We start from the raw sequence: 61,579 nt of genomic DNA on the forward strand, positions 1-61,579 counted from the left end.
ATCTTTTTACCTTTTCCGTATTTAAAGTCATTTTCTGCCTAACACTTTGATAAACTTCATCTATCTTTTCTTTTAAGTCAGAAACATAATCTCTAAAATTTATAACACAATTCTTCGGAGGAGTTCCTCGAAGTAAATCTAAAGGTAACCTCAAATCTCTTCCGAAATTCAATTCTGCCGGAGTCATTCCTGTTGTCTCATGTTTTGCGGATCTAAATGCTAAAAGAAATAATGGAATCCATTTATCCCAATTTTTCTGATTTTCATCAACAAACTTGGATAAATACTGAAGGATTGTTTGATGTTGACGTTCGACTTGCCCATCAGATTAAGGATGAAGAGCTGTAGTCCTTGTCTTTCTAATTCCTAACATTTCTGAAAGTTCCTTAAATAACTGTGATTCAAAATTCCTACCCTGATCAGTGTGAATTTCTAAAGGCACTCCGTATCTCGAAATTACCTGACTGACAAATACTTCAGCTATGGTGTTCGCCCTGATATTTTTCAAAGGAAAAGCTTCAACCCATTTTGTAAAACAATCAACTATAACTAGAAGATACTTATTTCCTGAAGAAGTTACTGGCAACGGACCAAGTATATCCATTTGAAGTCGTTCAAAAGGAGTTCCAACATTGAAAATCTGAAGAGGAGATTTTCCTTTATTTGAAGGCCCCTTTTTGGCTACACAAATCCTGCAAGTTCTACACCAATCTTCAACATCCTTTTTACAAGTTGCCCAATAAAAACATTTTCGAATTTTCCCTAAAGTCTTATTAATACCAAAATGTCCTCCAGAAGGAGCGTCATGTGCTTCTTCCAAAATTTGTTTAACTTCTGAACGAGAAACAACAACTTGAAGAATACTTTTTTTAAGATTTGGTGCTTGCTATTTCTTATAAAGAATTCCATTTTCAACAACTAAAGTATCCCAGTAAGATAAATAAATTTTTGAAGAAATATTTCCAATCGCCATCTCCTCCCGAGTAGAACGTTTATCGGATTCTTTTGCCAGAAGAATTACTGAAATACTTGGATCATTAAGTTGTTCCTTCCGCCAATCCTGACTAAAATTTTCACTTAAATTTATTCGTGCAACTAATTCACATTCCTGATTTTTAACTTTCACTTCTATCCTAGAGCAATACTTACAATTTTCTTCTAAACAAGGTCGTCTAGACAAAACATCTGCATTTTTATATAGTTTCCCCTTTCGATGAAGAATTTCGAAATCATATTGTTGCAGTCTTTCCATCCAACGTGCTAATTGACCTTCTAATTCTTTGAATGACATCAACCATTTCAACGATGAATGATCTGTCCTTATTAAAAATTTCCGTCCGAACAAATAGTGATGAAAAGATTTGATTGAATCCACTACAGCTAACAATTCTCTTCGAGTTACACAATAATTTCTTTCCGTTTTACTCAAAACACGACTAAAATAAACGATCACCTTTTCTACTCCTTCTTGAATTTGAGAAAGTACTGCATCAATATCGTGATTTGAAGCATCAGTGTCTAAAATGAAATTTCCTTCTTCTTTTGAAAAAGACAGAACTGGTGAAGATGTCAGAACACTCTTCAGAATATTAAAAGCTTCCTGACATTGGGAAGTCCAATGAAATTTTGTTCGTTCTTCTGTTAATCCGTAGAGAGGTTTTGCAATTGAAGAAAATCCTTTGACGAACTTCCTGTAATAAAAACAAAATCCTAGAAAACTTCGCACTTGCTTTTTATTCTTAGGAATTGGCCATTCTTTTACCGCAGCAATTTTCTCAGGATCTGTTGCGATTCCTTCTGAAGAAATTATATGACCTAAGTATCTAACTTGTCTAAAACAAAAATTACATTTTGCCGGATTGACCTTTAAATTCGAAGCCTGAAATTTCCGAAAAACTTCCCTAAGATTTTTTAACATTTCATCGAATGTTTTTCCAAAAACAATAACATCATCCAAATAAACTAAACAAGTTTTTGATAATAATGATTTTAAAACTTTTTCCATAAATCGTTCAAATGTCGCAGGTGCATTACATAAACTGAAAGGCATGACCGTGAATTGCCATAAACCATTCCCCACAGAAAAAGCAGTTTGCTCCCTATCTTCTGGACGAATCTTAATTTGCCAATATCCACTTTTCATATCTAAAGTAGAAAACCATTCATTCCCTGACAACCGATCTAAAAGATCATCTATTCTAGGCAATGGATATGAATCTTTCTTCGTAACAGAATTCAACTTCCTAAAGTCAACACAAAATCTAACTGTATCATCTTTTTTTGGAACTATAACTACCGGCGAGGTCCACGGACTAAAAGATTCTTCAATTACTCCTTGCTTCTCCATTTCATCCATAATTTTTTCTACTTTTTCTCGCATTTTGAAAGGAATTCTTCTTGGAGCTTGTTTAATCGGAGTAGGATCTAACAATTGAATTTCATGCTGAACTTCAACACAATTTCCTGCTACTATTTGTCCATCGAAAATATCCTTGAATTCTTCCAAGAATCCCACAAAATCCTTTTTTGTGACATCTCTAATTCTTTTGAATTTTTCTCATCAAATTCTCCCAAACTTTCCGGAACATTCTCTTCTGTATTCAAAACTCGAGAACAAAAAGAATTTCCCTGTTTTGTCCTACAAGACGAATTTCCAAAGAGAGATTAAAAAATTTGTTCTGCTCCTATCGCCTCAAGAAATCTGCTCCTAATAAACATTCATCTTCCATGTCGACTACCAACATTGACATTTTTACCTCAAAACTTCCTAATTGAACTTGACAATAAACTTTATTTCTAATAGGAACCTTTTCTCCTGTCAGATAAACTAACCTACATCTGTCAATTGATCCAAAGCGTTTTCTTTTTCCTAAAAAATTCCTATTCACTAAACAAACATCAGAGCCTGTGTCTAATTTAAATAAACATGTTCTTCCGTCTAGAGTTCCATAATAAGTGAAAAAATTCTTAATTTTACTTATTCTACTTATCCTACCACTCTTATTACTTATTCCCTTTTTTTATTATCCAATTCCTTAATCTTTCCCGGAGCATTTCTTTTAAAAGCCGAACTTGCTCCGAAGAGCTCGACCAACCCTAGTTTCCCCGTTGTAATATGTTTTTTGGACATTCATTCCTAAAATGACCCTTTCTTCCACAACTCCAACATTCTTCCTTTTGCTTCTTTTTGTCAACAAAATTCCGTTTCATTGTTCCTCTTTCAAAATTTGGAAAAGAAAATTTCCTCTGATTTTTGTTTTCAAAATTATCCCTTCTTCCAAAATTATTATTTCCCCGCAATTCTCTTTCTTCTCCAAAAAATTCTTTCCTTTCAACATTTCTTTTTTCAGAACCATTATCATAAATAGTCTCTATGGTTTTTGCCCTTTCTATTGCTTCCTCTAAAGATACTACCCCCTCAAGCTGCAATAAACGTTTCGTATTTTCACTCGCTAATCTCACAATAAATTGTGCACAAGCTATTTTTGTTCTCATTTCTCTTCCGCTTTCAGGATAAGCTAACCGCGCCAATCGCTCTATCTCCAACCCGTAAGACGTAATTTCTTCCCCAGATCTTTGCTTTCTATTAATAAATTGCGTATAGAAATTTTGAAAAAGCCCTTGCTGTCCGAAACGCAATTCTAACCTAGCACATAATTGTGCATAATTAAAATTTTCCTCCATTCTAAAACTGTCCGAGCCTTTCCCCGCAAGTTTGCCGCCAGATTTATTGTTTTAAAATTCTCATCCCAATTATTTGCCCGTGCGATCAATTCATACTGGCAAAGATATTCGCGTAAAGACACGGTTCCGTCAAATATATCAGCTTTAATTTGTCCGGTTATTAAAGAAATTGGAAGCGACTGGCCTGTATTATTCTGCCGTTGCACTTCTAGCTCCTCTTGCAAACGCAACCGCTCTTCCCTCATCGCTCGAATCTCCTGGAGCGCATCCTGCAACACTGACATCTCCGATGTTCCGGAGCTTGCCACCTCCGTCTCCGTCGCTTCCGGCTCATCTGAACACGCTTCCGTCGGCTGGGAACTGCGTGACCTCTCAATTCGGTTGTCATCCTCACTTTCCCTCACTGTCACTTTCACTCGCGATGCGCGTCGCGATACGATCCCGAACGTCTCACGTTTCGATTGCGAACGACTTGCGATTCTATCCCGCACGATCACTGATTCTATCCCGACTGATCGTTGATTCTATCCCGGACGAGCCCCCAAAATGTTGCGCTCACTCTCACACTCGCGCTTACACTCAAGTAAATGAAGAACACTCGCGTAAGAACAACAAGCTTTACTATTTACAGCGTAGCTCAATAAAACTTAAAACAGGAATAACTCTCTATTTTATAATTCTCAATATTCGCGTCTGTCAATCAAGACAGCTGGTCAGAGACTCTCTATCAGCTGTTCTTGTTGTTTACTTCTTATCGATTTTCTGTCGTCAGGACAATTCTCGCTCAGATGTCAAAATCAGCATCGGATGCCTAAGGCTCACGGACAACGGACGCTGCCACAAACCTTGTGGCTCGGATACAACAATACAAAAAATATTGCCTTAAAAACTATGGAAATTTTTGTATACCTTTAATAGAATTTTCATAAATGTTATTAATATATATTGATACAATATATATACAGGGTGTCCCATTTTAATGTTCCACCACAAATAACTCTTCAGTAGTGAACTTTCAAGGAAAATGATCTGAATAAAAGTTATAGGGAGTTAAGTGAGCTACCTTATGATTATCTTGACTTTGACCTTGACCTCTATTTTCAAAGTCATTTGAAGGTCAACTTGCGTTTTTTAATTGGGAACCCATATTTTTATTACACTTTTTTTCTACTAGTTAATTTGAACAACTTTTGTCTAAAACATGTTTTTATTTGTCTAATATTTTTGAGATATTTGACGAAAACTTGATAACTTTTTCAATATTTAACTTACGATACCTAGCTAACTATTTATCGGGAGAAAAAGTGGTATTAGACTTACTTTAATTAGTCTCAAGAATATATTGTTATAATAGCGCCCTGACTTTTGTTAACTTATTGACTTTTGGAAATTTCAAAATCATCTCCCCGTGGACGCCACCTTATCGTGGTGGGGGAGCTTGAGGGTCCCAGTGAAGTACAGAGCTGTGCCGGCGAGGGTTTCGGCCCCTGGCAGGTCGTACCATGCCGGAGTGGTCTGTACGGAGGAACCGGACTAAGAGCGTCCAAAATACTCCTGGATGGGCAGCTGCCTTCAAGAGTTACCCAGGGACTGGAGGATCATACTTGTGTGATCCAAAGATCCCTACAGCGCGGGTAGAGCGGGCTCGTTAGCCTTGTGGCAGCCGGTCTAGGGGAAGGAAAACCCCGAAATCAAACCCGAGTGAGTCGGGCTCGTAATAATCCGACACTTTGATGGATTCTACTATGACGAAACATGGTAACAACGTCTCGGGTCTCGGTACCGAGAACCGGCGTGTGGTTGGGGATATTGTCTCAGTCCCCCCCACGTCGTCATCCAGTGATGCGTCAACCCGGGGGTGCGACTCAGGCTCCCGGATGAAACTGACGCCTGCGGATTGTCGCGAGGGGGACGTTGTCCCGATCCCCTCCGTGTCGTCAACAGACGACGGGATACGCAGGGAGGGATCACCCTGCTCTTACCGAAGCAGGACTCCCCCCTCCATCAAGGACAGCGACTGGTCCACCCCGACCAGAGGTCGGAAGGGCCGCTCCCACCAGGGAGTGCGCCAAAAGGCGAGCAATCGGGAGCCGAAGGAGAGCAACGATCCTCGGCGGCCGCCAACGGGGGAGTATCCCCAGACAATCCCCCGGGCAATTTTCATGGGGAAACAGCTCGTGTCTGGTCGGGCCGTCTCCGCCGGGAGATCGGCCTCGTGAGCTCCCGCGATGAAGAGGAGCGGCCACGCAACGGAGGAGATACCCTGGCCAAGAACCAGAAGCGCGGCCTCCACCGGGAGGCTCGCGGGATGAGCCCTCGTAGAAGAAGGGCGGCCATCCGACGGGAGAGCGTCGAAGTCCTCCGGGACGGGAGATAAAACTCCCACCCGTGTCTCGAGGGCAACTAAACCAGGGCCCCGATCTAGTAAGATTGGGGCAATGTCTCAAACTAATGAGGGAGCCACTGGCCGAAAACCAGTGGTGACCTCAAATATACTGCTTTCACAGGGCTCCAAGGTGAAGTTCTGAGAGACTGCAGACAGGGGACAGCCGCGACCACCAGCGGCACCACCATCGGAAAAGAGGACAAGGGAGCCCACAAGCGGAAGCTCTTCCGCTTCGGTGGAGGAAATGCATCTCATACTGGACCCAGTAAAGAGACCGGTAGGCCAAGAGATAAAACATCACTTCAGCCTTAGCATCCTCCGTTCCTTGAGGATGTTCGCCTTATGGAGGAAGTCTACAGGGACCCAGCCTGCAGGGCGGTGATAAGGGAGGCGAGGACTAGTTGGCCTCGGAGATGGGCCGCATAATTGGGGCGGTTCGGCTGGTGGCACGAAGGTCCAAGACGGTGAAAGGAACCTTCGTGTCACTGCTGAACCGCGCCATGGCAACATCCAAGGTCATCCTGTCGACCCTGTTTGTGAGGTCGGCCATGCAGGACGGGGCAGGTGACGCCACGACGGTGATCCAGAAGGAGATGGAGGACATCCGGGAGGAGTTGAGGGAAACAAGGGTGGAAAACCGGAGGCTCCTCCAGGAGCTGAGTGCGGCCAGGGCGGCCGCTGCCGGGTCCTGTCTTCCTGGATGCTAGGAGGAAAAGCTATGCGGAGGCAGCGGGCGGTAATAGCTCTTCTACGGAGGAGGTGAAAGTGACCAGGTCTAAGGTTAAGAGGAGGAGGATAGTTAGGAGAAGGGAGAGAGTTGTCTGTGATTCTAGCTTCATGGAGGAAGGTAGGAAGGAGTCACGGGACAGTCTATAATGATAACTTCGATCTTTTCAAGAAGGATGAGGCCACCGCTCCAGCCCCGGTGACCCTGACACCGATTCTGCAAGGAATTAGGAAGGAGCTGGACGACTCCATGACCATGGTGGAACTCACTCAGCGGGCCAGGGAGGATTACAACTGTCTGACTCAGGAGATTCACAACCTGACAGACATGTAGGAGAAGCAGGATCCGCTGGATATCGAGAGACAGGATGCCCTAACCCGGAGGATCCACAGTCTCCTAGGAGAAAGGGAGGATCTGGCGAGGACCGGGGAAAATGGGATCGGGATCCCACATCCGGCGCAGCCGTCCCCTACTGCTGCCATTGCCCCGGCCACACAGGCTGGGATGGCAATTGCCGCTCCGGCATGTGGCGGGGGTGCGGGCGGGGTGGGGAGGCGAGCTGGGACGGGTGGAAAAACGAAAGCCCAGAAGAAGGAAGAGAAGGATTTGAGACGGAAACAACGGCGACGGGAGGAGGCGGTGATGATGGCGAGAAAGAAGGCAGCAACAATCAGCCAAGAAGGGCCCAGGCCGGGCCTCTTCTAAGCAACAGCCAGGATCTTCCCAGCCTAGGCAGAACCCAAGGAGAAACAGGCGAGACTCAGGACGGACCCTGCAAGGTCCGCTCCCACTAGGGGCTCGCAGACCATGGCTACCCAGGAGAAGGTCAAAAGTGGTGGGACGGAAAGAGAAGGAAAAGGCGAGGAAGGAGGAGAAGAGGACACCTTCTCTACCCCCACAGCCATCACCCTCTGGGACTAGGAAAGGAAGGGAGAAGCGGTGATGCCGAAGCCGCCCAGATCGGCGACCGTCACCCTGACGTGCTCCCCCGATAGGTATCGGGAGTTTATGTTTGAGACCAGGCGCCGAATTAAGCCGGCGGATCTGGGGATCCCTGGATCCCTCAAGATCCGCCAGGCCCTTAACGGGGCCTTGCTTATAGAGATGCCTGGCCTCAACATGGAGGCACTCGCCGACCGGCTTGCGGAGCTCCGCAAGCTGGCGGCGGAAAAAGGTCCCGGGTATAGGGTCCAGAGACCGGTGAAGGTCGCAGTAATGCGACTCACCGGCCTGGACCTGACTACCGGGACTGACGAGGTGGCGGCTGCCGTGTCCCTCGCTGAAGGGTGTTCACCCGCGGAGGTTTCCGTGGGTGAGTTTAATCTCTCCCAGCGAGGGACTGCAACTGCGGTGGTAAGGTGTCCGCTGGCTGCGACCGCTAAGGTCGTAGCGGCGGAGCGGGTGCGCGTTGGGTGGGCCAGCGCCGGGGTGGCGGCGTTGCCCGTTCGCGCCGTGGTATGCTTCAGGTGCCTGGAGCGTGACCACGTGCGCGAGCGGTGCACTAGCGCCATCGACCGCAGCGGTCTTTGCTACCGCTGCGGTAAACCTGGCCACCTCGCCAAGCAGTGCGGGGCGGTGGCGGCACACTGTGCCGTGTGCACGGAGGCGGGCAAGCCGGCCGGCCACAAGGTTGGCGGGCCGGCTTACAAACCCTCTAGGAGTCAGAGGAAGGGGGGCAGAGGAAGGTAGACGAAGGACCGACGACTGGTAAGGAGGCAGAAAGGACCCCCGCCACTCTGGAAGGGACGATACCGAGAAGGGTGGAGTTCAGCCCGGCATCTCCCTCTACGAGGGACCCTGTGGGGAAGAAGGGAGAGACCGGACCGGTCTCCCTATCAATAAAAGCCCAACCAAGAAGAAGGGAGAGGCAGGGCAGGTCTCCCCATTCAAGATGAAGGTGGAGCAAGAGTCGACGGAGGTGGAGCAGGAGTCGACATAGGTGGAGAGAGCCCGATCCGACATCGAAGACCTGGTCCAAACTCCCGGGGCCGTGGAGCAACAGCCATAAAGGGCACCGAGAAAGAGGGGGGTGATGGTGGAAGTCACTCCTGCAACGAGGGACAAAGAGGTGAGATGGACCCCCCAACCCGAGGATGCAGCGACGGAAAAGGTGAAGAGGATGGAGTCGGAAGGCACACCCCCAATTACCCTAGGAGAAGAAGAGTCAACGAGCGCGCCACTTCTGACTCCCCAGATAGTAGACCCCTCCTCATACCTCCAGAGGAGAGGGGTACTCAGGTAGGGTTCCCCTGTACCTCCGCGGAGGTACCCGTTGAGGTCACCATGGCCGAAGCCTCCCCAGAGGAAGCTGGTGCGGCACTTGTGCCGCCTGAGGCTTCCTCTGGGGAGGTGGATGTGGGTAGCCCGGAGGAGGCGTAGAGGGCTTTCACGCCACTTCGGGTCCTGCAGGCCAACCTCAGCAGAGGTGCTCAGGCCCAAGACCTATGGATACATAGGTTGAGGGAACTGGGCGCCGGGCTGGGGTTGACCACCGAGCCGTCCTGGGTCCCGATCAATAGTCCGGACTGGTTCGGATGTATCTTCCCCACCACCGGAACAGGGTCGGTCTGGGGGAACTGCCCCGTATTATGAGGATCCTCGACAGGGTCGGGGAGGTGGTGCGACGGTGCAACCCCCGACCCGTAGTCATTGCTGGGGACTTCAACGCTCACTCCACGGAGTGGGGTTGCAGTCCCCGGCAGAAGGATCCCTGGGGCTCGGCCTCCTGCTGATAAACAGGGGGTCGGTCAGCACCTGTGCGGCTGAAGGGAGAGTCCGTCACTGACCTGATGTGGGCAACCCCTTCGGCCGCCCGAGTTTTCCGGGAATGGGCGGTGGGGACTGAAGGTGAGACGTTATCTGATCACAGGTACATAGTCTGGTCCCTCGGTTCCCCCGACCCTCCGCAGGTGCTGAACCGCTGCCCAGGGGAGGGGAACTTTGGTTCCCTTCCCCCTGAATGGGCCCTCAATCAGTTGAATGTGGACAAGTTCCAGGCGGCTGTCCTCGTGGCCACCTGGCACCTGGATAAAGAGCCAGGTGAGTGGGACCCTGGTCTCCCTTAGTTGGGGGCCAGGGAAATTGTGGGCATCGTGGCGTCGACCTGCGACGTCGCGATGCTCCGGTCCCACCCACGGCGCCGGGCCGCTTATTTGTGGACGGAGGACATTATCGAGCTCAGGCCATCATCCGTCTGTGCCAGACGGGCTTACACCCGGGCCCGGCGAAACGGCGGGGAAGCCGCGAGGGAAAAAGAGGACTACCTCCTTGCGAGGGAAGCCCTTAAAGCCGCCATCGTCGAGGCTAAGAAGAGAGCCTGGGAGCAACTGGTGAGGTCCCTGGACGATAACCCGTGGGGGCGCCCCTACAAACGGACGATCGGTAAGATCCGTCCGTGGGCGACCCCGCCTACGGAGTCGATGAACCCCTCGAGGGGCTCCTCGACACTCTCTTTCAGAGGGTGGAGGGGGGCCCCCAGAATCCCTGCCCCAGAGATGGGGGAGGGAGGCTGGAGCGAGGACCTGGAGGTCGGTCCAGAGGAGGTTGCCAGTGCCAGGAAGAGGCTGGGGACCAAGGGTAAAGCCCCTGGCCCTGACGGCATTCCTGGTCGCGCCTGGGCTCTCGCCCTCGGCGGAGGGAACTTGGCCACAGCCACGCTGGAAGTAATTAACGGGTGCCTTAAGGAGGGGGTCTTCTCCCCAGAATGGAGGAGGACCAAGTTGGTCCTCCTCCTTAAAGTGAGCAAGGTACCCGGTGGGCCGCCGGCCTTTAGGCCGATATGCCTGCTGGACGAGGCGGGCAAGATGTTAGAGCGCATCATTGCCGACCGTCTCGTCCAAAATCTGTCCTCGGAGGGGCCGAACCTCCATGACAGACAGTACGGATTCAAACCCGGACGGTTAACGTTGGACGCTATCCAACATGTCCGGGAATTGACTCGTATAGTTGTGGAGATGAGGGGCGAGGTTTTAGACACCAGAAGGCCAACCGGCGGGGGGTAACCCTCGTCGGGGACCGCGCGTCGGGGACCCTGGATTCCCTTCGTGGAACAGGGCGCGGTACACAGGTGGCGAGGGGCTCCCGGAAGGGAGTCCTGGGGCCGGGGGGTTGGGGAGAGAATATGGGAGTAGTTCCCCCGACTCCCCTCCTCATAGTCCGACAGGTAGACATCCCGCAGGGGTTTTAGTCGGTAAGAGTTCGACATAACCCCCTTCCCCCCAAGGGGAGGGGATATCCATGATGGATTTCCCCTGCTTGACCAAAAAACAAAAAAAAAGGGGGCGAGGTGTTGCTGGCGGTATCATTGGATATTACCAATGCCTTCAACACCCTGCCTTGGCTGGAGATTGGGCGGGCCCTCGAGTATCACGGGGTGCCTGCCTATCTCCGGCGTATCCTCGTGACGTACTTCGAGGACAGGGACTTCGCCTACTCCGGGAGAGGCGGGGTCCAAGGCCGGTGGACCACGGAGCGCGGTGTCCTGCAAGGGTCGGTACTCGGCCTCCTGCTGTGGGACATCGCGTTTGACCGGGTGCTGCGTACACACCTTCCCCCTGGCTGCCACGTCATCTGCTACGCAGATGACACCTTTGTGGTGGTCGCGGTGGAGGCCCACCTCCGAGCGGAGGCGGCACTGGCATCGGTGATGTGCACCATCAGTGGCCTCAGGGTAAAGGTGGCGCCTCAGAAAACGGAGGTCGTCTACTTTCATGACGGCAGCCGTGGGGCGTCCGAGGTTCTGGTGGACGGAGTCCGCGTCCGCGTCGGGCCGAAGATCAAATATCTGGGCCTGTCGTTGGATGGCCGATGGAATTTTAAGGCCCACTTCAAGGACCTAGCCCCCCGGGTTAGAAAAGCCGGCCTGGCGTTAGCCAGGCTCATGCAAACCCAGGAGGGCCCGGAATGGCTCGCTTGCCTCTACGTGGGTGTGGTTCTCTCGATCGCCCTCTATGGTGTGCCTATATAGGCGCCCCAGTTAAGGACCACCGACAGCAGTAGGCGCCTAATGCGCCAGGTGCTGAGATCGGTGATCATGAGGGCGATTCGGGGGTTTCGCACCATATCGTATATGGCGGCGACGTCCCTGGCTCCCTCCCCCGTGGAGCTCCTCGCCAAGGAGCGCAGCACCCTCTACTGGAGGGTGCGAGAGCTCCGCGAGCAGGGGGAGGGTGTAACGGCCAGGGGCCTGAGGGCTCTGCAATCCCAAGCCAGAGCTCGAACTCTGGAACGGTGGTTCGGAGCCGCGTAGGCTGGCCCCCGCGAGCTTCGAACGGCCGAGGCTGTCCGCCCCTGTCTACCGGAAATGGTGGACAGGAGGGGGCGCGGACTCGACTTCCATTTGGTGCAGATGATGACCGGGCATGGGTGCTTTGGTCATTACCTGCACCGGATCAGGAAGGAGCCCACCACCCGATTCCACCACTGCCCGGAGCCGGACGACACCGCGCATACGCTGGCCCTGTGCGAAGCATGGGGCCAGCAGCGCGGTGTCCTTGCCCGGACGGTGGGGTGCCGGGAGGAGGACCACTCGCTCTCGCGCATGGTGCAAGCCATGTGCGGGAGCGAGGAGACATGGGGGCGGCGGTCTCCTTCTGCAAGGACGTGATGTTCTGGAAGGAGATCGCTGAATGGGAGCGCCGTCCTGGTACTCGAGACCGGCGACGACGCTCCCCAGGGATGGATAGCGAGCCCGAAGTAGCGCCGGCCGAAGTGAGGCTCCCTCCGACTCGGCACGGGTCCCCTCGGCCGCCTCGGGCTCGCCTTCGGCAGCATAGGATAAGGGCGGAATGAGTCCGTCCTCCTCCTGAGCGTCGGACTAGATCGGTAGGAGGAGAATTGGAGCCCGTTTGGGGACAGGCCCCACTCCCCTGGCCCCCTAGGTAGGAGGGGGGTTCGGAGGAAGGGTGGGTGTCCCTTTCCTCTTTAATTGTAACCTGAAGGCCAACCCGGCCGGCTAACTGGTTGGGGTACCGTACTCCCGACTCCCTGTGTGGGAAAGGAGAGGTGCGGTAACAGAGCGTGGGGCTCCATAAAGCCTCGGGGCCGGGGTGTCGGGGAGGGAATGCAAGCGTAGTTCTCCTGACTCCCCACATTTCCGGCCCGATTGGTAAGCACCCCGGTGGGGTTTTAGTTAGTAAAAATCTGACATAACCTCGGCCCCCCCCAAAGGGGCGGGGGTATCCATGAAGATTTCCCCACCGTCATCAAAAAGGAAAAAAAAATAAATTCAAAATCATCAAATTAACAAAAATCAGGGCACTATTGTAATAATATATTCTTGAGACTAAATAAAGTAAGAAAGTCTAGTACCACTTTTTCTTCTGACAAATAGCTAGATATCATAAGTTAAATATTGAAAAAGTTATCAAGTTTTCCTCAAATATCTTAAAAATATTAGACAAATAAAAAAATGTTTTAAACAAAATTAACTTGCTTTTTACCGTAGAACCCAACCATCTAACATTTTATTGGGGGCCCCGTTTGAAATTGCGAAGTTATCCCCTGGCCCCCTTTAAGGGAGGCAGGGAATAACTTAATATTTATGTAGTTAGAAAGACTCCTCGAATACATAAAACTTTCTCATGATCAACTTTTTGATTTGACATATAGTTTCCAAAATATTCAGCTGTTAAAAGTTATGTGGGCCACCCTGTATATACAAATAGTATTCTTATTATTATATTAGGTGCGCAACTAAGTTCCCGCTGTTTTTCAAGAGATGGCTCCAGTAGTAAGTGCTGGTCGATTGTGACATAACCAAAACGTCATGAACCAAGCTTAGACATATGGTAAACAAACCGCTTTGACACATTAGTGATTTTGTTTTTGCGTCATATACTTTTGGTTGTGTGAAAATGTCTGATTTTGTGCCAAATAATCGTCATTTGCGGGAAGTGTTGCTTTTCTTCTTTCATTCGAAGAAAACGGCGGCTGAAGCGCATCGAGAACTCCAAAAAGTTTACGGAGATGCTGCTCTAAGTGAAACAACGTGCCGTGATTGGTTCCGTCGCTTCAAAGACGGTGATTTCGATGTTGACGACCGTTCGCGTGAAGGAAGGCCAAAAACCTTCGAAGACGCTGAATTGGAGGTATTGCTCGATGAGGATCTGTGCCAAACTCAAAAAGAGCTTGCTTCAGCATTAGGAGTTACCCGCCAAGCCATTTCCAAGCGATTGCATGCGTTGGGAATGATTAAAAAACAAGGAACTTGGGTTCCTTATGATTTGAAGCCAAGAGACGTTGAGCGTCGTTTTTTCGCCTGTGAACAACTGCTCCAGCGGCAAAAAAGGAAGGGTTTTCTTCATCGCATCGTTACAGGTGATGAAAAATGGATTCATTACAGCAACCCAAAGAGAACAAAATCATGGGGACTGCCCGGTCATGCTTCTACGTCGTCGGCTCGGCCGAATATTCACGCTGCGAAGGTTTTGCTGTGTATTTGGTGCGACCAGGGCGGTGTTATTTATTATGAGCTGTTGAAACCGAACGAAACCATCACTGGGGAACGGTATCGAACTCAATTGATGCGATTGAGCCGAGCACTGCGCGAAAAGCGGCCACAATACGAGCAGAGGCACGAAAAAGTGATTCTACAGCATGACAACGCTCGGCCTCACGTTGCCAAACCCGTTAAAACCTACTTAGAAACGCTCAAATGGGAAGTCCTACCCCACCCGCCATATTCCCCAGATATTGCGCCGTCCGATTATTACTTGTTCCGTTCGATGGCACATGGTCTGGCTAATCAGCAGTTCCGCTCATATGAAGACATCTCAAAATGGCTTGATTCGTGGATAGCCTCAAAAGACGAACACTTCTACCGTGACGGTATTCGAGCTCTGCCAGAAAGATAGGAAAAAGTTGTCGCTAGCGATGGGCAATATTTTGAATGATTCATTTGTAACCATTTTTTCACAATAAAGTTGCATTTTCATCAAAAAAACAGCGAGAACTTAGTTGCGTACCTAATATTATAATATTTTATTATTATTCTATTTTTATCTTTAATATATCTTTTATATAAAAATTTGAAATATATCGCCGTTTATGAAATCTCTTAGTTTTTAGTATCATAAATTCTGATAATCACATGAGAAAAAGATATTAGTTCTTTTTAAAATAAATTTTTCTTAAAATAATCAGAATTATATATCTTTATATTTTAAAATCTTTGTTATTTTTTATCTTTTAATCCATTCATCATAGATGATTCCAATGTAAAATATGTACATTATAAATTTACAGAAACCAACGCTATTTAATGCATTTTATATATAAATGCAGATTTGTCAAATAATTCGAAAACTTTTCTTTTCTTTATCATTAAAACAAAAAAAATTATCATAGAATTGACATAAATGCAACCTACCAGTTTAACTTCTTTTTTGATATATTATATTATATTAATTTTACGATTATTTATCGATTATTAGAACAAAAGGAAAGTGCCGTACTATTTTACAGATTTGTTTCATCAATTGCAGTTGTCGTTCTGTAAATATATTGGGTGTACAAATTAGTTCGGTTCGTTTTCAAAAGATGGTTCCGGCTGTTATGAATGGTTCATAATGACTGCCGATTTTGGCGGTTTCAGAGAGGTTAGACATCTGCCAATAATATTCAGTTTATGTCGCTTTGAGTTTCATACAAAAACCTTGCTTTTTACAGTGTTGAAGATGTCGAATTTTGTGTTAACCAAGCAGCATTTGCGGGAGATTTTAATTTTCTGCTTTAATTGGAAGAAAAGTGCACCTGAAGCCCATTGAATGCTTGTTGAAGTTTATGGTGACGCTGCTCCAACTGATAAATCATGTAGGGAATGGTTTCGACGTTTCAAGGATGGAGATTTCAACGTCGAAGACAAGCTTCGCTCTGGACAGCCAAAACAATTCGAGAACAAAGAATTAGAGGCATTACTCGAAGAAGATCAGAGTCAAACGCAAGAGAAGCTTGCAGAATCATTGGGAGTGATTCAACAAGTTTCCGTACGATTGAGACATGGGAATTATTAAAAAACAAGGAAATTGGGTGCCTTATGAACTGAAACCGAGAGACGTTGAAAGGCATTCTTCATGACAACACTCGGCCTCATGTCTCAAAAGTCGTAAAAAAATATTTGGAAACGCTCAAATAGGATGTTTTATCGCATCCGCCGTATTCCCCGGACATTGCTCCTTCTGATTACTGGTTGTTCCGAAGGATGCAACACGATTTAGCAGGTCACCAGTTCACTTCTTTCGCAGATATCGAAAATTGACTCCAAACTTGGATCGCCTCAAAAGACGAGTCATTTTTTCGAGATGGAATTCGAAAATTGCCTGAGAAATGAGAGAAAATAGTAGCCAGTGATGGAAAATACTTTAATTGATCTGTTCATTCATTTTGTTTTGAAATAAATACAAAACTTTTAATACAAAAAAACGGACCGAACTAATTTGTACTCCCAATATATATTTCCATTTAATCATATTTTGCAAGAATTGTAAATTTACATTCACAATATAGTTCGTGATAAGTAACTAGGAACTTTAAAAAATAGTTATTCGTGTGTCAAAATGATGTCCTGCACAGATTTTGTAATTATTTCATGCTCTTTCCATATACCATATATAAATGAATCAAATGAATTTTTTGAACAATAAATAAACTTTAATAATAAATTATTATTGACAAGAAGATATATTGAGTGAAAATGATGAAATAATAAATTATATAAAAAAACATTAGATTGGATATGTCAGTAATATAAATTATTAAAATTATTTATATTTATACAAATAACATAAATTAATAAAAATACATAAATTGCTTTCTATAGATTTAAAACATCTTTCGTTTTATATTTGAATGTAAAAATAAATATTATTTTAATCCAATATTCTTTTGCTGTTGACCAACCTTAATGTTTCACATATTAATGTTTTGTGTAGAAATGTATAAATGTCAATGTCAGGACTTCGTTAAGATTCAGTTTCGGCTAGGTAAACGAATTTTAATTCACGAGTCGAACACATTCATGAGTCAAACATGATTTTTATGAATATTTATTTATTTCGGGTGACATTGTGAATTTTTTTAAACGTCAGTACCCTATTAACAATTATATGTTTTGACAATAATTGAAAAAAAAGAAACATTATATAAGAAGTGTATTTAATAACCATTCACTCTAAACAAAACCCAAATTACATTTACAATTTACAAATTGCTTTAACATATTTACCATTATAACATATTCGGAAGTTTTTGTTTCCGCTGATCGTTCCTTGTGTGTTGCAATTATGCTCAAACTTCGAGCACGAAATGTTTTGTTTAGAGTGAATGGTTATTAAATACACTTCTTATATAATGTTTCTTTTTTTCAATCATTGTCAAAGCATATAATTGTTAATAGGGTACTGACGTTTAAAAAAATTCACAATGCCACCCGAAATAAATAAATATCCATAAACATCATGTCTGACTCATGAATGTGTTCGACTCGTGAATTAAAATTCGTTTACCTAGCCGAAACTGAATCTTAACGAAGTCCTGACATTGACATTTATACATTTCGGTGAATATTCACCTTTACACAGCCTGCGTGAAATGACCTCCGGTTGACCTTGATGTTAACCTTGACCCTTAAGGATGTCAAAGTCATAAACTTTTCCCGTCGCTCGTTCTTCATTAAAAAATTATTAACAAAAGAAGTTTTATAAATTGAACGTAATCTTTCGACAATATTCTATGTAATTAATGAAAAGAATTTTGAGTAAATTTATTATAAACGTCAAAGAAATTCCTTGTAATCCTTGCAGTACACATATATGCGCGGGGGAGGGGCTCCGCTGGGGAGTTACACATATCTTCTATTATGCATTATCTTACATACATACATACTGCATGTGTGTATGTATGATACAAGATATGTATATGTATAATAAGTTAAATAAATATATATAAAGTTTAAAGTCTTTATCACTGTTTTTCTCAGAAGTTAGTACTTCTATAGTAAAAATGCATAAAACATAAAATCTATATTTTGAAGAGACTTACAATTTTTACTTGAAACATTTTTTGAAATTTCCAGTATTTGATAAGATAATTGATAAAAATGTTAATTTTTAATTTTTGTTAATAATTTTGTAATGAAGAACGAGCGACGGGAAAAGTTTATGACTTTTGACATCCTTAAGGGTCAAGGTTAACATCAAGGTCAACCGAAGGTCATTTTATGCGGGCTGTGTAAAGGTGAATATTTACCAAAATAAAGATAGTTGAAGAAATAGGATTCTTCTTCTACTCCTTGATATTTCTGCTAAAATTTTAACAATCGAGTACATCTTATTACAAATCAATCCTTTTTATTACTTTTCTATCGACTTGTTGGTTAAAACTGGATTTCATCAGTGTATCTTTTTATAAAAAAGTACTGGCGCTGTTTCAGGAAGAAAATTATCGTATATGATTATATTAGGTGTAGTAAAAAGAAATCTATTATTTTTCCAATAGATGGCTTTAGTTATCTGTATCTCGCGTTGTATAAGTCCGATCGGGTTCCGCTAGATGGCGTTAGAAAGATGAGATTTCGTACTCGTAAAAAAACTTTTCTGACAGTTTTGTGATTAGTTGACTCAGTTTTGTTTCAGCGCGCGTCAAAGATGGCAAAGACTAGCAAAGAGAAAATACGCTATATTTTACAGTTTTTCTTCGATAAAGGCGAAAACGCAAGCCAGGAGGCTGAAAATGTGAATAGTGTTTATGGTCCTGATACTGTAACAGCCAATCACGCGCAATTTTGGTTTCGTCGATTCCGTTCCGGTAATTTCGATGTCAAAGATGCACCACTCACTGGAAGGCCAATTGTCGAAAATATCGATAAAATCATGGACATTGTCGAGTCGGACCGTCATGTAAGCACTGTTTCGATTGCCCAAGAGCTAAAGATTGCACAAAAACCGTTTGGAACCATTTGAATAAGGCTGGATACAAAAAGAAGCTCGATGTATGGGTGCCACACGAGTTAACGAAAAAAAACCTCATGGACCGAATTTCCATCTGCGAATCGCTTCTGCATCGCAACAAAATCGACCCATTTCTGAAGCGGTTGGTCACTGGTGACGAAAAGTGGATCACTTACGACAACGTCAAACGAAAACGGTCGTGGTCGAATCGCGGTGAGCCGGCGGAAACGGTGGCCAAGCCAGGATTGACGGCCAGGAAGGTTTTGCTGTGTGTTTGGTGGGATTGGCAGGGAATTATCTACTATGAGCTGCTCCCCTACGGCAAAACTCTTAACTCGGAACTGTACTGTCAACAATTGGACCGTCTGAAGGAAGCAATCGCCCAGAAGCGGCCAGCTTTGGCCAATAGGAGAGGAATTGTGTTCCATCAGGACAACGCCAGGCCACACACATCGATAGTGACTCGCCAGAAGCTCCGGGAGCTTGGTTGGGAGGTTCTTATGCATCCACCTTATAGTCAGGACCATATAGGACCTTATAGTCCTGGCACCAAGTGATTACCATCTGTTCCTGTTCATAGCGAACAATTTTGCTGGTGAAAAATTCGCTTCAAGAGAGGCTTGTGAAAATCGACTGTCTCAATTTTTTGCCAATAGGGACGAGGGCTTCTATGAGAGAGGCATAATGAAATTACCTTCAAAATGGCAACAAGTTATCGAACAAAACGGCGCATATTTGACCTAAATCGGATAATTCTAACTATGGTAATTAAAGCCTTCAATTTCATGCAAAAATAATGGATTTCTTTTTACTACACCTGATATGTATATAATTATATAAAATTATATCTGATTATATATAAATCACACATAAATTTTGTCTATACATGGTTACATATGTATAATCATATATGTCCATACGGAAAAGGAATGATGTTAAATGAAAAATGAAAAAAATAGTATGCAAATTCGACATCATGTGCTGCTAGAAGCATAAGCATTTACTTCGATTCTAATTACATAATTGTATTTTTTCGTTGTGGACATATATGATTAAGCATGATTATACATGGACAAAATTCTCATATTTAATCTGTTTTTCCTTTGGACTAATAAATTGACTAGTGGAAGAGAGAGAGAGAGAGAGAGAGGGGGGAGAGGGAGAGGAGAGGGGGAGAGAGAGAGAGAGAGAGAGAGAGAGAGAGAGAGAGAGAGGGAGAGGGAGAGAGAGTAAGAGGGAGAGGGAGAGAGAGAGAGAGAACTCAATAAGTTGTTTTTTTAATATGCTCTCCTCTACCATTATGATATATAAAAAATTACAGTTGAAGCACATCGAATATTAGTACTAGGTGCGCAACTAAGTTTTCGGGTTTTTTTGATCAATGAAAAATGGAAAATTTCAAGAGAAATATAAAAAATGGTTTATTCAAAGTATCGTCCCTCACTAGCTACACATTTTTGCCATCTCTCTGGCAATATATGAATACCGCGACAATAAAACGACGCGTCTTTGGACCGAAACCATTCATCCAACCAATTTTGCACTTCTTCGAAATTGGCCAAGTGTTGCCCAGCCAAGCCATGCGCCATCGACCGGAACAAATGATAATCGGAAGGGGCCAGGTCTTGCGAATACGGCAGGTGCGGTAGCAGATCCCATTTCAGTGTTTTGATGGTATCCTGGACGATGGAAGTGCGATGGCACGGAGCGTTGTCGTGCTGCAATATCACTCGTTCGTCTCGTGTCGCATTCTGACCGTTTTTCGAGCAATGCATGGTTCAAATTGATCAGTTGTTGTCGGTAGCGATGCCCATTGACAGTTGCGCCCGGCTTCTTTTTAGCAGCTCATAGTACACGATTCCTTTCTGGTCCCAAACGCAGAGCATTATCTTCTTTCCGAAGCGATTTGGCCGTGCCGTCGATGTTGATGCTTCGCCAGGTGAAAGCCACAATTTTTTGCGCTTGGGATTCTCGAAATATATCCACTTCTCATCGCCAGTAACAATTCGATGCAGGAAACTCTTTCTTTCATGCCGTAAAAGCAAAATTTCGGAAGTGGCTTTTCGATTTTCCATCTGTTTCTCAGTCAACTCATGCGGCACCTATTTTCCTTCCTTTTGAATTTTTCCCATGGCATGTAAACGTTTGGAAATACCTTGGCGAGTCATGTTTAATGCCTCCGCAAGTTGATCTTGTGTTTGCGTATAATCTTCATCCAATAACGCTTGCAGATCGACGTCCTCAATTGTTTTTGGTCTTCCGGAGCGCTCCTTGTCCTCAGTGTCGAAATCGCCACTTCTGAAACGTTTAAACCAATCTTCACAAGTAGTTTTCGATGGTGCATGTTCGCCGTAGGCCTCCTCAAACAAATGACATGCTTCAGCTGTACTCTTTTTCAAGTTAAAGTAGAAAAGCAAAGAAAAGCAAATTTCAAGGAAAGCAAAGCTTCCCGCAAATGCTGTTTATTTGACACAAAACTCGACATCTTCCTTGTGAGAAAAAATATTTTTACGTTGCGATATGTGTTGGTATTACGACTCGTTATTGTTAAAAGATGTCCAAGCTATAAAAAAGACACAACTTCAGACATGTATGTCGACTACATGTGTCGTTAGCGCCATCCATGTGTGAAACCCGGAAACTTAGTTGCGCATTTAGTAGAATCTTATGGTGACTCTGCTCTATCAAAAACAACATATAAAGATTGGTTTTGACGATTCAAAAGTGATGATTTTGATGTGAAATAGAAATGTCCAGGTCAGCCAAAAAAGTGTGAAAACGCCGAACTGCAAGCATTATTGGATCAAAATCAATCTCAAGCATTTAAGGAATTGGCTGAGGCACTAATGTTGGAATTTCGATAGTTTCTGACCGTTTACATACAATGGAAAATTTCAAAAGAAAGAAAAATGAGTACCACATGAACTGACTGAAGCAAATCGTCCTAGCTTTGATTATTAGGTAAAAAAAAGAGTATTTTGTATCGGACTGTCATTGGTGGTGAAAAGTGGATCCATTATGACAATCCCAAACACAAAAAATTATAGGTAGACCCAGGCCACATCGGCGCCGAAACGCAATATTCATAGTCATAAAACATTGCTCTATATTTGGTGGGATCAAAAAGGTATCGCGTATTATGAGCTTTTAAAACCGAATGAAACTGTTACGTTTGACCGGTACTGACAACAACAGTTTGAAGCTAGCGTTGGATCAAAAACGATCACAAATCGCATGCAACAAAAGAAAAGTGATTCTGTTGCACGACAATGTCCGGTATCATTTGACAAAAGTCGTCAAGGAAACGCTGACAGAGCTCGAATGAGAGGTTCTTCCGCATGCTGCATTCTCGAGACCTGGCTCCGTCTGATTATCATTTGTTTTGTTCGATTCAGCGTGGCCTTCAAGATACTTTTAAAATTACGAAGAAGTCCGAAAGTCAGCGGATGAATGGATTATTTCAAAACCTGAGTTGTTCCATCGGAATTCTTCTCTTACGAGAAAGATGGAAAAAAGTAATACAAAGCGATGAAAAATATTTTGATTGATTAATCAATTCATTTTGTAATTGAATGAAATGTGTTTTTCAAGCAAAAAAACAGCGGAAATTATGAGCAATAAAATTATTAAGCAACTATAATAATTTATCATTGGCCAATTTCTTATCCCAGGAAAAAAATCAACAATATTGAGCAACGATAATTTATCGCTGGCTAATTTATTATAGCTAGTAATATTTTTCTACATCCTTCTTATATGATTATTATAAGTCGCATTAGAGCTACGTCACAGCTATATTGATATATTACACGAGCTATGCGAATATATTTAATTCCGAATGTATTATGATGTAACAATAAATATGTTCGTTTTGTTCCTTTTGTATAGATTAGCGTTTTCACAAACGTTTTTATGATACTATAAGGACTACAGGTGGGGCGAGCGAGGCTTAAATACTCCGCTCGAGTGTTCGTCCTTCCAGTTCGTTCTTCTATAACGGCTACGAAAATTCTTATCTACGAAAGCTATTTGATTTTCAATCAGTATTACGCGTGTCAACTTGAGAATAAAAATTCAGAAGTAATGAAATCGTCAGTTATCTTTTTCTCTGTAGTGGTGGCAGTTACGGCGACAGAATTACGTAAGTAATTACGAAAATATCCTCTTGTTATATCGACGGAAAATTATTTTATATCGCTTTTTTATAATAATAGATCCTTATAAATCCTTATAAAATTATCCTTATAAATCCTTGTAAAAATTTAATACTGGTAAGTTAGCGATTTTTTAATCAGTTATTTCATGCATTAAAAGTACTGTTGGTAAAGCTTAGCAATTCAATTATTGATTAAACAGAGAAATATTTGTGGTCGCATGTGATTACAAGTGTTTCCGTATTTAATGCGGTAGTGATTGAACACTATTGCAGAAAAGTATTAGTAATTGATCAATAATGAATTATTGTTACTCAGTGGCTTAAATAAATAAAATTATCAAAATAAGGGTTGCTAATATTTCAGAGTAATTTAATAACTTTCACATTAGTGATTAATATCTAGAAACAGTAATCAATACCAGGATTCGTTATATTTCCTTACAATATATTCCGTAATACATTGTTTTTGTGCAGTCGCAGAATGTACAGTTTGTCTAGTAAGAGCATAATCGATCTAATTTATAGAAAAATTTAAAGCACATACAACATTTTTAAATATATACATATAAATATATATTAAATATTTAAATATATAAGGTGTTTTGGAAATAGTTCAGTTTTTAGAAATAGGCCAAACTTTAAGAGCATATTCCATTCATTGAAAAAAGTCATAAAAACATGGATTCGGAAATGTTTCCTTTTCAAATTATAAATATTTCTTATTTACTTTACTTACAAACTTTAACAACATTTGAACTGCAAGAACATTTCATTACATAAATTGCTGAATTTCCTTCCGCATTGATGCTTGGCTCGCATCGACGATGGATTGTCGAAAACGTTCAAAAATTCCCAGAATATTTTGTCACACTTATTGCAATGCAATTCACCAAACACACAGCAACACCTTCAGTGAACGTAGGCCAGCTTTTGTGGCGGGTTCTGCACCTTCAACTGCTTTTTTCCAGGTCCTCTTTCGCTGTACGTTATTGTACAGAATCCACTTCTCATCGCCTGTTACCATTCGATCCAAAAAAGGCTCTTTTCTGTTACGCGCGAGGAAAGAAATAGCCACATTTATGCGATTCAGCTTATTCCTTTCAGTCAAGAAATGCGATACCCATGTATCGAGCTTGGAAACATATCCAAGCTTTTTTAAATGGCGAAACGCGGTCGAATTATCGATTTTCAGTTTCTCAGCAATTTCCTCAGTTGTAATCCTCCTTGGGTTTTCTTCCATTAAAACACACACAATGTCGTCATCAACAGAAGGCCGTCCAAAGCGGGGTTGATCTTCCAAGTTGAAATCACCATTTCGAAATCCAAATTACTTTTTAACTGTCCGGCGAACAGGAATACGCTCCAAATAAACGCTCTGAATGTTTTTTGTGCAGTCCCAACACTCACGCCTTTCCGAAATTCTAATAGCATTACATGTCGCAAATGCACCTTTTCGTTCTTCATTTTTAAAAATTTCTCTTACGCACAAATCGACTTATCTGCACGATGCTTGACGCTAGAGTGACACAAGACACTGTCACCTATTCAGTGCATACAACATAAAAAACAAAAACACTGGAGCTTTGCCATGCAGTAAGTTAACGCCGTTTATGAAAATCGAACACGATTTTATGCAATCATCCAATAAATTTTTTTATAACGGAAAAAGATAAACATAAATCTTTCCGTTATTATTACGAATCATTTCATATTACGTTTCTTTTCAACTTAAATTATTGTTTAATCTACTATTCACTATAATGTTTAATTGAACATTTATGAGCTAGAGCATTATATTGAATTGTTATTATTTATTATATCAATAAGATGGATATAATATCGATTCTAAGTTGATTGCGTTGTTTTGAACATATGTCTTTATTATGTTTTTTGAAGAATATATAAAAGCATTTTATAAATACAATCTCTCATTTTCCCTCTCTTTCTCTCTCTCTCTCTCTCTCTCTCTCTCTCTCTCTCTCTCTTTCTCTCTCTCTCTCCCAAGATATCATCACGACTGAGTAACGTTACCGCGTTCCTGCTTGTTCACTGAAGTAAAACGATGCTGGTCACAGGAAAAGTGATCGTGTTGGATTAAAATCATGAGAGACGATATATTTTTATTATTTAGACGAAAACATCAAGCATTGATTCACTTTATTTATTTATTTCTAATTTCTAATTTATTTCTAATTTGATAAAAGCAGTATTTTACAATAATAACGTAATAAATTCATAATAATTTATAATTAGCTATTGGGCACAAATAATCATTGAGATATTGGCAATATTTAATCGCTGAAATACCTTAGTAATAAATTCCTCAGTATTAAATTTCTATAAGAATAAAATATACTAGGAATTTATTTAAACAATGTTCTATTTATTTATCGAATAATAATAAAATATAACATAATAAAATATAAATATATAAGTATTTTGAAGTATCGAATATTATAAGTAATATTATAAGTATTTTGAACGTAAATATTTATGAAGACAATGTAAGTTTTTGATAATAAGAAGGATAAACATAAATCTTATGATTATCCTAACAGAAATTTATTACTGGTTATAATATATTTGCCAGTGATAATAAGTAATTTCATTACTCATACGAATAATTTTATTACTTATACGAGAAATAAAATGACTTATTATCACTGGCCAATTTATTACAGCCAGTAATAAATTTCTATAAAGCTATTATAAATTGTTTTATGCTATATTTTTGTTTTTTTTCAAAATATCATAACTCATTAAAATGTTATGACTTACAAGGGACATTCGGCAACGCGGAAATTCAAAAAAATCTGAAACTCTGCATAATTGTAGAGCAGATATACCTAATAACAAAACAATTTTTCGTTGGTGCCCAAAAACGGTTTTAAGGGTGGAAACAACCCCTTGAACAAAGTTGATTTTTGTCTTTCTAAGCGAATATTATCGAAACTATTAAAGATATGAAAAAATGTTTTAGACAAAAGTTTTATGGTTTTAAAAGTAATTTATTATGCTATATTTAGATTTTTTAAAAATGTAAAATTGTGTATAAAATACCCCTCCTCCTTCTCTTTTTTCAAATTGTTAAAATCAATTGTCCAACCAAAATAAAGCTTATTTTATGACAAATTCAACCATATATAATAACATTATGTTTGGAAAAGGCAATATTGAAAAAAAAATTAAACATGCTCTTATATGTATGCTACGCGTACCAAACTTAAGGATTCGCTATTTGACGATGGCATTTCTTTCTTCCTCAAATCTTCCTCATAATTGCAAACTGTAAAAGATAAGGAAGGAAGAAAATAGAAAATCTAAAAAAGCAATAAAGTTGATGTTAAGAAGTAAGTAGGAGAAAAATAGCATGATAAGGATACAGTCACTAATATTTAAAAATGTTATAAATTATAAAATTTCACGTAATAGACGTTTATTTTGCCAACATTGCGGCTACCTTTTTCATTAATTTAAACGACACGCGTAAATATAAATAAATATGTGTGTGTATGTATGTGTGTTTTTGTACGTGCGCACGTGTGTGTACATCATGGCAACATGCAAAACACTTGTCACAAGTTTTATGACTGTGCGACCAAAATAGCACTCTTTATCAAGTACAGTGCAATCAAGGTTCATTATATTGACATATGTTATCTTCATTCATTTGCATATAAAAGCTGTCCATTTTGGAATACATTTCAGTGTTATTGAAGCAGTTATTGAAGCTGTACGTATATTATTATTGCTGTGAGAAATGTTTAATTAAAATATCCTTAAGATTTGTATCATAATGTCAGTAATAAATCCAGCTAATGTTATTAATTTGTTAATTGCGACATTTCATTTCACAAATATTGCAATAACTCCTGTTAATCATCAAGAGGTGGAACTCCATGATACAATTACTGATTTAATAAAGAGTGCTATACATCACGATATTACGATCGAACATGAGTGGGGACTTGATTTTGACGATCCATCAGAACCGCATGACGTACAATTTGTAGATGTGTACGATATTGATGCTGAAGAAGATAATTATGGAAATGAAGTTTGCACTGTGGATGATGAAGGTGGAAATGTAAACTTAAATTATAAGAAAAAGGCAATCGAATTTTGGAAGAGTGGAAAGAAAGGACATTTATCTCTTACTTCTGTACAACATCGTTTTAGAAAAGTAAAGTTTAATTAAAAAATAAGAAGAATAATATATAGTAAAATACTTGAGGCTTTTACGGTGTACAGTGACCGGCAGTGATTCGTTCCGCGACAGAGAGAACTCTATTTCCCCTCTCGCGGAACGCATCATTGTCGGTCATTGTACATACAGCTTTGACTATAAGTATAAAGCATCCCAAAAAATTTATTTAAATTGTGTAACAAAAACATACTATATGAATATATGGAGAACATAATATAGTATACGAGTATATGGAAAAATAATATAATAAAAAAATATAATATAAGAATATGTGGAAAATAATATTTATTTTACAATATTTATTGTAATATAATATAATATTAATATAATATAAATTATAATATAAATATAATATACATAAATATAATATACACATTATATTATAAAATATTAATATAATATTTATTGTAAAGAGATTATATATTTACTATGAGTATATGCATTGATTTCTAGGAAAATACAATGAGTTAGAGATGCTTTATACTTATGACCAAAGCTGTAAATTATATAGTTAGAGTCGCGTTGTTTTTTATTTTAAGTTTTACAATTTGATGTTTCGTGAACATTTAATTCGTATATAACTTCTTTTATTTTTGAATTCGAATTGTTTAATATTGAGATTTGTTTTCTTCTAGGTAAAATCTATTCAACAATTGCACAGATGGCAAGAACATGTAATGCGTGGGGGTTCAAATACAGACAAACTTGTAGTTATTGCTGAATATGTTCTTATAAAATTCCAAGAAGCTGTTAATAGAGGACTTATTATTCATGATATAAATCTGCGAAAATGGGCACTAGAAGCAAAGGAACAAGTGGATTTTTCTTCATTTAAAGCAGGAAATTGGTGGATATGGAATTTTAAAAAGGCACATCGTATTACATCACGTAAAATAACTGCATTTAAAACGCGGTCTTCTCATTTAACTGATCTAACTATACGTCAAAACGCTGAGGAATTTGTAAATACAGTAAAGCCACATATTAATGTAATCGGTGCTGAATCAACTTATAATGCGGACGAAAGTGGCTTTAATTTAGAAATACATGCAGGAAGAACATTAGCTAATGTAGGAGTGAAGACAGTTGGAGCTACTATCCAATCTTTATCTGCTATGACTCATAGCTACACCATTATGCCTATTATATCTGCAGATGGACATCTTCTTTCGCCTTTGTATATAGTATTAAAAGAATCTACTGGTGTTTTTAGACCACAAGTAGAACAAACTCTTTTTAGACCAGTGAATATTTACATTGCTGCTTCAAAATCAGGGAAATTGACAACTGAACATTTCAAAAATTGGTTCCAAGAAGTGTATCTACCAAACACTGGAGAGAAAAGTATACTACTGCTTGATTCATGGACAGGACATTGCCCGAACCAATTGGAAGAACTTGTACCAAAAGACAAACATGTAAATATTCTAACAATACCAAAAAAAACAACTGCTTTTATACAGTCATTAGATGATTTGGTTTCAGAATCTGGAAAAATTTTGTTCGAAGCTTTTCTGATAGTGTTATTATAAATAATTATGACATAAATTTACATTTACGTAATAACATAATAAAATTGCAATCTTTAACACACAATCAACTGTCTTCTCCAAGATTTCGAAATTTATTTAGATATAGCTGGTATAAAAGTGGTTATTTATCAACACGGCCTGAAAAATTTCATAATCCAATCGATTATTGTTATTTTAAAGAAGAAAAACGTATACCAAAATGTAGCATTTGTAGTAAAATGGCTTTTATACGTTGTGCATGGTGCAAGCAATATTTTTGTTTTGAACATTTCTTTGAGCAATATCATTATTGTAATAATTATATAGAATAAATAATATTTTACTGTCCTCAATTCCTGTAAAATTTGTATATATTATAATCCATACCAAAATATAAGATATCTTTCACTCGAATATCTATATCGACTACTTAATTAATAAAACCTATATACTGAATGAAGCAAAACACATACACACAAATGTACACTGAATAAATTTATAAATTATATTTTTCATTATTAAATCCGTGTGTGTTCTCCTTTTTTCTTCATATCATTCATTTCCTTATTTGTTCTTTACAATTGAATTTAAAAGATTATCTATATTAGGGTTATATATACTCTCTCTGCGTCCTCCTTATCATGCTGTTCTTCTTCAACTTACTTCTTAACATCAACTTTATTCTTTTCTTAGATTACCTGTTTTTATTCCTTTCTTACCTTTTACAGTCAGTAATTATGAGGGAGAAAGAAATGCCATCGTCAAGCAGCGAACCCATAAGTTTGGTACGCGTAGCATACATATAAGAGCATGTTTAATTTTTTTTTCAATATTGCCTTTTCCAAACATAATGTTATTATATATGGTTGAATTTGTCATAAAATAAGCTTTATTTTGGTTGGACAATTGATTTTAACAATTTGAAAAAAGAGAAGGAGGGGAAGTATTTTATACACAATTTTACATTTTTAAAAAATCTAAATATAGCATAATAAAGTACTTTTAAAACCATAAAACTTTTGTCTAAAACATTTTTTCATATCTTTAATAGTTTCGATAATATTCGCTTAGAAAGACAAAAATCAACTTTGTTCAAGGAGTTGTTTCCACCCTTAAAACCGTTTTTGGGCACCAACGAAAAATTGTTTTGTTATTAGGTATATCTGCTCTACAATTATGCAGAGTTTCAGATTTTTTTGAATTTCCGCGTTGCCGAATGTCCCTTGTTATTAGCGTCATTAGTTTCCCTTTGATCATTAATATGAAACCATTCTGGTCGCAGTTTGGAAAAGGATAATAATATCGATAAACCGAAATCGTGCTCGCGCGTGCGAGGACACATTTTTTTAATATTTAGACGAAAACATCAAACATTTATTTATGTTATTTTATTTTTATCTGTCTAATTTGCTACAAATAGTATTTTGCAATAGTAATGAAATAAATTCATAATAATTCACAATTAAGCATTAGCTATATACAATATAATTACTAAAATATTGGTAGTACTTAATCAATATAAATTTTTTAATAATTCCTGGTATTAAATTTGTTTGATTTGCAACAATATACACTATTATATAATATAAGTTATACGAAATATTTCTCGATTCACAGCCAGCAGTTTCAAGATTTGTAAGAAGACGGAACCACATATGAAAAAATGTTTAGCTGAGGCTATCGAAACAGCACTAATCGTAGCCAATGGTAAGTGCACATGCATTATTTTTTATCGCTTGATACGGTATCATTGATGAGAAGAAATTTGATAAGAGGAATAGATTGATGCGAAAAGGAAATACACAAAAAAATATAAATAGAGAAACATGGAAACAGATTCCATTGTATTAGTTACATTATAATACTATTACTATTATTAGTCTCTTTTCTTTTATTATTTTCCTATCTTATACATAAAATAATTCATATAAAGTGACCGATGTAATTACTTTCAAAATTCAAAGACACATAAAAATATAATGTAAATACATAAAAGTAGTAATATTACACACTACATGTTTTACTAGAATAAGTGATTTTAAATTATTCCGAGAGATGTAACTCTATATCCTTTTAACTTTTATCACAATCTTTTGTCGCAAATAATTAATGGCAATTTGCTACTTATCTAGGTAACAGGGGGTTAAAAATTTTACCTCTCGAACCGCTGGCAATAGATTATCTACTTGTTACTGGTACCGGGCCTGTAGCAATAACATATGAATATCGGAATTTGAAGATTCATGGACTGACAAAGAATATACGAATCATCGTAGACAAGTATGTAATTTTCGTTTGATTTTCTCTAATCATCAAATCAATTTAAACTAAAAATATACTGTTGCACACATCAGACATAATCTATATTTAAATGATATCTTGGCGAATATATAGTAATTGATATAATTTAATGATATATCGGATAACGGCTAAAAAGAAGGATTAATCCTGCAATTTCAAATAGACATATATCACTGGCACTGATACGTAAGCCAATGATTAAAATGACAGATTATGGATATGAATCTATAGGTTACACATTTATAAAAAATCTAATATAAAGAATTAAGCTGCAGAGTGTTACATATATATTTTGTGCGAAATGCAACAACCGCATTAGAATCAAACTAATTAAAAATTGAGTCAGATATCAATAGTCTGGTGTAAGAATTAAAAATCTTTATCAATAATGAAAGATTAACAAAACTGAAGCGGTATGGAGGATACAAATATTATTTCAGTTACTTACTAAAAATTTATCCAACTGCATAACACAAGCAATTCTACCTGTGGTGAAAAGTTAAGTCAATCAAACAATCATTAATCTAAAATACAAACACAAATAACCATTAATCTGTTATGTCAGCTTGATTGTCGCTTCATTAGATTAAATTCTGAGCTTATTATACTTCAAGTTTCAAAAGGTTAAACACTTTCTTTTTGGTAATGCGATTCGAGACGCAGCTGGTAATCCAATGAGAGAGAATTTGTTTTTGAAAAATTGTCAGATATTAAGTTCTCTAATTAAATATCTGCTACGTTTCAAATTGCATCCTAATAAAGCGTTCAAACCGTTTTACAATCCAGTATACACAAGGGATTAAGCAACATAAAAATTTTATTAAAAATATTAGGTTAATTGGTAATATACGTACAACCTTGAAATTGAGTCTATTTGATTCGAGTTATTTTGATAGATCCTTTTTTATATATAATTGTAATTGATATTGATATGATTGTAATTGATATGAATTTATATATAATGTATAATTTACAATTATGTATGTAATTGTAATTGATATATTTTTTTCCTCTTAGATTCGACAACAAGACATACTCATTCAATATGGTAATTTTCATTCCTCGAATGGACTTATTTAGCGATTATAAAATAAGTGGCAAGATTCTACTATTGCCTATTCAAGGAGAGGGCAAAAGCACATTAACATTACGTAATTATCATATATACTTCCTACTTAATATGTACTGCCATAAATCAAATTATTCACATACATCGTGTAATTATTAGGTTGGTCAAAAAGTTAATTCGGATTTTGCCAGTAAATGATATTGAAAATTAATACTAGAAGTATTATTATTCCTAACTTGTAAATTTTGTTTAATTCTATGGTATTTTTATAGCGTATTAAAGAAAAAAGTCGCACAGATTTTTTAAGTAATAGTGAAGCAATATCAATTAAAGAATGAAAATAAGGAAGTATGTTCGCGCCAACTTAATTTATTATCGTAAAGGCAATAATGCAACGTAAACCCAACGGGAGATATGGGATACAGAGATTACTGTGAATGACTGAACATGTCAGAAATCGTTTACTAAGTTTCAGGCAGAAGACTTCTCTTTGAACTTGACTTGAAAAGTACTCCAGGTTCATGAAGATCTTTCTCTATTGGTAACGACTAAATCACCATCCTAGTTTAAAATAAACATATAGCACTATACCACAAAAGAGATTGCCAAGACGTTCTAAATATTCAAAACGCCAATTATAACTCATTTAGAAAAACTTAAATGCATTAATCGATATGCTGTGGGTGCCTCAAGCATTAGCTGAGAAAAATCGTTTAAATTTCTCTCTAATTTCGATTTGTTTTATAAAAGTAATGAAAACGAGTCATTTTTTTAAAGATGTTTAGTGATGGATGATAAAAAACGGATCATTTACAACATTATAAAAAAAATATTCTGGAGTAAGAGAAACGAAGCTTCATTAGCACAATCTAACCTAAATCTAGCCTGTGTTCAAAGAAAGTCATATGCAGGGTGCACGATTTATCTGAAGACATTGAAATATCTCGAGAACTATGCATTGGATAAAAAAAAGTGGTTAATGAAAGTTGTTAGTCTCGAAGGGGGACATCCAATGATACCAAACTCGACCTCCCACTCCACCCCCTGGGGGTGGGGGTTGGGGGCAACTTTGAAATCTTAAATGGAAACCCCCATTTTTTATTGCAGATACGGATTCTACGCCACAAAATACGTAAATTTTATTCGAAACATTTTTTTTGATTCATGATAGATGGCGCTGTAATCGCAAAAAATTATATTTTCCGCAATTCTCCAGAAATGATCATTGGATTGAGAAATAAAAAATACCTGTTCAATATTTTTAAAGAACATAATAAAAGTTATCCCCCCCCATCCTCTCGGGGTAGGGTGAGTGGTAACGTTCAAATCTGCATGACGGTTGCCCAGCGCATAACTCAATAGCAGCACGGGAAGTATTAGACCGTGATTACAATGGTCGGTGGATTGGCAGAGGTGGCCCGATTAATTGGCCTACTAGGTCGCCTGATTTGACATCGCCGGATTTCTTTCTGTAGGGTTATCTAAAGGATAAGGTTTATCAACAAGTGCCAACAACTCGTGAAAACATGGTAGAACGCATAAGAAACGCTTGCGTTGAAACTCCCGCAGATATGCTTCTATCCTGTGTACAGTCATTTGAAAAAAGGATCAATAAGTGTATTGAAGTTGAAGGTAAAAATTTCGAACACTTACTCTAATTAATTGAACAGTGAGAGGCAAGGGGACTCACATTAAAAGAGCACCCGAAGGAAACATAAAACTACTACGTCCTCGTCGTTGTTTCTGTGTAACGCTAAAAGTAGTTTCCCTAAAAGCTAAAAGCTAAAAGAAGTAACGTTCAAATCTCAAATGGGGACCCACATTTTTCATTGCAGAATTAGATTGTACGTGAAATTTTTATTGAAACAATTTTTTTCATTCGTGATAGATAGCGTTGAATTTTTCCGAGAAACTACTTTTAGCGTTACACAGGAACAACGACGAGGACGTAGTTTTATGTTCCCTTCGGGTGCTTTTTTAATGTGAGTTCCCTTGCCTCTCACAGATCGGGGTGCTTTTTTAATGTGAGTCCCCTTGCCTCTCACTGTTCAATTAATTGGAGTAAGTGTTCGAAATTTTTACCTTCAACTTCAATACACTTATTGATCCTTTTTTCAAATGACTGTACACAGGATAGAAGCATATATGCGGAAGTTTCAGCGCAAGCGTTTCTTATGCGTTCTACCATGTTTTCACGAGTTGTTGGCACTTGTTGATAAACCTTATCTTTTAGGTAACCCCACAGAAAGAAATCCGGCGATGTCAAATCAGGCGACCTAGCAAGCCAATTAATCGGGCCACCTCTGCCAATCCACCGACCATTGTAATCACGGTCTAATACTTCCCATGCTGCTATTGAGTTATGCGCTGGGCAACCGTCATGCAGATTTGAATTGATTACCACCCACCCTACCCCGAGAGGATGGGGGGGAATAACTTTTATTATGTTCATTAAAAATATTGAACAGGTATTTTTTATTTCTCAATCCAATGATCATTTCTGAAGAATTGCGGAAAATATAATTTTTTGCGATTACAGCACCATCTATCACGAATCAAAAAAAAAGTTTCGGACAAAATTTACGTATTTTGTGGCGTAGAATTCGTATCTGCAATAAAAAATGGGGGTTTCCATTTAAGGTTTCAAAGTTGCTCCCAACCCCCACCCCCAGGGGGTGGGGTGAGAGGTCGAGTTTGGTATCATTGGATGTCCCCCTTCGATACTAACAACTTTCATTAACCACTTTTTTTTATCCAATGCATAGTTCTCGAGATATTTCAATGTCTTCAGATAAATCGTGCACCCTGTATAGTAATCTGTATTACCCATCTGTAATACACATATACAGGTTATCCCATTTTAATTGTTCACTCCGATTAACACTGCAGACAGTAATTAGATAAAAAAATATTTTAGACAGAAGACTTCCCAGTCAGAATCATAACGTTCATTCGACGTTGACTTGACGTTGAAATAATCGATGAAATGTTGAATTAACGTTAATTCAACGTTTATTGATGTCGAATCAACGTTGTAGTTCTGACTGGGTTGGTTTGAAGGACGACATAATATAGTAATGTCGTTTTATAAATGGCGTCACTTCCCAGACGTTCACTGATCATTACTTTTCTTAAATGGAAACCCAAACTTTTTATTATTTATATCATATCTTTTCCTGCTAACTAATTCCTACTAACTAAAAAATCTTTGTCTGAAACATTTACATTTTTTATTTGCCTAATATTGTTTGAGATATTTAATAAAAATTTGGTAACCTTTTTAAGATTTAGCTTACAATATGTCAGTAACCACTTGTTGGAAAAAAATAAGAAGTCTTAGACTCTTTTTTACTCTATTTGGTCTCAAGAATATACTGTTACTATAGCTCTAACTTTTGCTAATTTGATGACCATCGGGAATTTCAAAATCATCATGTAACAAAAATTAGGGCACTATTGTAACAATATATTCTTGAGATTAAATAGAATAAAAAAGCACCACTTTTTCTTTCAGCAAATAGTTACCGAAATGTCGTAGACTAAATATTGAAAAAGTTCTCAAGTTTTCCTTAAATATGTTAAACAATTATAACTATTATAACTATAGTTACATATGCGATTTTCGAAGCGAATATTTGTTCGAAGAACTTGATAAGTTTTTAATTTTACTGGTCGTAATCTAACACCATTAATATTTATTTAAACTTGATTATTATTTATTATTCTTGATTATTATAATTTATTATTTTAAACGTAAAAAAGTTTTATATTTATATTTGCTTTTTCTCTATTAATTGCTTTTAAATTTGATTGATTGCAGGTGAAAAGATGAACGAATTCATAAATGAAAACATAGATGAAATCTTTCGAGAACTTAAAGTGGCATATGAAGATGTCTTCAGAGAGATATCCTCTGAAATTAGCGATAAGATTTTAAATAACGTACCGCTGAAGAAGCTCTTCCCACCAGAATAGATAAAAAATTATATTTTAGCATTAATTCACCTGTTCGTTTCAGTAATAAAACATATTATATGTTTTTTACGTTAATATCTTATTACGTTATATACTGACTAAAATATTTAGTAAACATTACAAGTGATCATAAAAAACGAAACGAAACGTTGTACGCTACGTGAAGCCTAATACAGCACCTGAAATATAGGTTATAGTTTCGAAAATGGTTCTATATAATAAATCATTGTGTACATATATATATGACAAATAAAATCTACGATTTGTATAATATCATATATATGGTCAAATTATTCGTAATACATTAATATATTCGTAATACATTAATATATTAAAATGTATGTAGATTAAGAAAGTAATAGTAAATAATTAATCCTTATACATCTTAGTATTTGATAAAATCTACGCAACAGTGTCGAAAACTGGCAGAATGCCAACGTTTTATTCTAATTTTTTGCATTTCTTTTTCTTTTGCTGTTATCCTTTTCCATCTATTTAATATTTAACTTAATCCGTTTAATATTTAACTTTCTTTTTATTCATACATCTGCAGACAATATATACAAATCTTAAAGATACCTTAAATAAGACATCCTTGGAACGTTATCCAAAGATATCTCGTAAATGTCATTATAAAAAGATGTTTTAAAATCATCTATTATGAGACATTCTTAAATTTATTTATAACAGTCTACCGGCTGTAATATTTATGCATACGTTACTGTAGCAAATATCGTAGTAACTTCTTAGCTTTGCGCACGTCGTGAGGTACTTCTGTGATCAAAAATAAAGAATTTTTCATTTAAACTTCGCGGGTACTATAAAATCATGAAATTATTTTTTGGTGAGTTGGTAGCATTGTCTTTGACATCTACGCAGAGTTTCATGTCAATATATTCAATTGCTGCAGAGCTGTACATGTTTTTATAAACATACAAAAGTGACTTTTTCGATTTTTACTATGTCTGATTTTGTTGAGCAAAGAATTTGCATTAAATTTTGTTTGCGGAATGAATATTCTGCCGCGGAAACGTTGAGGATGTTACAGAAGGCCTTTGGTGATAAGGCTATGTCGCAAAAAAATGTTTACAAGTGGTACAAAGACTTCAAAGAAGGTCGAGAGCGAGTTCAAGACGAACAGCGCCCCGGACGACCATCAACATCTTCCGATGAAAGCCACGTCAAGGAAATCAAAGATCTGCTGTTCGAAAATCGTCGATTGACAATTAGAGACTTTGCTGATGCTACGGGCATTTCATTTGGATCAACCCAAACCATTTTAAAACATGTTTTGTGTCTCAAACGGGTCAAATCTCGACACCGACCCACACTGCATTGGTTCTTCGAGAACATTTCGACAAAAATTTGACTCATATCGTTCCACAACCACCGTATTCGCCTGATTTAGCACCGTGCGACTTCTGGCTGTTCAACAAACTCAAAAGACCGCTCCGGGGACACCGTTTCGACTCGATTGAGGAGATAAAAGCCGAATCGAAAAAAGTATTGAAGGCCATCCCGGAAAAAGACTTCTCTGACTGTTTCGAAGATTGGAGAAAACGTTGGCATAAGTGCATTGTGTCGGACGGGGAGTACTTTGAAGGCGATGAAATTGATTTGGAAGAATAAATAAAGATTTTTCATTTTATAAACAAATTCACCTTATCTTTTGATCACAGTAGTAAGTCCAGGATAGATGGTGTAGGGGATAGATGATCAATGGGCATAGGGGATAGATGGTCAATTACTATAATTTTGTTAATATATGCTAGGCGTTAATCGATCAGTTGTGTTTGATGTACCACGAGTAAATGTGTCTCTTCCTGACGCACAAAAACATTTATTGTGAATGAATATAAATTTTATGTTTCTAATAACCTCCAAAATGTTTCACATGTTGGAAAAATATCTTGCGAATATAGTTTAATTTGAGTTACAACATTAGACGTGGGCTTGAACGACTGAAAAAACATCGTATTTACATATTTAACCTCAAAATTCGTCACCGAGATTACGTTTCATGTGGTATATGCATCTTTACGCAAACTCTCCAAACGGGTATAGATGGTTTATTTTTATCAGGGTTAGATGAGCAACTTATTAAAAGCGAGAAATATCAAGCAATGGACATCGAATCGACGTTTTCTATATATATATATATATATATATTCGACTGTTATTTTTACCTGGGTACCTAACATTAAATACCAAACTTCGTACGTTGTTTCAAATGAGAGAGAATCCATGCTTCTACATTTTCTTTATGTGTTTTACTAACCTATCTATAGGATATATTGTTTTATTTTACTAATAATTAATAAAAAGATTATTTTATTAATAATTAATAAAAAAAGATTAATAAAACGAATGATAAGAAGGTTGATAATTACTAAAAGGATATAAAATACTAACAAATAAATAAAGATAAACAAATTTCTACATTATTATAGACGTGTCCAACTATCTCTTCATATATGACCATCTAACCCGGACACTTGACTGTTTATCTCTCACAGAATATTTTTAATATTTTGTTATTATCCCAGATAGCCAAATTTGTAATGCCAAATAATTCCAAACACATGCTACAAGTTTTGTCAGCAAAAACAGCACAAATTTGAAACAAAACTTGGTATTTCAAATGATGTCGACAAATTGTTAACAAATATGCAACAAACTTTACGTACACAACTTGATGCCAAATTAACGTCAAATATAGAGCAAGGCTTGACAAAAATCCGACAAGAAATTGGCGTCAAATAAAAAGCAAACCTTGGTGGCAGAACCCGACAACAAATTCACGCCAAATACATGATAAACCTTGGCGCCAAATCCACAGCAAACTTTGGTGTCAGAATCCGACAGCAAATTGACGCTAAATACAGTGCAAACCTTGATGTCAGAATCCGACAGTAAATTGGCACCAAATATGTAGCAAACCTTGATGTCAACGCGACACCAAATTGACGCCAAACCCACAGCAAATCTTGGCGCCAGCACGCGACACCAAATTGACGCCAAATCCATAGCAAACTTTGGCGTCATACGCGATATCAAATTGACGCTAAATCCATAGCAAATCTTGGTGGCAGCCGCGATACCAAATTGACACCAAATCCACAGCAAACTTTGCTGTCAAAGTTTGACACAAATTTGACGCCAAGAATTAAATAAAATTTGTCGCTTTAATGCCATAATTTTTTTATTTCAGGAATTAAATGAGTCACAAATAAAAATATAAATGTTTTTATTAGAACCATATATATTACAATATCATATATATATATGATATAATATAAACTTTTATTGAGTGGAACTGAATAGTACCGATTGTTTATTGCAACACAGATGTATCAACGTCAACGTCTTAAAAATGTGGCACTGAAAAGTGCCGATTTGCTCCACCCTCTTCGGGTAGAGTATGTGTGGTGTATGTGTGTGATGTGAGGCGTAGGAGCAGCACGCTACTTCACAAGTGACCCTGCGAAATACGTGTGATGTGTGTGTGCGTGTATGTGTGTGCATGTGTGAGCATGTATGTGGAATCCCTCTCTCCTGCAGCAATCCCTCTCTCCTGTGGCAATCCCTCTCTCCTGTGACCGTGGATTGTCGCATCTGTAAATACCCTGTAAATACAAAAGTTTTTACCTTTTCAAAAAATTAACATAAAAATAAATATTATCATAACTGTCGTAATCAACATATTACCGTTTATTTCCTTCTTGTTTCTTTATGTATTTTCGGGCTCTTCCTCTTGTTCTTTCTCACGATCGTCGTCCCATAAGTCCCTCTGGATCCTTGGTCCTCCTGCCGTCGTCCCTCGTCTTCTGTGCCTGTGCCGCTCCTTAGCTGTTCGTAAGGCCGCTTGTATTTGAGTTTGGAACTCGGAACGCAGAGGCCTTTCGAAATGCCGATTACGACATATACCATCTGGAAAATTATAAGTTATCATTATATATCATGATATGTATCATATAGATGCCGAAAAAAATATTATATTAATATCACGTGGCAAACATCGAACGTAGTGATATCATAACGACGTACTTGCTACGTCTGTCAAGATAGAGTTAAGTGACATGAATATATAAAAGCCTTATCATTTCTTACAACAAAACTTAGACGATATTCAGCCCTACACATAAATTTGCAGATTGGGTAAGTTACTATCATTTTCATAAGATCATAATAAATAACTTATGTGTTAGGCTTAAAATCGTTAAAGTTGTGATGCAAGGAATGGTAAGGCATTTATAGATTGCCGGTAATTAATCAGTTCAGGCCCCTCACCTCCGATTTGGCTGAAACTTACATATATTGTGTATTTTGACGCGTAGAAATTGAATCTATAAGTCAAAATCGTCGCTCTGCACTGTGAATTGAGATATAGGATCAGTTCTTTATAGCTGCACTCTGCTGAACTAATGCAATAAGTTAAAATCTGACAACTATATTTTTTCTCACTCTAAGTTATTGCATTAGTTCAGTATTGCAGCTACAAAGAACAGACCCAATAATGGTTAAAGTTGACTGGGATGACAGGTTAGAAAACCTGTCATGCTAACGAGTTAATAGCAACACTAGTATACTCTGTGGCCACCCAAACAGCAATAATTTTATAGTTTCTAGATATACTTTAGAAGAAATGTTAGATTAAAAAACAATTAAATCAGAATATTTATCAAAGTACCCAGCAAACACAATGTTACATGTAATGTACACGTTAGTTGTAATTTCTTATTAAATCTTTGTCTTCTTAAATGAGTATATATATTAGATTATAAATAATAAAAACATTTATTAAAAGATATATAAAAACGCAGGTGAGCACGTGCAGAGTATACTAGTGTCGCTACGATTAGTTGCTGTGACAGATTTCCTAACCTGTCATACCAGTCAACTTTAACGTTTCATATCTCGCTTCATGGTATGGAGCGACGACTTTAGCTTACAGATTCGGTTTCTACGCGTTAAAATACATAATTTATGTGAATTTCAGCGAAATCAGAACTGAGGGGTCTAAACTGGATGATAATTACCTTATATTCATACGTGCTTATCCCTATCTAAATAGATATAGCAAGCACATCGCTACGTATGCGTGTCTTATTATTACTGTATTCATTTTATATAAAAGTTACATGATCTTCAACGTCATACATACAGAGTGACACTGAAAATCGTAACTTTCACACATAGTAAATACAGAAATAATAAAACACATATACAACAAGTTATGAATAAGAAGTATACTTACTGTAGATGGCTTTCACCAAGCGAGTGTTGTACAATGCCTCTTGCCCCCGAACCAAGTCAAAAGTGGCGTCAAGGAGTCCTGGATGCTGTCCTTGAAACATAGATTTACAGCTTCTTTAAAGTTGAAGCCACCGATGTAATGGAAATAGTTGACCTGAAACAGAAAAGACAGGTATAATAACCAAACAAATAATACATCAAAAGGCGTCAAAATGTTTCTTTCTACTTACAGCATTGTTGTAAAGTTCTATATGAATATCCTGGAAAGCACGTAATTGTGCGATCGATGCTATGGGGAACATCTCTGGTCTCTGGTACTGAAGTACATTGGTTGGTGTTTTGCACGCACTTGTAGATATTCTCCAAGAGTGTATTCATTTTCCTGACAACACAAGGTAAGGAAATATCAGTTTCAATTAATTTTTCTAAGATTAAAAAGTATATACTCACTTCATCTGTGTCTCCATATGATCTAAACGATCGTTCACCTCCCTGTATAGAAAAATAGCATTTTTAAACATTATTTTTGACAAATATACATATATATACACATGTGTATATTCTAAAGTATATCTAGAAACTATAAAATTATTGCTGTTTGGGTGGCCACAGAGTATACTAGTGTTGCTATTAACTCGTTAGCATGACAGGTTTTCTAACCTGTCATCCCAGTCAACTTTAACCATTATTGGGTCTGTTCTTTGTAGCTGCAATACTGAACTAATGCAATAACTTAGAGTGAGAAAAAATATAGTTGTCAGATTTTAACTTATTGCATTAGTTCAGCAGAGTGCAGCTATAAAGAACTGATCCTATATCTCAATTCACAGTGCAGAGCGACGATTTTGACTTATAGATTCAATTTCTACGCGTCAAAATACACAATATATGTAAGTTTCAGCCAAATCGGAGGTGAGGGGCCTGAACTGATTAATTACCGGCAATCTATAAATGCCTTACCATTCCTTGCATCACAACTTTAACGATTTTAAGCCTAACACATAAGTTATTTATTATGATCTTATGAAAATGATAGTAACTTACCCAATCTGCAAATTTATGTGTAGGGCTGAATATCGTCTAAGTTTTGTTGTAAGAAATGATAAGGCTTTTATATATTCATGTCACTTAACTCTATCTTGACAGACGTAGCAAGTACGTCGTTATGATATCACTACGTTCGATGTTTGCCACGTGATATTAATATAATATTTTTTTCGGCATCTATATGATACATATCATGATATATAATGATAACTTATAATTTTCCAGATGGTATATGTCGTAATCGGCATTTCGAAAGGCCTCTGCGTTCCGAGTTCCAAACTCAAATACAAGCGGCCTTACGAACAGCTAAGGAGCGGCACAGGCACAGAAGACGAGGGACGACGGCAGGAGGACCAAGGATCCAGAGGGACTTATGGGACGACGATCGTGAGAAAGAACAAGAGGAAGAGCCCGAAAATACATAAAGAAACAAGAAGGAAATAAACGGTAATATGTTGATTACGACAGTTATGATAATATTTATTTTTATGTTAATTTTTTGAAAAGGTAAAAACTTTTGTATTTACAGGGTATTTACAGATGCGACAATCCACGGTCACAGGAGAGAGGGATTGCCACAGGAGAGAGGGATTGCTGCAGGAGAGAGGGATTCCACATACATGCTCACACATGCACACACATACACGCACACACACATCACACGTATTTCGCAGGGTCACTTGTGAAGTAGCGTGCTGCTCCTACGCCTCACATTACACACATACACCACACATACTCTACCCGAAGAGGGTGGAGCAAATCGGCACTTTTCAGTGCCACATTTTTAAGACGTTGACGTTGATACATCTGTGTTGCAATAAACAATCGGTACTATTCAGTTCCACTCAATAAAAGTTTATATTATATCATATATATATATATATGATATAATATAAACTTTTATTGAGTGGAACTGAATATATATACATATTGGGGGTTACCTATTTATTTATTTAAATTTAAATAGTTTTAATTTGTAATATATATGGTTCTAATAAAAACATTTATATTTTTATTTGTGATTCATTTAATTCCTGAAATAAAAAAATTATGGCATTAAAGCGACAAATTTTATTTAATTCTTGGCGTCAAATTTGTGTTAAACTTTGACAGCAAAGTTTGCTATGGATTTGGTGTCAATTTGGTATCGCGGCTGCCACCAAGATTTGCTATGGATTTGGTGTCAATTTGATATCACGTATGACGCCAAAGTTTGCTGTGGATTTGGCGTCAATTTGGTGTCGCGTGCTGGCGCCAAGATTTGCTGTGGGTTTGGCGTCAATTTGGTGTCGCGTTGACACCAAGGTTTGCTACATATTTGGTGCTAATTTGCTGTCGGATTCTGACATCAAGGTTTGCGCTGTATTTAGCGCCAATTTGCTGTCGGATTCTGACACCAAAGTTTGCTGTGGATTTGGCGTCAATTTGGCATCAGGTTATGTACACAATCTTTGGTACCAGAACCCGAGCTTTTTGCGGACACAGATGGCACCTGATTTGACGTCAAGTTTTGGGTACATTTGGTGCCAACTTGGTGCCGATTTGGCATCAAATGGTTTTCTGGGATTGGAATCCTATGAATTTTTTTCATAAAAATTCTTCTATACTTTAAACATTATCCTCTACATTTATTACAATAATACAGACGTGTTATTTCCAATTAGAAAACTATATCCATCTATCCCGGACTTACTCTATATGGAAAGTTTGTAGGAACCTAAGTAAAGCTTATTAATGCGTGAACAGATTTGTTTATGCGATGTCGGTCAGTTTCCTATTTGAGTTGCTATGCCGAATGATAATTTTCTTATACAGGCTGTTAAAAACAGAACAAATGTCCTGTAGTGTAAACAAAATTTACAGGATAGATAGTATATTCCTTATACTTATTGAAAAATGTTTAGTAAACATAGGTCGAGAAATCAACTTTTTCAGAGCTATAAATCTTTCTTTAGCTTTGGAACACAAATTTAGCGAATGAAAATGTTACTATATTATTATTCTTATTATTCTTACATATTATAAATAATTTTATTATTACTTTGATGTTAACAAATATCTTATCATATTTTTCTTCCGATATTATTTACGATATTTATAAGATGTGTTCAAGCTTGGTGTTCAAGCTTGGTTCACACTTTCGTACAGATTCTTGTGAGCTTTTTCAAAAGTTTTTAGCCTACTTTGAATCAGTTCAGTCGCATCTTGGATTTTCTGATGAAATTCTTGTATCGTTCTTCTTGTTATTTACGTCCCATGCAGTAAAACACCGTTGCAGCAACATTGCAGGAACGTTGTTTTGCAAGATTGCAACATTGCAGAAACGGTGCGAAATGTTGCTACAATGTTGCTGCAATCTTGCAGCAAAGATAAAATGTCCGCTTGCAGCAATATTGCAATGAAATATTGCAATAACATTGCAGTGTAACATTGCAGCAACATTTGTATTATAATTTGTATGCAATAATGCTTTATATTGCAATATATACAGGGTGTCTTAAAAATACCCCCGGATAACCCCCGGATAACTTTGCAGGATCAAGTTTGCGTGAAAAACTTTAAATATAAAAGTTATAGAAAATCGAATAACGGACTTGATGGTGACCTTGAATTTGACCTTGGCCATGATCTTCAAAGTCATTTGGAGGTGAACTTGCGTTTTTTAAACGGGAACCCTTATTTTTTCTACCAATTAATTTGAATAATTTTTGTCTAAACCATTTTTTTATTTGCCTAATGTTTTTTGAAATACTTGAGGAAAACTTGACAACTTTTTCAATATTTAACTTACGATATCTCGCTATTTGTCGGAAGAAAAAGTGGTACTAGACTTTCTTACTTTATTTAGTTTCAAGATATATTGTTACAATAGTACCCTGATTTTTGTTAAGTTGATGATTTTGAAATTTCCAAAAGTCAGTAAGTTAACAAAAATCAGGGCGCTATTGTAAAAATATATTCTTGAGACTAAATAGAGCAAAAAAGTCTAGTACCACTTTTTCTTCTGACAAATAGTTAGCGAGATATCGTGAGTTAAATATTGAAACAATTATTATAAGTTTTCCTTAAATATCTCAAAAAACATTAGGTAAATAAAAAAATGTTTCAGACAGGAGTTGTTCAAATTAATTGCTAGAAAAAGCTGATGTAATAAGAAATTGAGGTATCCATTTAAGATTTTTATATTGATCTTGACTGAACTTTTCAAGGTTATTCCAAACTCACCAAAGCCATCAAATTCATAGCGTCAGTAAATATCAGATACTTTGAAACCTTACAACTTTTGTCTGAAATATTTTTCTCTGAAATATTGCGTTAACGAAAAAATCGGGTGACCCGGGTGGTCTGAAACACCCATATATACAGGTTGCGTGAAAAGTTCGCGGAGCGGCATTTATAAGTAAACGGTAGAATTATAAATTGTAGTCAGTTATATAGAATCACTCTTCACATGAACCTAGGTTAGGTTTCATTTCCATCTGTCAATTCTTTCTGTGTTTACAAGCCAATTGAAGTTGACGTGTCAGTATATTTGTTTGCAATGGAAAATTTGAAACAGCGTGCAGTGATTGAGTTCTTTGTTAAAAAAGGTTTAAAGGTAATGGAAATTCATTCCGAGATGGTAAATGTGTTAGGGGAATCTACTCCTTCAAAAACAATGGTTTGTAAATGGGTACTTAGATTTCAACGTGGTCTTACAAGCATTGAAGATAATCCACGCAGTGGACGTTCAAAAAGCGCATCAACACCAGAAATCATTGAGCAAATACATGTATTGTTTCTGAAGATCCAAGTGTGACTACGCATGAAATTGCTCATACCACAGGCATTTCAGATGAACGGGTATGGCATATTTTGCATAAAGAATTACAAATGAAAAAGGTGTTTGGAAAAGTGGTGCCGCATACGTTAACAATTCAACAAAAACTCGCTCGAAAGCAAATTTCTCAGCGTCATTTGGATTGTTTTAAGAAGAATAAAACCGATTTTGTGCGTCGTTTTATAACTATGGATGAGACTTGGATTTTTCACCATGATCCTAAATTGAAACAGGAACGTTTACAGTGGACTGAAGCTGGATGTTCAGCTCCAAAGCAAGCAAAGCATGAAAGATCGGCAAAAAAGGTTTTGGCATTAGTTTTTTGGGATGCTAAAGGGATTTTGTTAATTGACTATCTGGGAAAAGGTAAAACAATTAACTCTGAATATTATTGTAACCTTTCGGATCAATTGGACGTAAAAATTCCAGAGAAGACCTGGTTTGCAGCACAAACAAATCATTTTTCACCAAGACAACGCACCTGCTCACGCAAATGTTTTGTCAATGTCTAAATTTAATGAATTGAAGTACAAATTGCTTGATCATCCACCATATTCGCCAGAGTTGACACCCAGCGACTTCTATCTGTTTCGAAACCTGAAACAATTCCTCCGTGGAAAGCATTTTTTGTCGAATGAAGAAGCTATAGCAGCCGTAGAGGCATATTTCGCAGACCTTCCAGAAACACACTTCCGCGATGGAATAAAATTATTGGAGAGTCATTGGGCCAAGTATATTGAAATTAATGGAGGCTATATTAAAGAATAAAATCATTTTTAGAATTAGGTATTTTTTATTTCAGTTTCGCTCCGCGAACTTTTCACGCAACCTGTACATATATAGAATATTTGACAGCATCCTTATCAAAGCTAATATAAGGGTGATTCAGGACCTCTGCAACAAACTTTAAGGGACGATAGCTCTTATACAAAGGACTATTTTTTGTCAAACAACCCATGTTCTTTGATGCGTCGTTTAGGTGCTACGTGACCACAAAAGTCTTAGCTGACATTGCTTACAATTATGATCTCCTTACTTACTTTAAAGAAGATGTTCAAAGTGTCTACTCTGAACTTCATTGCATTCATGGCATCGTCGTAACATCGATTGGCGGACTCTATCGAACTCCTATCGATCGCCTGAATTAACGCCCCTCGATTTTTTTCTTTAGGGACATGTAAAGAGTGTCGTGTACGTTACATCAATTAATTGCAGAGAGGACTTAATTGAGTAAATATGCGCTGCTTTTGTCCAAATGCAACAAAGATCTTAAATATTCGATAGAGTCCGCCAATCAATGTTACGACGATGCCATGAATGCAATGAAGTTCAGGGTAGACACTTTGAGTATTTTCTTTAAAGTAAGTAAGGAAGTCATAATCGTAATCAATGTCACCTAAGACTTTCGCAGTCGCGTAGCATCTAAACGACGCGTCAGAGAATATGGGTTGTTTGACAAAAAATGGTCCTTTGTACTATACCTATCGTCCCTCCAAATTTGTTGCAGAGATCCTGAATCACCTTGTATAGCTAGAATAGATCGTGGTTAATAATGGAATCGGTCTTTTTTTAATAAACCACGTGAAATTTTGAGATATTAATGATAAAAAATTTCTACTAAGAGTAGAAATTGGTAGAATTTTTCTCTTGGTAGAAATTTTTTATCATTAATATCTCAAAATTTCACATGGTTGATTCTATTCTAGATATATACTAGCTTTGGTAAGGATGTTAAACACTGTATATATATTGAGAGTCTCTCCTGGAGACTCTCTGTGAGTCTTTATTTAATGACGGCAGAAGCGAAAAGATCGTATGCTAAAAATTGTTTTAGTTATATAGATATATTCCAGAGGATGATATTTATGATCGATCTAACAAATTTATAAAATGTTCTGGACACACTTTCTTCTTGTTGTGACAATCAATAATTTTCCATAAAAATTCTGTAACAATAATCATGAGAGATAATATTCAACTCAACATTTGTATAAATTTCACTAATTATTTACAGTGAATGATTATCATACAGCAAAAGAAAAGTGTTCGAAACATTTTACAAATTTGTAAAATCGATCATAAGTGTCGTTTTATGGAAATCTCTTTTATTTTAACGTACATGAAAAAAAAAAGATTAATATACCATTGTTTTCATTTCTGACATTAAATAAGAATAGTCACAGAAAGTTCCCAAGATCTGTAATATTTCAAAGAGTAAAATAATATCTTAAAAAGACGCCGTTTTATTGACTCAATAGAACGTCAATAAGATGTCACTTTGCTATTTGGAATAATACAAGTCTTAAAGACTTGCGGTAACTATTCTTGAATTAATAAAACGTCTAAGTTTGGGATATGAAACTAAACCATTGTAAAACCAAATCGTGGTAATTAAATATAATTGGTGATTAGATATGAGAATTATATATGAGAGCAATATACAAAGTGTCCTATAATTGTAACATACCAACTCCATAGGGGCGTAGAGCTAAGTGAGAGGAACGAAAATGTCCTCTTCCATTTAGCGATATCTCGAATAATTTTTTAATAATAACCGCAATTTGAAATGTTGCTACAACATTGCAGATATAATAATGCAAAATATTGTTTTTGCAATGTCTCTGCAATATTGCACTGCAATGTGCAATATTGTAACATTGCAGCAATATTGCTGCAATTGTCTGTGCTGTATGGGGTTAGATGAAGAATACACTAAGTTTTTAATGTATTCCAATAAAAAGAAACCTTTGCGAATTTCGGACATCTCTAAATATATTTATTTAATAAATCAAATTGAATTCTTTTTCGCAACTCTTTAAGAATGCAAAATAAAAAAAATATTTCAAGTAAATATATAATTTCGATGAGAGCTATCCAAATAAAAAAGATTATATCTCGTTCCATTAAAAAAGAAAAAGAAAAATGAGTTCCGCTTTACTTCCCTAAAAATCTTGCACAAAAATCTATTTATATGGCAAATAATTTGCCATGTCCCATTTAATGTAAAAAAATAATTCAAGTTCATATCTCTAATAGTCTTGAAAAAAACAGATTATAACAACAAATTCTTTGGCCTACCCTATATATAGGTGTCTTGTATAGATATACCAAATATGTAACAACTACACAGTCAAAAACCAAAGCTTCTGTTTCTTGAACATTGCCGACTCTAGACCATTCTCTTTTTAATATCTAAATTATTTCAGAAACTTATATGAATATCGTATACATATAAATGTCTGAAAATAGTCTTAAACAGAGTGCCTTTAAAACATTTTAAACCTCATTTCAAAGATATTTTAAATGGAGACTTCAGATGAGTTTTAAAGATATCATAAAAAAACTTTTTCGGGCGTTTTAGAAATTTAAAATGTCTTTAGAACATAATGTCATATGAATGTTTTAGTTTTAACATATGTATACGAATAGAATTAGGAGTGATTTTGTCAGAATACTTAAATGTAGAAAAATGAATACATTTTAGATAACATTAAATAAGATATCTGTAAAATATTTTTATGATATATATATGTTGTCTAGAATGTTATAATTTAAAAATGTTGTAGTATATAAAATGAACAAAATGTACCTAAGACGCATGTTATTCCAAATTTTCAAACAAAAGCTTTTTACGTTATTTTCTGTATATTAGAAATAGATCAATACAATCAAAGAAAGGCATAAAATTATGTTCGCGCGCGCGCACGCAAGTTCGATTGATCAATCGAGCTAGAAAAGGCCGATTTCTTTTTCATCGACTTAAGGTTCGCTGTTTTATCGAGATTTCAATGATTTCAGGGAATATTCAGTATTTCCGTTTTCCCGGTTCATTAATTTTCTAGAATTTTATTTTTACTACGCAATGTCCTAAATTTCTTGATAATCGATGCGAGATAATGGATCGAGTTTATTGATCAAATAAGAGTATAAAATTTTATTCTGCTGCTGCTATACCTACGAGTTGCTTTATCGACTGATCGTCATTCAGGTATCATTCAAAAACACAGAGTAAAGATCTCAATATTGAATGTTGTTCCTTTAAAAGCCGCAGACTGTTACATATTTTATTGAAAAGAATTCACACTGTTCGTTAGGTATTTTAAAATTGTTCTTTTCGTTATACATAATTACATAAAATATAAATCATTTTAATTTAATTAAAACTAATGTCGCGTTTCAAATATTGCTATGTATTCTCTAAATAAAACTTATTATAAATATATTCTCCAAATAAAACTTATGATACGTAAGATAAATAAAAAGTGAGATAAATAAATATGATATTCTGTCAAATGTTAAAAAGGAAAAAAATAAATGAAACAGAACGTCATGTGAATACATGGTGCTTATCAAATAAGCTTATCAATGAAATTTCGAATAATTTTCATAATAAATTATATATACATACATAATAACTATGTGTTAGTGCGATCACATGGAAAATGGCTAACCATGTGACTACCTATGAGTATCAATGAATATCGGATGACAGAAAAACGATGTGAGCGGTGCGTAGATAATTATTTATCAGTCGCGCGGTTAGTTATTTTACGATCGCGTGCCGACAAGGTTTATCCTAACATCACGTGTATTGGTTCATCAATCTTCTTTTATTAATAATTCAACGTTTCACATGATTATTTGCAAATGGTAGCGGTTCCACTGCTCGGATTGATGTGTTACATATGTACATGAGCATTGGTGTAGCTTGTATTAGACACTTTGTATATGTTGCGAATAAAGTTCCAAATCAAACATTCGAGTAAACGAATAAATTACCAATTATATTAAAAATAATGTTCCTACTTTAAATTGATTTCTCGAAATAGCAAAGCGGATAGATTAATTACATTGTGATCTCACATGTTCATCATACATTCCTATACCACTTAAGTATTATTTTGCGTACGCGATATTATCTAATATCCAACTCAATTTTATTTATATTACCTATAAGTCGCTACTGGTCAAGTTGGCGTTATTAATATCAATAACAAGTATTCAGTCGCATCCAATGGATGCGTAAGCAATATCGAGAATATATAAATATCATTTCGTCAGTGCGTGCCCTGATCAGTCCAATAATTTCTTGCTCTTTGTCTTGTGTTTGCGCCAAGTGAGCTGCCTCGGCAACTGCAAATTGAGCAATTCACATGCCGAATCGGTAATGAGCCCATCCAACGTCCGACTTTTCCATTCGGCCAATTTTACTCGTGGCAACGGGTCTCTCTTTGGTAACGCCCGCTTTTTCCCTGCATCTTTCTCTTTCTCGCCTGGCAGTCGTACACTTTTTCAATCCTTTCGCACTACGGGTGGCGTCTGAAAGAGAGAGAAACGTCAAGTTGGTCAGACATCAGCTTAATGCATATGGCATAACGACAGGATTGTTTTTATTGTCGCGACGGGAAATCATAATTTTATTTTAACTACGAAAACATCACCAATCCATGTTAATAATTTTCCGTAAATTACCGCTGTGAATTTTGATCCGAATAAAGATTTAACTAGTTGATCTAATTCGAAAGTTAAGAATTAGTTAGTACACAGGCTAGAATAAATTTCCCAGCTAATTACTATCAGTTCGTTACTGGCAGGTTATTTATTAAAATGTAGGATCAGTTTTGCGATCAAAATCAATTTTCGGGTTAAAATCAGTCGAAAAGGAAGCAATCGGGGAAATTTTCAATGAGCGGGGAGGAAGTTCTCAAAAAACATTTTTAATCCAAATAAGTATCCCTATGTTTCCTCATCGCTGGTATTAAATTTTTCGGTAGCTTGCAGACAACTTCCGCTCCGATCTATTTTCGTGGAGGATACTTTGAGTGCTTCCTGGACATTTGCTGGTTGCTTTAAACACTTTATAAATGCTTGAGGAGCCATGACACTTTTATTGCAAAAAATTTTGCTGGACGCTTTTAACATGTTCCGCGAAAATTTGTATCCGCTTTTCCTAAATTCTCGAAGAACCACAATCAGCTTCCAGCGAGTCGGCCGTTTAGGTTAGGCTTGCAATATTTTTCCCACACAATTTGCCGGACGCTCGAACACATATTTGCCAAATGCTCGTCGGAAATTTCATTTTCGATTGGGCCGTTTCCTAACCATTTTCTAAACTGAGTATATGGTGGAATATATGATGGAGTAAATGGGCCGTCTATATTAAAATATATAATCTATCTGCTATATATTATATTACAGGACAATCTATAAGTCGTCGATCTTTTTAGATATATAAATTAGCTTCAGCCTAATTTAAGTCTTTTAACTATGAGGATGTGTTTTGTTGTCGTATATTACAAAGTAAACTGTGGACTTATCGTTTCGAACAAAAAAATTGTTTTCTATTATCCCAAAACAAAATGACAGACTACCACTTTCAAAAGAATACATACGTCATTGCATGTTGTTTCATTTCCAATCAGAATTCAATGCAACAATACAACAACAAAAATTTGTGATACCTTCGAAAATATTTTGAAAGTTAATAAATATCAATATTAATTCAGAAAATTTGCTAGTGGCGATTTTGACTCATTTGATAGTGTTCGAAGTAGGTGACCTCGATAAATTTCTGTTTATAATATCACTATTCTATTTTTAACCTAACCTAACCTAATAAATTTATCATATTTACCGTGTTAATAATTATGTATAATTGTCATTTTATTACATTTACCGTAATATATACACATATATTGCATATTAGTATTTTAGAATTAGGTAGAAAATAAGTTGGGGTTATATTATTGCATACAGATCTTAAAAAAGCAAGAATGAATGTTACATATAACTGGCTGGTAACTTATAAAATTAATTATTAGTTATAATTTATGCTTAACAATATAGTTATGTAATTAGTTACTCAGCTTATAATTAATTATTGATTATAATTTATGCTTAACAATATAGTTATATAATTAGTTACTCAGCTATTATTTTTATTTCGTGACTATAATTTCTTTTGATTTATTCATTAGTTAACTTATTTGTGTATCATTAGTTAACGTATATGTCCATAGAAGACGTGAGCATGTTACTCTACTGACTAATAACGCAATTTATAGACATAAATTTGCTACTTTGCAACAAAATGGTCACAAAGTTCTCAATTTCGGGATCTCCACTTGATACGTTCTCAACTTTTAACCCTTTGAAGCATATATTTTTCCGCGTAATTTTCGCCGAACTTCCCTATAAAAGGTTTCTCAATCTGCTGAATATGAATCTGAAATCGGAAATTAGAATTTTTTTAAATTCAAGATGGCAGATCGAAATGCTCCAAATTAGACTGATCTACGTAAAATTATGTGTCCGAAAGTTTTCGGGCTCACTGATTACGAATCTGAAGTTGAAATTGAGAAAGTCAAGGTGATGGACCCAATATAGCGGATCAAATTGTGAAAATTAGACCGATTCGCATCAAATTGTGTATCAGAGGATTTCTGGAGCCGCTGATTACGAATCAGAAGTCGATATTGAGAAACTCAAGATCACATCAAAATTTGATTCGTCATATTGGATCCACCATCTTGAGTTTCTCAATTTCGACTTCGGATTCGTAATTAGTGACTCTGAAAACCCCCCGATGCACAACTTGATGTGAATCGGTCTAATTTTCACAATTTGATCTGCTATATTGGATCCGTCATTTTGAGTTTCTCAATTTCGACTTCAGATTCGTAATCAACCACCCCAAAAACCCACGGATACACAGTTTAATGTGAATTGGTCTAATTTCCATGACTGTGATCCGCTATATTGTGTCCGCCATCTTGAATTTCGGAAAACTTACAATTCTGACCTCATATTCGTAATCAGTGGCTTCGAAAACCCCCGGAAAGCAAATTTGAGGACATATTATTAGGGCGAAATTCTTAGTTATGATAGATTTTATGCAATCTGTTTTTTTTTTTCAAAATTTGAAACCGCCATATTAGAACAAGTTTTGAGAATTTTGAAATTTTGACTTCATTTTCGGAATCAGCGATGTCCAAAACCTTTGAGTACATACTATCAGAAAAATAAGAAGCGCAGAAATATTTTTTTGTTCAGTTCGACGAGGTGAGATTTATGACTTATGATTTTGAAGCATGCCACACCATGCTTCAAAGGGTTAAGACATACGGAGGTTTCTGTTTTATTTCTAGTACGTGTCGTGTCCCTTGTAGTAAAATATTAAAGCCGAATTTCTGGCGGAACCTTCAACTATTTTCCTCCTTCGTATTTGCCGACGTCAGACAAGCAGACGAGCGTTAGAATATTTATGCGCGCAACGCAAATGTAACGGCACAATGACATTAATAACCGCCGCCTCCTCGCAATCGTCGCGATCATACTCAAGCATACTAGGAACAACGACGATTTCGCAACGCGCCGCGGAAGGTCGGTCGCGGACGAGTAAATGATTGTCTGCCGCTTTGTAGGCCATTAAAACGCAGGTGTTTTCCGACATAGGCAAGGCTGTCCGCGTAGCAGTAACCAGACGCGGATGTTTCTCCACGACCGATTTGCCTCTCGCAAGGACGCGTCTAGCTCAGTCCCATCTTGGGGTCGTCCCAAACATGGAATTCGTAAGCTTACAACGTAGAGTCAGGAATAGTAGCGATCAAGATTACGGTTCCGTCCGAGTCCGCTGTAAATTTATAGCGGTGCTATTTTAGCGAATGATTTGAATTTCGCGTAATGATTTCCGGAATGGCGATGAACAACGACACAAGTAAATATTGGGCGACTGGTATCAATGTTGTAAAAGCTATTAGTCACCCAATTAATTAGTAATAGAATAGCTGAGAATGGAATACCGATTACTAATGCTCTAGAATAATATCATATTAGGGCAACATATATAATCCAAGTAAACAACAAGTAGTACAAGTTTAGAGAAATGCAGGCAGAATTGTCACACGAAAGTAGATAAGGTTTCAAACTATTTGAAACCGTTCTTTTTTATGTAGTTCGGAAGACAGGAGATGTCCAATAATAGAACTTAATTTCTGGCAATTTTTAAAAACAAGTTCTCTCTCATTAGAGTTTCCGGTTGCGTTTTGAACTGCATCCAAAGAAATGTTCAAAATGTTTTAAGAGTTAATATGCAATTACAAGAGAGGAAATTAGATATAAAGTCAATAATAATAAAAATAAACAAAGATATAAAAACAGAAAATAGGAAATTAATAATACGCAGACTGAAAACGAAAATTAAACAAAGAAATTGAAATGAATGATAATGGATAAAGTGAGACCAAATGAATGAATGTAAAAAGCAATTGTAAAAAATTGCGCTTTTGTTCCTTAAGTTTTCTTCTTCTATTCGTCAGTCTTCTCTGAATCATCTGAATGATACTTAATTTCAGCGTGTGACTATATTAGGGTATACTGAGAAAAAACAGTTAATCTCACGAAAGATTATACTTATTTTCGATACCAAATATATAATAAATTTTCTTGTTTATTCTAACAAAAAAGTAGCAGTAGCAATATACAGGGTGAGTGAAAAGTATGGAAACCTTTAAAAATCTTGAAAGATATAAGTTATACAGAAAAGCGTTTCAGACAAAAATTATGAGGTTCAAAATGATATTAAGTCAATCGGAAAGTTCCGTCCGTTTTCTTGCAAAACGTATGGCTTTATTTAAAAAACAAAATGAAAAAGTACATCAATCAAAGTATTGTCCATCATTAGCGATGACTTTTTCCCATCTTTCAGTCAGCAAGCGAATTCCGCGGCGAAAGAATGATTCATCTTTGGAGGCTATCCAGTCAGAGATCCATTTTTCGACGTTTTCATAAGAATTGAAACATTCCTCAGCAAGTGCGTGTGCCATCGACCGAAACAAGTGGTAGTCGGAAGGGTCTGATGAATAAGCCGCATGGCGTAACACTTCCCAGTGAAGTGCTTCTAACGTTTCCTTGACAGATTTTGTGACGTGAGGTCGAGCGTTGTCATGAAGCAAAATCACTTTATGCTGTCTCGTTTCATATTCTCGTCGTTTTTCGTGCAATGCTCGGCTCAAATGGATCATTTGTTCTCTGTAGAGATCCCCTGTGACTGTTTGACCACTTTTCAACAGCTCATGATACAGCACACCTTTCTGATCCCATCAAATACAGAGCATTGGCTTCTTTCCGTGGATATTCCGCTTTGGTGTCAATGTTGAGGGTTGGCCGGGATTGCAAATAGTTTTTCGACGTTTGGGATTGTCAAAATAAATCCATCTTTCATCCCCAGTGATGATACGATGTGAAAACCCCTTTCTTTGTTGCCTAGCGAGCAGAATTTCGCAGGTGGTTTTTCGCCTTTCAATGTCTCTTGGTTTCAGTTGATATGGGACCCATTTTCCTTCCTTGTAAACCTTTCCTAAGGCTCTCAAATGATCGGAAATGACAGATTGAGCACAATTTAATGTTTCTGCAAGTTGCTTTTGCGTTTGACATGGGTCTTCGTCCACCAATGCCTGCAATTCTTCGTCTTCGAATACTCTTGGCTGTTCAGAACGTTCTTTGTCCTCTACATCAAAATCACCAATATTAAAGCGTCGAAACCATTCTCTGCATGTTTTATCGGGAGAAGCATTATCACCATAAACTTCTATAAGCATTCGATGAGCTTCAGCTGCAGTTTTCTTCCAATTGAAGCAAAAGATTAACACTTCGCACAAGTGACGCTTATTCGGCTAAAATTTCGAAATTTTCGATGCAGTAAAAAACAATATTATTAATGCAAACGTATACTTTTATGTACTGAATGTTATTGACAGATGTCAAAACAAACTATTAAGCGTCGTTTAGACATTAGAGGTTAACGACAGTTCTAGCTATAGCTACTTGTCGTTAAATGGACGGTACTTTCCGATTTACCTAATATATTTACTAATCTTATCAGTTTGACCTTGAATGGCGTTGCCAAGATCAGATCAAGGTCAACTTATTTTTTTAAATAGAAATTCCCGTTTTTTACTATATCATCTTTTCCTAACAATTAATTTGAACAACTTTCGTTTGAAACATTTTTTATTTGTCTAATAATTTTGAAACATTTAAGGAAAACTTAATAACTTTTTCAATGTTTAATTTACTATATTCGCTATTGTCGAAACTATTTGTTGAAAGAAAAAATTGAACTAGACATTTTTTATTCTATTTGGTTTCAAGAATATATTGTTATAATAGTGCCCTAACTTTTATTAACTTATTAACTTTAAGAAATTTCAAAATCATTAAATTAATAAAAGTCAGGGTGCTATTAACTTAACACGTATATTATTAATTTATTTATTGTTAATTTATTAATTTTTTTCACAGTGAAGTGAAATTTGGTTACTAATTGAGACATTCACTTTAATTCTCTCATTGTATGTATCGAACTTTTTTTCTCAGTTTAAAGAAACGTCGAAATATCGACATCTACCGGATAACGCTATTGGCAGATTGTCTCTCGACTTGGTCGAATTTTACGCGAGATTCTTCTCGGTTCTTCGTTCGACACACGGTTTCACTCGTCGCACAAGAGAATCACGAAAGACGCACCTTTCGCCTCATTCGCGCTTCTGGAATGCACATGATCAGAATGGAGACGTCTGGTCGCCGAGTCACGATGTAACATCGCGCATTTTTAACGACCGTCGCTTTAATTGATTGCGATCGGCGGGCCACTGAACTCGGTGGTCGGTGACACGCTTCGATATAACACAGGCGTACATCGAATTCTCAATCTGATTATGAATTACCGTCGATTAAACTTCAGCGGGTCGGCTGCTGTAATTACGTAAAATTATAATGCGAAAAAACGTCACGCATCTATCCATCTCTTTTCTAATTTAATAATAACGAACTTTCTCGCATGTTATCAGCCGCGTATTAAACCAAACACGAAGAGAGAATTTCCATAGTCTTCCATAAAAATCTTTTCGCAGAAACACTATTAATTAATTTTTTTTCATTGATCATGAAAAGAATTCTCTGATGTATGATCACAAAACATTCGAGCTAATAAGAGCCAACAAAAGTAATTAATTGTAAAAGAATAAAATTTAAAGAGCCTTCGGTAGTTTTATAAAAAAAGTTATACATCTCAGATTCTTTTGATTTTAAGATATGTTACAAAAGTAAAATTATAAATAATTTAAACTATGCAAAAGTTTCGTGTAGTTTCTAAAATATATGATTTTTTAAATTTTGAAATATTTATTATATTTTTATCCTTTATTATGCCTGAATTATTTCTTTTGCTTGAAGAATGGCAAAAAGTAGTAGATAATGCGAGAAAATATTTTGATTAAAGATATTATATCATTTATAATAATATTAATAAAAAAACATTACCTTAAAAACGATGGAAACTTTTACATATCCCTAACAAATTAATGAATTTATCGGGTACAATGACAGATTTTTTGGTAAAAAAAGGCAGTGCGAAAATTCTTACGGAAGGTTTGAATTTAAATGTATGTGTGTAACGAAATTTATAAAAAGATATTTTAGTGATAGTTCACTTAAACTCAGCTCCTTCACGTAAGAATCATTGTTAATCTTTTCAACTTTCGTTATTTTTATATATAAGAGGTTTAATAAAGCGAATTTGAATATTTTTGACAGGTTATTCGTGAATTATTTGAGAAGACACTCATAAATAAAAAATATAAATAAAGAAAAACAACACACAATAAATTTGTGGAATTTGGAACAAAAGAAACGAAGAGAATACAACAAATGTAAAAAGTATGCAAACACTAGAAATTTTTAAAGAAAATAGTTTATAACTGTATGATAATAAAAGCAAATGAATCATTAATTTTACACAAAATTTCTTTTCCTTGACAATATGCTAAAAATAAAACTTATAAATGGAGACATTTTGTACTTTAAAACAACAAAACAACGAAAAATTGTAATTTCCTAAGACATACGAAACATTCGTACTCTCTAATCATTAACAACAAAAAATAAAAATAATTATTGATAAAAATGGTGTCATTTCAAGCGACCTTGATCTTGGTACATATTGTTAAGTCGCTCGTTTTTCGCTCCAGCGGCTAACTTGTTTTTTAATGCCGATATATGTCTTGTGACTCATCATATATTTAATAAAGTGTAATTTGTTAATCCCTCCTTCTCAATTCATACAATCTCATATCATCGCTAAACCACTGCTGTATAGCGCAGTGAGTATCAAATTAGAAGGATTCATTTCAAGATTTTGTTTTCTTCACACTGCGCACATTTTCTATTCGATCCAAAAATATTAAATTTGTTCTTATCCGAGAATATGACTTCATACTAAAACTTATTACATCCTTATTAAGACAATCTTTATCTAATTCTTTGATTTTTCCCAGTTAATTTTGTTAACCCAAAACTTCTTCCTCATTGCTCAACCGTGACAACCATTTTTATGCGCAACATATTCCGATTGTTATCTGAAATACATATATCTCGTTGCTTTATTACTGTAGCAATATATAAAACAGCCCTCGAAAAGACGTGCGGTTGACTTCTTGGAATATTTTTCACAATTTTTATGCATAAAACCGCTCGAAATAATTGAGTCAATCGTATTATTGAATTGACTCTACTAATAATCTTCGAAATTTTTGAGATTTTGCATCGACTATGCAGTTTATTATTAATTTCTTTTTTCCTCAGTTTCGCTTTCGATACATTCACACAAAATAGAAACAAACAACTAAATTTTGTGTAAATATTGTGTAATATAAATAAAAGGTGCGGCTTTGTGTGCTTTAGGAAAATATCATTTCCCACGTTACCTCATTATTTTAGAGCAGGGGACGGTAGGCGTCACCTACTGAATTTCGCCCGAAATGTGCAGATTGTGGCCAGCTTGTTTTAGAGTACAAGATATTTTAATGTATAAGTTTCATATTTTGCTATATTGTTAAAAGAAATTTTATTATATATATGCGTAAAAATGATTTTTATTTACTACTTATTATTATATGAAAATAAACTATAGTTCTGTGCAAATTTCTAATGTACAAATACTTTTTACACCCACCGTTCTCAATATTATACAATTTAACAGTTTAAAATGATATATTCAGTATGAGGCTTAGCTTATTTCGAAATTAGTCAGATATAATAGATAAAATGAAATATGTTTCTCAAATGTGAATAAGTTTCTCGTAATACTTTACCTTGATTATAAATAAAATCCAATGCAATCTCAGGCTCAATGTCTTCTGATACGTGCGGCACAAATGTCTAGGACATAAAAACAAATGTTTTCATATTTTTAATATTTGTAATAATGTATACTAAATTATCTGTGAGATAACCCCCCACCCTGTATATATACAGGGTGGAGGATTATAAGCTTATAACCCGAAGTGTGAAGGTAGATTGGGTTAAGACAGACGTAAAAGTCCCATACCGTTTTGCGAGATTCGCAATAATTATCGAGTTATTAATGATAGAAATCTGAGGAATGGGAGCGACGATTTCCGTGCGATGGCAGTCTTCAGTTCGTCCAGTTGAAGGCTGTACTTCGCCGCGTTGATGGTTTCGTTTGGTTGAAGAAGCTCATAATATACCACGCCCTTAAAATCCCACCAGATACTCAGAAGAACCTTTTTCGCGTGAAGCCCCGGCTTGGCCACTGTTTGCGTAGACGCGTCGCTGGTTCCCCACGACCTCTTGCGGCTAACATAATTGTATAGGATCCAACTTTCATCGCCTGTTATGATCCTCTTCAAGAACGGTTCTTTTTGGTGCCGTTGAAGCAGCATATCGCAGACGTTCACACGTTCCAGCAACTGCCGTTCATTCATTTCGTGTGGCACCCACACGACATTCAGTCGACTTGAGAATCCTAGCTTCTTCAGATGGTCATGCACGGTGGAAACAGACTTGTGCAGAGTGTCGGCGAGTTCTCTAACTGTCACTCGAGGATTTTCGTGCACGAGATCCATAAGAAGCGTTTCATCAACCTCCTGAGGCCGGCCTGAGCGAGTTTGATCTTCCATATTGAAATCGCCAGCTTCGAACCTTCGATACCATTTTCGAACTGTCTGATGAGTGACGCAGGCATCTCCATATACTGAGAACATCTCATTCAGGGTCTGCGAAGCCGTGAAGCCACGTTTAAAGCAATATAACATCACATAACGAAAATGGACTTTCTGGTTCTCCATTTCTCAAACTGATTTCTGACGAAATAGTTGCACTTAGGAAGATCTGCGAAGTTTCCTTAGCGGGCTCATAGATCCGGGAATGTTTGTTGACAAACATAAAATCGTTTAGAGCGCCTTCGTTCTTACTGATTACATAGAAATGTGGAGCGCGCGAAATTTGAAACAAACTTTCCGAACAACCTAATATCAGGTGTAGTAAAAAGAAATCCATTATTTTTGCATGAAATTGAAGGCTTTAATTACCATAGTTAAAATTATCCGATTTAGGTCAAATATGCGCCGTTTTGTTCGATAACTTGTTGCCATTTTGAAGGTAATTTCATTATGCCTCTCTCATAGAAGCCCTCGT

At 37.2% G+C, this 61,579-nt stretch overlaps 1 protein-coding gene and 1 long non-coding RNA gene across 5 annotated transcripts; both read left to right on the plus strand.

Annotated features, from left to right (window-relative positions):
* The first annotated feature begins 22,797 nt into the window (after positions 1–22,797).
* JHBP-1 (take-out-like carrier protein) lies at positions 22,798–35,985 on the plus strand. Its single transcript, XM_019840257.2, has 5 exons — positions 22,798–22,883; positions 30,234–30,323; positions 30,749–30,896; positions 31,935–32,068; positions 35,807–35,985. The coding sequence occupies exons 1-5, from the start codon at positions 22,826–22,828 to the stop codon at positions 35,959–35,961; spliced, it is 585 nt and encodes a 194-aa protein (XP_019695816.2). The 5' UTR covers positions 22,798–22,825; the 3' UTR covers positions 35,962–35,985.
* A 3,919-nt stretch (positions 35,986–39,904) lies between these two features.
* LOC112588800 (uncharacterized) lies at positions 39,905–43,129 on the plus strand. 4 transcript variants are annotated; one of them, XR_003113069.1, is made up of 6 exons: positions 40,279–40,503; positions 40,961–41,056; positions 41,224–41,389; positions 41,450–41,612; positions 42,490–42,711; positions 42,794–43,129. It is a non-coding gene; the product is annotated as an uncharacterized LOC112588800 (long non-coding RNA). The 4 variants fall into 4 exon arrangements; XR_003113070.1 differs by lacking the exons at positions 40,279–40,503; positions 40,961–41,056 and adding an exon at positions 39,905–40,119; XR_003113067.1 differs by lacking the exon at positions 40,279–40,503 and having other exon boundaries at positions 40,898–41,056.
* Positions 43,130–61,579: the final 18,450 nt, after the last annotated feature.

This window comes from Harpegnathos saltator, unplaced genomic scaffold, assembly GCF_003227715.2.
Source record: "Harpegnathos saltator strain DR-91 unplaced genomic scaffold, Hsal_v8.6 scaffold297, whole genome shotgun sequence".
In the NCBI taxonomy this organism is placed as follows: domain Eukaryota; kingdom Metazoa; phylum Arthropoda; class Insecta; order Hymenoptera; family Formicidae; genus Harpegnathos; species Harpegnathos saltator.

Excerpts from the sequence above, each read along its gene's own strand:
- JHBP-1 (XM_019840257.2), top strand. The coding sequence starts at position 22,826 with ATGAAATCGTCAGTTATCTTTTTCTCTGTAGTGGTGGCAGTTACGGCG. Across the intron at positions 22,884-30,233 it reads AGTTACGGCGACAGAATTAC|CCAGCAGTTTCAAGATTTGT; the intron begins GTAAGTAATTAC and ends CTCGATTCACAG. Across the intron at positions 30,324-30,748 it reads AGCACTAATCGTAGCCAATG|GTAACAGGGGGTTAAAAATT; the intron begins GTAAGTGCACAT and ends CTACTTATCTAG.